This window comes from Pleurodeles waltl, chromosome 8 (genome assembly GCF_031143425.1).
Source record: "Pleurodeles waltl isolate 20211129_DDA chromosome 8, aPleWal1.hap1.20221129, whole genome shotgun sequence".
Taxonomy (NCBI): Eukaryota; Metazoa; Chordata; class Amphibia; order Caudata; family Salamandridae; genus Pleurodeles; species Pleurodeles waltl.
The window spans coordinates 391,367,079-391,439,167 of NC_090447.1; the positions used below are offsets into that span (position 1 = coordinate 391,367,079).

At 44.0% G+C, this 72,089-nt stretch overlaps 1 long non-coding RNA gene across 1 annotated transcript; it reads right to left on the reverse strand.

Moving 5' to 3' along the window:
- Nucleotides 1–25,726: 25,726 nt before the first annotated feature.
- Nucleotides 25,727–54,929, reverse strand: LOC138249104 (uncharacterized). Its single transcript, XR_011194718.1, has 3 exons — nucleotides 54,806–54,929; nucleotides 37,415–37,492; nucleotides 25,727–25,788 (listed from the first exon to the last, which is right to left on the reverse strand). It is a non-coding gene; the product is annotated as an uncharacterized lncRNA (long non-coding RNA).
- Between the last annotated feature and the right edge of the window lie 17,160 nt (nucleotides 54,930–72,089).

Here is a 72,089-nt window from a genome sequence, read left to right on the forward strand (position 1 = left end):
TGTTTTTTGTGGAATCCAGACTGGGAGACGTTGAGTAAGTTGTTGTCCTCCAGGAAGCAGGAAAGTTGGTTGTTGACTATCTTCTCTATGACTTTCGCTGGGAAGGGGAGTAGAGAGATAGGCAGGTAGTTTGTGAGGTCTTCGGGGTCGGCTTTGGGTTTTTTGAACAAGGCGTTGACTTTGGCGTGTTTCCAGATATCTGGAAAAGTGGCGGTCTTGAAGGAGCTGTTGATGAGGGACCAGAGCTGGGGAGCGATGATTTGGCTGGCCATGTTGAGGACATGGTGGGGGCAGGGGTCTCTTGGAGAGCCTGAGTGGATGGTGTTCATGGTTTTGGTGGTTTCTTCATCATTGGTGGGGGTCCAGGTGCTCAGTATGTTGGTGCAGCAGGGTGCGGTGGTGTTGACCGTGTTAGTGGTGGTGGTGGGGGACGGCGTAGCGAAGCTTTCATGTATGTCTGCAATCTTGCGGTGGAAGTAGCTGGAGAGGGTGTCGCAGGGGTCTTGCGAGTGGGGAGGGTCGATGGCGCAGGATTTAGGTTATGTGAGGTCCTTGATGATGTTGAATAGTTCCTTGCTGTTGTGTGCGTTGTTGGTTTTCCGCTCTTTGTAGAAGGATCTTTCGGTGGTCCGGATGAGCTGGTGGTGTTTGCGCATGGCTGATTTGAGGGCAGTGAAGTTTCTCATTGATTGTTCTTGGTGCCAGGCTTTCTCAGCTTTCCAGCACTCTCGTTTGGAAGCCTGGAGTTCTGCAGTGTTGATGCGGGTGTTGTTGTTTTTTTTGAGTGGAGCAAGGGTGTTTGCGCAGTTGTCGAGCTATCGTTTGAGGTTGAGGGCGGGGATGTTGGGGTCATTGGTTTTGGGTGGTGTAGATTCGGCTAGGTTGGAGATCAGCTGTTCCTTGGAGACCTCATTCCACTTTCGGTGAGGGATCTGATGTTGTTGGTGGTGGGCTTCAGGAAGGTGGTCAGTCCAATGGAGTTCGTTGCTGTGAGTGAAGGTGATGTAGCTGCTGGAGGAGAATATGGCATCAAGCGTGTGACCAGCTGAGTGGGTGGGCGAGGTGACCAGTTGCTTGAGGCCGAGGTTTATGAGGTTGTCCAGCAAGGCAGAGGAGTTGCAGTCGCTGGCATTCTCCAGGTGGAAATTTAGGTCACCGAGGAGCAGGTAGTCCGGGGAGGTGAGGGCGTGGGAGCTGATAGTGTCAGCGATGGCGTCACAGAATAGGGGCGGGCCTGGTGGTCTGTAGACGAGGGTTCCTCTCAAGGTGGTGTTGGCTTTGATGTGTATCTGAAAGTGTAGGTGCTCTGCGGCATCCAGGGTGTCATTGGTGTTGATGGAGATCCTGATGGAACTTCTGTGTACTATGGCGATTCCTCATCCAGGTTTGTTGATACGGTCTCTTCGGGTGAATTTGTATCCCTTCAGGATGGCAATGGCGATGTTGGGTTCAGATGAGGGGTTCATCCATGTTTGTATCATTTAAGTTGCTGCAAAATGAATAGGGGGCATGAAGAACATTTTTTATGCCTTTCTACACTCAGAGGCATGAATGGTAACCTTTTAATAAGAGTTGATCCAAGTGTCTTTAAACTTCAGGAAGTAAAGCGTTACAGAGACAGATGGTTTTGTAAACAGAAAGGCTTGCTGTATCTTAACAGTGTTATTTGCCGAAGAAGAAAATGGTTTTATTTAAGAGACGGTTCATGCCTTTAATTCAATTGGAGTCATTTAACTTTGTGGGCTTGAAGCGAAAGCCTGTCTTGGGGAAACAGATCACAGTAATTGATAACGCACTCAAAAATCAAAAATATTGACGCTATAAGTAAAAAAGAACTGAATGTTTAAGCAGCTACAAGCATGTATTAAGAATCTGATTTCAATGGGAGTAATTCAAGTATGAAAAAAGCAACTGGAGGAAAACTGTTTGTTTTTGGACAACAATGGTAAAGTTACAGCTTAGTCTCACAATAACATACAAACAATCCTCTTTGCAGAATGTGATCTCAAAAGGAGGTCCGAAGGAAGGCGCTTTTGAAAGAGAGAAAAAATCATGCAAAAACAAGTCACATGTGCTCGATCTCAAAAACTTTGAGGTAATTCACAAAATCAAAGTGGGGAAGAAGTATTGAATTTATTGATAAATAGAAGGAAGGTTATTACATTTCACTTATTTTTTGTTTCACAGGCCTTGAACCAGTCAGGCTCCTGATGAGAACCCAAAAGTAATAAGAGGTTTGAAAACTCATGGAGGGATGCACTTGGGGAGTTCCTTTATTGGATTCAGGTTGCACAGTAGACAACAAAAATGACACATGAACTGTAAAAGTCTACTATAGCAGTACTGGCTCAGAACCCCCAAGGGACACTATGTGCAAGAGGGAATGCCTTAACACATGTAGTAATTATAAGCTCTGCATTTCGTTTAGTTTTTGACTGGTCACAGGAATACTTGTCATTTGTTTGATGTAATGTTTGGGTTTCATTTAAGGTCTTTTGAATTATTTTACTATGGTTCAACATATATGTTTAAGTGTATAAAATACTATAGAATATCATGAATAAGAAGTGAATAAATACTCAGGTAAATAAAACCAATTTACTTGTCTATTAATATCAAGTGGTTTGTCAAACGTTTCAGTCAGGGCAATTTGTGTTTTATGAGTTCCAAGGAGGTCTAACCCTGCTCAGTTATAAGGACCCAATCCTCAAATCCGTCACTTTTAGGAAGTTGGTATTTTCTTACTTTGACCGTTATGTGCCTCTACCTGCCTCTGACTACATGTCTAGGTTGGGTGACAGCTGGGCTCTGTGTGTTCACTCTAGACAGTCATATACAATGGGAAATTGGGCCTTAATGGGCCATCAGCTGGCTTGATGGGAGGTGGACCTTAGCACTGCCACACTTACACCTGAATGGACTTGTCCAGGCCACCCACAATAGAGCTTAATGACCCTGTATTGTCACTCCAGCCACCTTGGAGTCAGTGCATGGTAGGCAGGTCATCTGTACATTTCAAAGACCTGCCTCTGAAAACTTCTTCCACCTTCCGGAACCAGGGTACCACAGTGTAAATACTAGGCCCCCGCCCCACCAAATCAGAACTCTACTGGAACCAAGGGCACTCTGCCAGGAAGAAGGACTGCTCTGTTGCCAAGAGGAACTGCTACTCTGCAACTGCATTACTGCATTGGCCTACTGCTTGCCATGTGCTGTGCTGTAGGAGGGATTATCACTTTGCTACTTGCTTTGCTGTGGTGCCTTCTGCCTGCTGCTTTTTGCCTACAGAAAGAAGGACTGGACCTGTTCTCTACATCCTAGAACCCAAGATTCTCAAAGGGCTTGCTCTCTTGCCCCCTGTAAGTCTGCAGTCTCAAGGACATTGAAGACTGCTTCTAACTCACCTGCTACACTACCTGGACCCTGCCATCTGTGAGTCTACCCTGCCAAGTGGTGCTACCCCTGTCCTGGACCTTTGCAAGTGGGCATAAGGTGCTCTGCCTTCTGTGGTTTTCATCAGAACTGTCACAAAGCAACACAAAGCCTTGCAAAGAAATACTGTGCAAATCATGCACCAGGATTTAAGAAAAATGTGTTCCTCTGGCCCAAGTGGGTCCCTGTAGCCAGCCCATGCTCCATCGCTGTTGGCCTGAACTTGTGACTTTGTTCTTGTCCAGAACCACCAGATTAGCCCAGTTGGCTTCTATGTGCTATTTTCACCTACATTTTTTTAAATTGCATATCTTAGGATCTACTTTTTGGAGTTTTGTCATTTTGGTCTTGTTTTACTCAGATAAATATTCTCTATTTCTTCTAACATGGTGTGGAATTTTTTTGAGATGCCTTTCACTGTGTTACTGTAATTAAGTGTTGTACAACTACTTTCCACATTGCCTCTTAAGTTAAGCCTAACTACTATGTGCCAAGCTACCAGGGGTAAGCACAGGTTAAATTAGGGTGTGCATCTGACATACCCTGAAGAGGAATGTGGTCCCTACTTGGACTGAATGCAAACTTCTGCAAACTAGCGACCCAATTTCTACCAGTCCTCATGAGCCCTAAAGGAAAAGAGCAAATTTGAATTTATTTTTTCAATATCTGCCTGCCCCCTGTCTCCCATATGGTCCCCATAGGACCTGGAGGGAATTCAGCAAATATTTAATTTATTTATTTAAATTTCCTGTCCCCTGCCTCCCATTCAATCCTCATGAGCCCTCCTAGGCTGAAGGGGCACCTGCAGATATTTAATAAATGTGTTTGATTTTTGTCTTCATCACCCCTTCCATATGGTGTCAAAGGGCCGTGGAGGACCACCAAGTTAACTTTTCCTGTACAATGTCTAGCAAAGACCAGTAATGCATAGGTACACTGCTTTTGTGGTGATGATGATTTGTATTACAATGACTAGATTGCCCAGGACTTCCTGCCTCATTTTTATTGCCTTCAGGTACACAAGACATTAGTTATGCACACTTCGATGGAGAGAGATCCATGAATTAGCCAACAGTGACAATACACTCCTCTGCTAGGTGCTTCTGCATGAGCTTAGTGATAATTAATATATAAAACAGTAACCAAAATGTCCCCAAAGACAAAGATGGAGGTTAATGCCAAGAAAGCCTGTTTGCAATGCAACCACTGATATCAAACCCTCCTCATTTGTCTGAAAGCACATCATACCTGCTGCACCCTCCCCTAGACAGGAGGAGGTTGGAAGGAGGATCACCCCTGGATCAATGGCACCTCAACCAAAACCACCACCCGTATCGCTCCACGCTGTAGTAGAGATGTACAGCAGAGCAATGGGTCTGAATTCAAATTGCCCCAGCATCAAACATAATCTTCACTGGAAAATTAACACCAGGGCCCACAGCCTGCAACATTTGATCTTCCAGAAATAGGAGCAGAGCAGGAAATTGAGCTTGCTGCATAGGAGTATTTTGCTGTGTCTGTTCTGCTACTAGAGACATAAGCTTCATGATCCCTTCCAAGGATAAGAAGAAGCACTACTACATCTTCACCATGCCCTCCTTATGAGGACCTGAATATTGCATGGAATGCAACAGAGAAATGCCATGGGAGGTTAGGGAAAAGGAAGGTTGTGGAACTGAGTAAGGGGATGATGAGTAAAGTGATTGTTAGTGAAAAGTGGCACAGAGAGAGAGTAAAGCTTAACTCTATTCAACCTGCTTTTAGCCATGCAAGTCCATTTGCTTACATCTTTCAAGGATTCACAAACCAGCACTAACCACCACATCTATCCCAGTCACAGCACACCCTAGAGAAAGGTCAACCCAACTGCCTAGCTCTACTTTAACACATTCTTCAGGCTTTGGCAACATAAAAAATACTATCCTTTGTAGTAGAGGAACTCTTTACAGGCATGAGGAGCACATCACTCAATTAGCAGAAAAAGGATTGTCATGGAAAGTATGATAAACCCAGTAGCACTGGAGGCCAAATGGCACATCTGAAAAATCAACATGTAATCATGTGAACAGAGCACCTCACACTAGAGCTGCTGGTGGTGAGTGAGAAGAAGGTCAACTGACAGAAAGAGGTGTTGATAAGAAAGAAGAAAAGGATGTCACCTTCATGAGGAGCAGACCAAGACTGTCGCTTATTGTGTGCTGTTATCACTCATCGCAACCTCAGAATGGCACAATGTACAGAGAGATACAGTTACCCAAAGTACCCAAGCAGACTATCTGCTCCCAGTAGCTCACTTGTGAAGGTCTCACAAAGAAAACAGTCCCAACAACCAACTATCGTGGATATGCTCAGCAAGGAGTTGCTATATCAGGAGATGTTTATCTTGAATTTTTGGAGACTCTATGCCAAAAATTTAAGGTTTCAAGTTGGACATATTTTTACTTTGCTGTGCCAGTGTTTTACCATCATGTTCTAAAGTTGACTGGCAAAACTAGGAAGGAGAGAGCTGTTGAGTTCATTCACCCCGTAACCAATATATGAACAAGTTGTCAAGCAACAATTTAGAGGTGCACTGGATCTCCTTCAAGAAAATGAAGCAACACCTAACTGCTGATTCTACCACTGATTATGGGGTATACAGCGGTATGTTACAATGTTTGCAGTGGAAATATGCATACAGCTGCCAATATATTGAACAAATTTATTTGCAAAATCTAAGAATTGCTTCAACCCAGAAGTCTCAGAACTAGATTAATTGCTACTGACAATGAGTTTCATATTGTGAAAGTCATGGCTGATAGAGGATACTTTAGAGTCTTGTGTTTACTGCTTTGAATAAACATAATTGTGCAGGACCTTCTGGAGAAGATACTGGACACCTGTTGAAGAATTTGCACTATTTTTTGTCATTTGTTCAAAGCCCTCATAGAAAAGGGACCAGCACATCGGTACTCAACCTACTGCATGCTGCAGCGGCTGTTTGAGCAGTAATGACGTATCCATGATTATGAAGAAGGAAAGAAATGAGAGAGTATGCAACTGCCTAAGCCATGATGGTGTTGTTGGACAAATGGGAGGTGGTAGAGTGCCCGATCCAAAAGCTGCTCTCTTTTTATAATGTGATACAGGAAGTCAGGAAGGATGGGTGTGCCATGAGCCAAGCAATTTCATTGTTGTACCTCCTGCTAAAACGTTCACGAATGGTCAAACAGACATTTAGCAGTTTCAATGAAAGAGTAGCTGCTGTGCTGAAACAGCCTAATCAATTACATGAACACTAATCAAAGGCTGCAAAAACAGATTACGTCCTCCCAAGAGTACATCTGTCCCATGATCCTGGATCCACTGTACAAAAAACTACTGACCACTTTCATTTCTTTTTTAAGAAATGGATGACTCAATGTAAAATTGGATCTTCAGGAAAGTGGGTGATCTACAAGAAATATGATGGCAAATTTGAGGCAAGGGCCGAACTGAAGTGCTCCAGAGAGGGCAGACATGTTGACTCTTAGGATGCAACAGTTTTCTTCTGTCACCCTGCGCCCCCCCAACAACACCATGGTTACACTGTATATATAATACAACACACCATGGCACTCGTTTGCACAACTGCATCAACGTTTTTCTCGTAGTTGTGGTGCTGTGATGGAATAGCATAGAAACTGTTGATACTAGTCCAGCAAAGCTTGAGGAGGCTCATTGAAAAGAGCATAGTGTTACTGTAACAACTGTCATGGGTAGGCATTAAAAAATGATACTAGAATGGTGCAGTGAAATCTTGTAGATTTCAGTTTGGCTTTTTGTTGGGCCTCCCTGAAGGGCAACGTCTCCTTTTCATACATTAAACCTGGAGCAGGTATAATGTAGCAAAAGGGTTTACAAACTGGCACAATTGTGACATTGCACCAGTTTGTAAATACGGCGTGGATGGGGGACTGGTTTACACTGCCGTAGTGTAAAAGGTAGCAGCAGCCAACACTGTCACCTAACTTAATACCAGCATCAAGATCACGGGCAACCTCTGCAATAGGCTGATATCATATGTCAGTACTGAAGTCAACTCCACATGCACATGTAATATAGGTACAGCAAGTGGTGACAGCAATGACAATTGAGAAGATGGTCCAAGGATATTTGAATGACACAACATGGAACTAGTCTCTTTTCTCAAAACGTGGAGACATTGACAATAATTAAACTGAACAATATTTCTTACCAAAACATTATAATGCTTCTGAAGTCTGTACTGCATTGTGTATCACTTCCACTGGAAAGACAGACACAGAGATAAATGGACACCACACTTGGAACAGGTTACTTGTACCAATGCAAATCAAATGATGATGAATCATGTAATGGTTGAAAGGCATACAAAGGTGAACTAAATTTGATATTTAATGTTTAATTGATCGTTCTGGATTAATGCTTGCCTTCCACGTGTCACTGGGATAGCTACTTCACTTGATTGTGCTTTCATTAATGTCCATCATTTGTAGGTTCTTCTGAAACCAGTTACTTTACCTAGAATAAACTAATACTCAGTTTCTTTTAATTTTCGTGTTCGAGAGGTTGATCTGTTTTTGGAGGAAATCTTAAAGTACTGTTGAAAACAGCTGGAAGAAGGACCAATGTCTATTTAATTCTATGGGAATCATGAGGACTCAATGAATCCTATCCCTGTGGAGGAAAGAGAGAAGTGAATGTCATCTAGACATGTCACACAATTGTTCCATTGTCTGGATAAAAACTAATCAGTTGGGTACATGCAGCTAGATTTTTGTCTGATTGTCTGGGTTCTTGGATTGATACGAAACTGGCTCTTAGGTAATGGTACTTAACTATACCAGCCTATGCAGTGACCCCTGACAGTGACTTCTCATGAACCATGCTCACATTGACTCTGTAATGTTGCTTTGTGGAAAGGGGGATCCTCTCTTTGAGCTGCCTTGAAGCTCCTATCATTTTCTCACAGTGTCTCATCTTTCCATGAAGAAAAACCTGGCATACCCCTTTTCTTCTCCTGCTGTTTTTGTTTCCTACTCTTCTTCTCTTTAGGAGGGGCCATTCACTATCGTTCAAGTTGAAAAAAGGGGCTTCCCCCTACTCTGATTCTGTATTTTTCCAGGTGTCCTGTTACAGGGAGTCCAAATGTGGATAGTCGGTGCCAATAATTAGAGGTTCATGCAATTTAGGAACCAAGCCTTCAGTAATGGAATAGGAGGTTCATTATTTCTTTCTACCTCCACCTGGATCATAGGATATACTGTCTGATCTTTGTGAATGCACTGCATAATCACGGAGCCTTGTAGATTTGTCCCCTTCCAAAATGCTTAGTCACTTAAGCATCTGGAAGCATCCTGTACATATATGGGCTCTTTCAGGGTTCAATTGATCTTCAGGGATCATTGATAGGGGTTGTTACACTCCCATGCAGGATTGGTTTAGACTTGACCTGGGTGGAGCTCACAGAGTTCTGCTACACGGAATTTTGTGGCATGCTCAAAAAACTCCATGAACTCTATCTAAATCTGCAAACGGGCAGAGTTGTGTTCGGCCACTCATTCATGATGACTGGTGCGAGTAGCTCTCTCCGTGTTGCAAAGTGAATGCGAACTGCAACACATGGTCACATGTGCACATGGCCATCTGGTTTTTCCTCTGTGCAGGGTGCTGAGCCCACCTTTTAATCCAATCTCATACTTATCCTCCCCTGTTTTAAATTTATTTAATTAAAATGTGTGTCTTTCTGTTTGTGTATTTTAGGTGTTTGTCTCTTTTTTTAAAATTTCTGTTACTTTTTGTTTTCATCTAACTTCCTTATTTCTTTCTCTCTATTCCTTCTCTTTCCTGTCTTTTTTTCCCACCCAGCTCCATGGCAGAGCATGGGAGAGGCGGTGCCAGTGCAGTGAGAGCAACTAACTACAAACCCTGCGGTTCCTAATGCTACCTGGGGGTGCAGCCCCTCACCATTTTCTGCAATAAGGAGGTAGCCACACTTTTTTTGTGCAGAGCCATCTCCCCTAAATGCTGGCTGCAGGCAGTAGGCCCAGGAGTGGGCACAGCCTGCAGGAGTGTCAGCTGCTGTGGAGGAAAGTGTGCAGTTGGGTGCCAAGCGTCCTGGGGTTTGGTGCACCGAGCAGGACCTGAGTCACCACTGGGCCAACGTCCTCAACTGGGAGCAGGACCTGCTTGACCTGCTGGGCATGAGGTTGCGGGGGTTGGTGAGTACTAGTAATTACTAATTTTGTTGTGTCTACAATGCTGTTTTTTTCAAATAGCATGCTGCTCACACTCAGAGGCAAGTTAAGTTAATCTAACATAACAAAGATTATGTGATCGGTTTAGAGTGAGCTAGGTGCTCAATGCTACCTGGTTCTGCTTATTGCTGTAGGCACTTGCTTGGGCTCATAATTTAAGAATTCATGCAGACTCCTCTGTCCTGTCACTAAGATAGAGGTACTGTGGTAGTAGTAGTAATATCAATGAGTTAGCATTCTCTGTGTCTTTCTACATAGCTTGTACAGTTCCAGGCAAACTCCCAATGATGTATGCAACTATGCATTGAAAAGGGAGTCTGACTGAGTTGGCCCATCAAAGGGCATGGTAAAGCAAAGATCATTTGTTGCAATGCATTAGTATTTGCAAATGTAGTTTAGAAAATTTGAAGTAGGGCTTAGGTAAGGTTTCGGAAATTAGGAATCGACTCGATAAAATAAGCAATCTGATTTAAAAACGTACAATATCAATATTTGCTCGTCAAAATAATTTCTAGGAGATTAACTGTACCACTAATCTATTTTTGTTATCTTCTTTATTTCTCACATCAACAACCAGTGCTGTGTCGGGTGAAAGTACCACCACCAACACCTCTTTATGTACATCATCAGGCAGCACCACTCTAAAGGACCACAGTGAGTGGGACCATGCTCATGCTTACTAAACTTTTCTCTTTCTTTTTGTTGTGGCAACACAACCCCACCATGTTTTTGTCATCATGCGATGGACATCACACGCAGGCCGCAGCCCCACATAGGCTCTGGTGAAAACACATTTAATGCACCTGCTCTCCATGACCAATAGCACAAGCCAGGTACGAGCGGGTCTAAGTAGGTGCGAAATGCAGTGTGTTCCCTTGATGACATGAGTAAATTTAATCTTTTCTTTGTGCCCACTCTGACATGGCCGATTTTGGACCATTCTTCCTCGTAGCTGACAATGTGGAGAGGTCTCTCCACTTAAGGTGACATATGTTTTGTGTGTGACTACAGGGGCACGCCTCCCACCTTCCCCTGAGAAGCTTAGTGGTTACCCGAAACAGGTAAGTGTGATGGTCATTGTCTTACATGAGCCTCCATTTTTATCAATACATGTGCATCTTTTGTCTCACTTGTTTGCAGTGACAATATGTTTTATTCACCATATTTATCTGTGTTGGTGAAATGAATGTTCACACTGTGCGACCAAAGTTGGATCTTGCGTATCCACATACTTGTGCATGTAAACATTTGATTGTGTGATTGGTGCATGTTACATTGAGCACAGGAGAACTTTAATTCCACTGCCCCTATCTCAGACCCATATCCTCAATTTTTGGATTCTATCAAGAACTACCAGATGATGTAACAGTTTGCAAGATATAGTACACAGTGGGTCTGCTGTATTTGGTTTTTCTCTTCTTTTACAGATGCCACAATCTGCTCCATACTACATTAAGGTGAGTTATTATACTGTCTGCATGCATTTAATTAGCATCCCATTTTAATATTGCTCACTGAAATCCACATTGACACTGGGGCCACTACATCATTTTCTTCCTGATGAAAGCCCAGGTCCTTGCAGGCCAGTTGTAGGGACTGAAACAAGTCAACAGCTTACATGAGGATCTTAGGACCCCAATATCCCTGAAACCCCCAAATTTTTCATTAAATCCATACCCACTTCTACTAGTAATAAAGGCATACCTTAGTAAAAGTGAGGAATTTTTCATTTTTAGACCCCCGGTAGGATATATTCAGTGCTCCCAGTAGAGTCCATCCTGGCTTTTAGGGGCGGGGTGGGCTCGATGATTAAGCATAGAGTGGGTGATGGTCACATTAAAAGAAAATAAATCTTTTTCTTATTGATGCATCTCTGATCTGACTCCTGAGAGAAGGAGCAGAAGCATTTTTTGTGGCAAAGGAATATTTAGATTTTGAGGGTTATTTTTCCTAGGCAGAGGGGGTTATTCTAACTTTGGAGGAGTGTTAATCCGTCCCAAAAGTGACGGTAAAGTGACGGATATACCACCAGCCGTATTACGAGTTCCATAGGATATAATGGACTCGTAATACGGCTGGTGGTAAATCCGTCACTTTTCCATCACTTTTGGGACGGATTAACACCTCCTCCAAAGTTAGAATAACCCCCAGAGTGTTTTATTTTGATCCGCCCGTGCCTGTGTTTATACGGGTAAATTCTTCCTTTCATTCTGGATGATGGGTCCAGATTCTTAGCCTCAGTTGCTCTCTTTTTGATACAGTAAGCCTAAGCTTAGCCACATCATTAGTGACACTCCACTATGTAGCAAAACCTCTACCATACAGATCCGGCCTTTTCCCAGTTCCTTACCATGCTGCAGCAGACTAAGGGACAGATTCAAGAAAGGTGGCCACTTTCCTTGCACCCCTTAGCACCCCCTAACGCCACCATGTGTGTGCTGTATTTAAAATACGGCGAACCATGGCGCAGGGTAAGGGGCAATAGCGTTAGAATTTTGGACGCTATTGATTTACTGCTCAGGGTTAGTGCCAAAATTCTTTGCACCATTTTTTTGCCGGCCTAACAGGGGAACACCCCCTTTGCATGCATTATGCCTGGAGCAGGTTTAATTTGGCGCAAGGGGTTACAAAATGGCGCAATGCATACATTGTGCCACTTTGTTAATCTGGCGCTGCTAGTTTGGCCTCGTTGGGCCACATTAGCGTAAAAAAAATGGAGCTAATGCGAAGCAAGGAGGAGCTAGGCCCTCTTAAATCTGGGCCGACGTGCCTGATGTAGAGTTTGATGAATGAGTTTCTCAATCACAAATGTAACAGATATCCCATCCGTCCTATTACGATTTCTATAGGATATAATGGATTCGTGATACAGTGGACAGGATAAGCTTCATGTGGAGTAACCTAGTCTGATGAACTCTAAATCAGGCCCAAAGTCAAGTTTCTTTCCCTTATTGCCAAGCAAATGTGTTTGATTGAAATAATTTGTGTTTTGTGTCACATTTAACTACATCCATACCACCAAGTGTGTAATCTATTTGGTGCAAATTAGGTCATACCTCAATAAATTGCACAGCCGGGGGAAGAGGATTAGGGGTTTGAATGGATGGGAAATGGGATTTGGGGAAGGGTGTGACAAAGACAAGCACAGCACAAGACCAATATTTATCAGGGTGATGAGCAGCACATCATCATCAATCTGTTGTGGAAGGAAACAAAGTAATATGTATGAGTCAGTTGAGTTAAATGCTTTTCACACAGATCTTCTACCCCAGAGACTCAATTTATTAGATATCTAAATGTTCTGCCATCAAGGTTTGAAAAAAATCAAATTTTGGAGGAATTAATTAAACCCACCCAGTTCTATACAATTTGATTGTTAAAAGAAAATTATACTGTATGGCCAAATTTGGTGGTGCATCTGCATTTTCCTATGGAATGTCTGTTACTCTTGGATGCTTGTCTGACCTGATCCGGGAGGTATGCTGGGCTGTTGAACTCAGCTTTCCCCTTTGGTTCGTGCAGAAGAAGAGAAGGCCTCTGGATTGTAAAACAGAAACTGTATTCTGGAGGCAAGAAGAAGGACCGAAGGAAGATAATCTTCATGAGGAGGTTACCAAGAAGACTTAGAGGCAGAGCCACATCAAAAGGAGTTTCACGTATGCCAGCAGTGCAGCACACACACCCAGCAGCATTTCCCAGATCAACACACCTCTCTCCATTCCAAATAGGTGAGTTATATGCCTCAGAGTCCTCATCATCATAGTTTCCCTTTGAAGTCAATGACTTTTTTCTTCTCCCTATTGAGGTAGTCCTGCACTGAGTCCTTCCTTCCTCCTCCCGACTTCAAGTAACTCTGTCCCAGTCCCAACCCCAGCAAGATACACCTGCAGTGCACTGCTGTTGAAGAACAGGTGAACAAATAGAATTGCAGTATTTTGTACAGATTTGTGTTTGTTGACTAAAGTGACTCATCTAGTCTCTGAAAAAGAACTAGAAAAAAGGAGTGGAACCTGCAGGTAAATTTTCACTACGTTTGAAAGGGTCATCCACTCTCAGGAAGAATGATTACCCATCAGGCACCAAACATTGCAGTTCATTGAAATCAAGTTTTTCATATTAGTTGAACACCCTCCCTCACTATCTGCTTCCACATAATTCATCAATCATCACTTACAGTCTCTCAATAATATATCATCACTCATTGGTGCAATACTTTTAGTTACCTCTTCAAATTCAAGCAGGTGGTAAGTACACAATGGTATCTATGATTCAAGCAACACATTGGAATTTGGTATTGCTAATCTTGTAAATAAGTGATCTTCTGGGGAAGCCTTGCTAAGTGATGCAAAAAAGGATAGGCATGCGAGGGAGGGAGACATTATCTCCAATGTCCCGATTAAATTGTGGAAGCTTCTTCACTGCACATTGGTCCAACTCCAATCCGGCCATACATGTGACAAAAGAAATGGTAGGGCAGCGTAAAGCAGACTCAAAAACTTTTTCATAAGCTACTTTTTTGTTGTGTAAAGAAAGAAGTTCAAGGACAAATAATTAAAAAGATCTGTGGTGGCACTGGCATATTCAGCCAGGGAAGTAGGGTTTGTCTCAAACTCAGGATGGTTCACCCAGAAGTTGGTCAGATATCACACTTGATTCCAGGCAATCATCCTCCTCTTCCTCCTGTGCTGTGTCAGGAACTGTGTAATCGTGTGGTATGAAATGTTGGTTCATTTTCATCATGGTCAATATGTCCACATTTTGAGGCGAGAGTCTGATCCTTAATACTGTGACAACTGCACCAGCTGCACTGAGCACATCTTACCATACAATACACCAATGATTTTTTATCAGCAAACACCTCCTTTGGGTCATCCAGATACTCCTGGAACATCCTCTGAATGATCATTGGTGCTGCTACTTGCTCGACCTATTTATTTTTTGCTTCTGTATTGGACGTAAGACCTGCCACTTGAAATGAAACCAGTGCAGATGTTGGGGCAATTCTTTTGTACCAATTGGTGCCATTTTTCTTTTTGCTGCTGTTGGCACCCCATAACTGCAGAGTGGGACTTACAGTCATTCTTCTTCAAGGTTTCTGGTTTATTCAACAAACCACCTCTTGTATTTTGAAACATCCCCTTTAGAAAACGTAATTAAAGTGGGCAGAATAGTTCTGCACTGTGGATCAAGTAGTGTGGCACAGATATATGCTCTTTGGACAACATGATGTAATTTTGCAAATTGTGTTACAAGCCAAGTGAAGGATTGAGCTCTCAACCAAGCATGCGCTTCTGAGTTCTTATTCACACCTGCAAGGGAGAACTTTTCAGACATGTTCTCTAGCTGGTCCTGTAGCAGATGCAACAACAGGCTGGGTTGGCCCATAGTACTGTCCTCCTTGCTAAATTCCTGTGTCAAAAACTCAAAAGGAAGTAGCATCTGTGTCAGACATTTGACTATCCTCCATTTGTCCGAATCCATGGTCAGAGCTTTCCCAATTGCATCCCCTCCTTTTAGAATGACCTAGTCATTGATCTGTCTGTACTGCTCACACAGATGTTATAACATGTAATAGGTCAAGTTCCAATGAGTGGACACCTCCTGTATCAAGGCTTTAACTGGTACTATATTATCATGCTGAATAATCCACAACTGCTTCCCAGCTTTAAAAAAAAAATGGTTGGTATGAGTGCAGATTCTTCTGCAGGTGGCAAGTAAGCTGCTGACTATGGTGGTCATTCTGACCCTGGCGGTCTTTGACCGCCAGGGCGGAGGACCGCGGGAGCACCGCCGACAGGCCGGCGGTGCTCCAATGGGGATTCCGACCGCGGCGGTAAAGCCGCGGTCGGACCGGCACCACTGGCGGGGTCCCGCCAGTGTACCGCCGCCCCATTGAATCCTCTGCGGCGGCGCAGCTTGCTGCACCGCCGCGGGGATTCCGACCCCCCCTACCGCCATCCAGATCCCGGCGGTCGGACCGCCGGGATCCGGATGGCGGTAGGGGGGGTCGCGGGGCCCCTGGGGGCCCCTGCAGTGCCCATGCCACTGGCATGGGCATTGCAGGGGCCCCCGTAAGAGGGCCCCTACATGTATTTCACTGTCTGCTGCGCAGACAGTGAAATACGCGACGGGTACAACTGCACCCGTCGCACAGCTTCCACTCCGCCGGCTCGATTCCGAGCCGGCTTCATCGTGGAAGCCTCTTTCCCGCTGGGCTGGCGGGCGGTCTGAAGGCGACCGCCCGCCAGCCCAGCGGGAAAGTCAGAATTACCGCCGCGGTCTTTCGACCGCGGAACGGTAATCTGACGGCGGGACTTTGGCGGGCGGCCTCCGCCGCCCGCCAAGGTCAGAATGAGGGCCTATGTCTTCTGTTTGAAAAAAAAATCCTGCACAACCAGGTTGATGCAATGCACCAAACATAGGACCCTGAAATATATCCACCATCTGCCATGACTTTGACTATAATACTGCCATTATCCTTGGCAACAAATCCAGTTCAGAGACCTCTGAGTCACAGCCATTCAGACACCTTGCTGTTAACTTCGTCCAAGATAGTTGCAGCTGTATGTGATTTCTCAATGGAAAAAAAGGCTACTGTTGTATGTCACTGAATGCTCTCAAAACATTCTTCAGGTTTAAGAGATGTATGTAGCTGTTGCCTTACTCCCACCATTGAGATCCAATGTGCAGTGATGCATACGTACTCAGTCACCTGACAACTGGTCTACATGTCTGTCGTCATGTGGATAGTGTGAGCAGCACTTTTCTGTAAAGTTTATCCAACCAATTGCAACACATTGTGATGAAGTGCTGGAAGAGCAACTCTGGCAAAATCGGTCTGATTTTGAATCTTCGATTTTGGGAAGATGGATGCAACAAATTCTAAAAATCCCACTCCTCACACAAAATAAAAAGGAAGGAGGTCCAGCTCTAACATTTTTGTCAGCTTCCATAGTACACATGTGCAGTTGAGTGATTGGGGTCATGGAGCCCCTCCTCCCTAAACATCACCATAATAGTAGCCTGCACTTTTTTCTTTTTTCAGGCCACTAACATAGGTGACTTTCAAGAAGTAGCTGATGGTATATTCAATGTGCATCTTGGGCCAATCACTGTATGCCATGGTTTCTCCATCTGACTCTGAGTCTTGGGCTATTTTGAGATTGCTTCGGTGGGTGATTCTAGCACACTGCTGGGGACAGAACTGCTTTATGTGAAGATGCCACCCTCTTTTTCCTTATGACCTCCTTCGGTGATTGGAAGTGTAGTCGATGTTTCCCGACTCCGCTACCTTTACCATGTTCAGCGATTTTTGAGGTACTCCTCCCACTAGATTGCACAATATTTTTTCATATGGGTCATCTGGCCTCCTGTACCATAATGTGAGCAAGGCTGACCTTGATAAACATTTTCTTGGCTAATTGGAACTTAATGGAATGTTCTCCTCCTGTTTGCTAAGCATAAAAAATTCCCAAACTGGGGAGGAATACTTTCTTAGTGTACCAGTGCAAATGCCTGAGGACAAATACAATTCAATGTCACTGCTTGTCAACATCACCATGATTGTAGTGGCTGCCTCACTAACACACATAGGCGTGGCTGCTGCTGTTGGTGCAGGACTGATGCTCCCAGGTATCCCTGGAGCCCAGTGCAGCAAGCACAGGTGTCCTGAAAAAAAGTTGTGGTCGGCACACCAGTTCTGGAAAGTTGCTGCTTCTAACTTGCCACCTTTCTTTGGGGCCATCTTAAAGCTCTCATTTGGTAGTGGCACTGGCAGTAAGCTTCACAAGCGGAAGACTTTGGAGGACCGATGTCACATGTTTTTGTAAAGGCTTTCTCTTTGGCAATACTGTGATGATGCCTCTTGTTCTCTTGTGCACCTAAAAGTAAACTAGTAAGAAAAACATTTAGTGAAATGTGGCACTGTTGCAGAGTGAATTAGTGCAGACATAGGCAGTATATTTTAGTGTGGTTGGTTGCTTAATAATTAACAACAATTTATCCAACTATTTTAAATTCAAACCACACCACCATACCATACAATTTGATGTCCACCCAGGATAACAGTAACACAACATACAGATATAGCTCTTTGCTTTATGTGTCTCTATTCTAAGGGTGACATTTGTGGCATTCAGGAAGGGGCATGGGTAAGTAGAATAATCCTTAAAGAAATTAAGGGTATTGTGCCCCTATGGCAGGCAAGGTGGTCCAGGGGGAAATGTAACAATCATTAAAAAATTAATGATGCTGATTGCTGTCTGCAGTGAACCTACTCTATGGTAGGAAGAGTGTCCAGGAAGAAATGGAATTATACCTAAAAAAAGAATGCTGTTGTATGGCTTGGTACTTATCGTGGATGCTAAATGCAAAAAAAGATGAATTAAAAAAAAATATATATGAAACTAAATAAAAATATTAATTAGTAACATTAAAAAAAAAAACATTTAAATACAAATCTAAATACAAAGATTAAATACAAAAATTAAATTACAAATGGAAATAAAAAAAAAAAATAGCATAAGTATATTAGGATGAATTGCTGATGTTTGTATGGGAGTATGATAAACCTATTGTGAGGCAATGAGGTGAAGTTGAAAAATGCAAAAAAATTCATGTAATATAAAGCAATGTTCATTATAATCATATTTTGTATATGCATTTACTAAAACAATACTCCATCTTTATATTAAACTAATATCACATCCATTCAAGCCTATGGTAAAAGCACACTGGGTGGATGCACAAAATGGCCACCAGCCACATGGGCAAACAACAACAGCAAACAAGGAGGAATGGAGACCAAAGAACACATGCAAGCCTATAGCAAAAGCACACTGGCTGGATGTACAAAATTTACGCCAGCCACATGGTCAAAGAAAAACAGTGAGCAAGGAGGCATGGAACACAAAGAAAATTTGCAAACCTATGGCAAAACTACACTGACTGAATGAACAAAATGGCCACCAACCAAGGTCAAACAACAACTAGCAATAAAGCACGGAGAACAAAAAATACGTACAAGCCTTTAGCAAAAGCACACTGGCTGAACGCGCAAAATGGCAATCAGTCACCTGGAAAAACAACATTGGGCAAGGAGAAAAAAGAACACATGCCAGCCTGTGGTGAACACACCCTGACTGGGTACACAAAATGCCTACAAGCCACATGGGCAAACACCAACAATGAACAAGGAGGATTGGAGAACAAAGAACAAAGTCAGGCATATGGACACACAAAATTTCTCCTGGCAACATCGCATTGGAGAACAAAGACAAATGGTGGCCAACAGACAACACACACACTGGCCAGACAACGTAGGCATGATAGCACTAATGAAAACACTACCATTATTCAGACACAAAACTGAGCTATAAGAATTCTACAACAACACACATTCTCCCATGGCATCAACTATTACCCCACACATAAACTTTGTGAAGAAAAAAACATGAAATACAAACAATAACCAACATTGTTAATTTATTCTAATGCCACCCTGCCTTAATTGATGTTTTAGAAAACACATACCACCAAAACATTTCTTTCATGCACTGATGACTATTACTAGGACTACTGGCTGAATGGCCCTTTGGAAGACTATGGCCCTCATTCCGACCCTGGCGGTCCAAGACCACCAGGGCCGCAGGCAACGGAAGCACCGCCAACAGGCTGGCGGTGCTTCAGTGCCCATTCCGACTGCAGCTGTAAAGCCGCGGTCGGAAAACCGGGTCCGGCGGTTTCCCGCCGGATTAGCCCCGGCTGGGAGAATCCTCCATGGCGGCGCTGCAAGCAGCGCCGCCATGGGGATTCTGACCCCCTTCCCGCCAGCCTGTTTCTGGCGGTTTTCACCACCAGAAACAGGATGGCGGGAACGGGTGTCCCGGGGCCCCCCTAACAGGGCCCCAGTATGCTTTTCACTGTCTGCTTAGCAGACAGTGAAAAGCGCGACGGATGCAACTGCACCCGTCCCACACGTGCAACACCGCCGGCTCCATTCGGAGCCGGCTTCTGTGTTGCAGGCCCTTTCCCGCTGGGCCGGCGGGTGCTCCCTTGGCGGGCGCCCGCCGGCCCAGCGGGAAAGTCAGAATGGCCTCCGCGGTCTTTTGACCCCTATGTCACATAGCAAAATAAATGGATATTGCAAATGTAACAAACATAGAGAAAAGGTACTGAACTGTGCAACATTTTCCTTTACAAAAGGTGACAATTAAATGCAAAAAAATAACTTGACCCCTACTTAAACTCCAGTCCACCCCACACAATTAAATTTAACATTCAAATAAAAGGTCAAAGAAATGCTGGTGCATGCCCTAGCAAACAAACAACACCCTTAATTGTTTTTGAGCATACTTATGTGAAGATATCACAAAAACAAAGACTTTAAATCCAAAGGTTTGCATACAGCAGACAAAGAGAGTGATCCTTCTACCTCAAAATCTAAATGAAAAGTGACCAGGAGATGGATAAATCACTGGGAGGAGCCTACCAGAAAGGAACAGGGAGTTGAAGTCTCTGTGGCAATTCCTTCCTGTAGAAAGAAAAGTTAAAAAAGGCTTCTGGCACTAAAAAAACAACTTGAATGGTCCGTTTGAAAACAAAATCCACTTGAAAATCTCTTTTTAGAGTTGATTAAGTTGCTTCTCGAGTAGAGAATATACACAGGTGCCATTAGCAAGCAGCATTATAATGGCCTCGTTACAGCTGGAAGTCGCAGAATTAGATGCAAAATCTCATGAGCATGCACTATCAGCCTGAGAATTTTGGGGGTGCTCATAAGTGAGCAGCAAAAACATATCTTGTGTGGGCAAACAGAAAGAAAGTATTTCACTTTGTGCAGGATGGTGGAATTTGGAAATCAGCACCACTCTGGGTAGCACAGATTAACTAGTGCAGATTGTCGGAATTCTGAAAACTTCACAAGCGGAATGAAGTTTACCACTCAGGCCTAGTTTAGACACCCCGACCTCCATAGGTTTGAGTTTCTGTGGGCAAACCCGGGCCGTACAGCCTTTTCTAATACCTATATGTTTTTCCCCCTTTCTGTCGATGGCCCTCGGGCCTTGGGGTTGCAGTCCTCTCATATACTCCCAGACTCTTAGGCTGCACAATATGCTCTGACTGTATCCACAGCAGTTTTTAGGGTAAGATTGTTGTGTTGCTTCATCAAATGCTATACAGGTGGATGGAGGGAATTCACCATAATTTCAAGTCACAACTCTACTTCAGGAATCTCTCTCCATGCTCTGCGGTAATTGCAAAGGTTGTGTTCCTCTCTGAAATGTTGGTGTCACCTCCTCACTTGTTCTCCGGCCTCCTCTGTAGTTTCATCCTTCCAGCACCAGCCATATTCCTGTGTAACATAGGCTCATACATATAATTTATGACACAAAACTGCACAAACGCAGTTTTGCGTCAAAAAGTTTAGCGCTGGCTTGCACCAATTTTTAGCACCATCTGGGTGTCATATTTATACTATGAGCATGATGGTGCTAACAATTGTTAGAGTCAAAATGTTTAACTTGAAGCTTTGCGCCTTTTTATAAGACAAATCGACGTTAATGCTGCAAAACTGACTAATATGTTTTACGGCATTTGAACATGTCACAAGCAGATGTGCACCATTTTAACCCCACATTTGCATCAACTTTAGACGCTAAAGCAGGAAAGGTGGCAAAGCAGGGGGAAGATGGAAGCAGCAGGCCAGGAGAGACCCTAGGGTGACCCCATATGCCCATGAACCAGCCAGGAGGAGACACAAAAGTCCCAGGAGAAGGAAAAGAAAAAGCACAAGTGTTGGTTTAATGAGGAGGAGCATGAGATCCTTGTGAGAGAGGTGACCTAGCACCAACACCAGCTATTCGTCAGCTCCCAATTGCCAGCTGGCAAGAGAGAGGCAATATGGCAGCAAATATTGGATACAATCAACAGTGTGTCAGAGGTAAAGAGAACTGTCACAGAGTGCAAGAAACTCTGGCATGATTGTAAATGAAGAACTAAGGAGAAAATGGGCAGGAACAGAAAGGCAGCACTGCAAACTGGAGGTGTAGGTCCTGTATCACAGGAGGACCTGGATGAGATGGGGGGGGGATGGTTGCAGCAGTCATCTCAGAAGAGCTTGTCAGAGGAATACAAGGACAGCACAGACTTCCAACAACCAATACAAATGCAGGGTAAGTTGCATGGGGGAAATAAGTGGGAATTGTAAAAATGCTAGAAGGGGGAGGCACATAGGACACACTCAATGCATGTGAAAGGAGTGCAGCAGGACACATTGCCCATCAATCATGTTGTACCATTCAAACAAGCAACACATGTACACATGTCTTGGTCGTGCCATCCACCACAACACATGCACAACCTAGACATACGTCAATCACCATGACTATACCAATATATATATATATATATATATATATATATATATATATATATATATATATATATATATATATGCATCCATAGGATGGAAGGCATGTCTAATTACTCTGCCTGTGGCTTTGTCATCACAATACCTCTTGCAAACAGTCAAACCTACCCTTCCCACCCAACTGAGACATCAGTGACTAGGAAGTCAGACACTACCATTCCTGGGGTAACATCATGGTAGTGTCTCTTGCAGAAACACTTCGCAACTGCCATGTCCCATTGTCAAAACATGTGTGCTGCATCTTATAGCACACATTAAAATGGCACGTTGGGTCAACCCTGGACTTGTATTGTGTCGCATATTTCTGGATTTCACAAATGGATACCGTAAATATCTCATTGCAACACTTCCACTTGTAAATAAACACCTTGTAAACAATTAGCATGTCTCATCTATTGTGATCCATCAACTTAGCTAAGTGATTGTAATGTGTGAATCCATGTCATTGATCACAGAATATAAGTAAATGAGTGCAGGACTGTGGGGGCACAAAGCTACACACAAGGATCCTAACATGACAAATGTGTATGCTGGTCTCATCACCTACAAGCAATTCACTGAGTGTGTCACAAATGAAGGACACATATATGGTTCCCCCACCATATATATGGCACGTATGGCTGAAAAGCAAGTATAGGGCCGTATCGTCAGCTGGGAGTACCAGAAGAACTCTTTGGTGTGGTTCAGAGGTAGCTAACCTCATTAGTGATGGCCACCGGTAAGTCTTGCAGGATAGAGTTCCAATTGTGGCTGTTGTCAGATGTGTCACAGTTCCCAACATTCCTACTACAGGACCCCAACACTAAAACTGAAGTACCAGACCTAATTGTCCAATACAAAGTATACATAGTCATCATGAGTGGTGGGTTCACTAGATGGCAGATGCATGGACTAGTAGATGTGATGTTGCAGTCAATTTGACAGCTCCATTATCAATAGTGATAACACATGGTAAATGAAGCTTTTGTAGGCAGGATGAATTCCCTAGCCCATTTCCCCATTTTGGCCAGTACACTCATGGAGAGAATCCTGGGACTCACACTAATTACATAAACTGTTTGCAATGATAACAAGATATTTATTATAAAAATTATCTACTTAAAAGCAACTAAAACCTAACCTAGCCTAAACTAACGTACACTAACTATACTTATCATACAATTAAATGTAGCTCACCTGTGCTAAACTTAACTTACACATAAAACACCACACTCTAAACATTGCCCCCCAACCCCCTTAAAAAAAAGAAACAAGTAGGACAACAATTACTATAACTACACATGTACTAACTAAACCTATGGCCTAAATAAATATATATTTTTGTTGTAATAAAAAAACAAATTGTATATATGTATTTTGTTTTCTTCATAAAAACATGTATAAACCCCTACAGAACCCCCCACCCAACAACCCACCAATAAAAACCTAAGAATAGAAACTTACCCCCCAACTACACTTATCCTAACTACTGGCTATACTACACTAACCTACCACTAACTACATAAACCCCAAATTAAAATATGGCACAACTTTAAAAGGGAGGGGAAGGAACTGGGAGGTAGTCCATCACAGTTCAAGTTCATTTCTGTGACTTCTTAACTTTCTTTTTAATATACTTGAGGAGTTTGCGGTCCTCTGCCAGAGCCTCCTCCAACTTGTCCAAACGCTGAGTATCAGGTTGATGCTCTGACATAAGTCCTGTTCCACCAGCGGCTGGTGGTGGTAAAAACTGGTGCAGGGGTGGCGACTGGTGCTGCAGATGTGGATTGGGTGGGTGCAGCTGGGAGCGTCTGTATCGTTGATGTTCCTGCTCCATCCTTTGTCTTCAGTGGGTCCCCCATGTGGGAATGCACGCCAAGGCCTGAACACTGTAGGAGTGGGTCAATTGTTCGGGGGGGGCTGCCAACTACAAAGCTGGTATTGTATGTTGTAGTGCATCTACATTCATGTGTCCAGGTATAAAACCTGGCCAGAGCCTACATAACTGGAGTCCAGCTGCAGTTCCCATGCTGTGGCCACATGTACAACTGATGCTACCTTGACATGAGAAAGGTTGGGCTAACACTGACCTGTACAATCACTGTTGTCAAGACATTACAGCAGTGGAACACCCTACCCAGTGCTATGAAGTCCTACATGCATTCAATAGCACACACATGGTGGCTATATGGATACCTTGAAGGCCACAGCAATTGTGTCACAGCTTTGTGCGCTGCAACTGTATCCTTCAGAGTCTCACATCATCAGCAGATGCATGTCAGATATCCTCACAGCACCAGCTACACACACAGCATTGCCTTGATATGCATCTGCGATGTGACCTACATTAGTCACAATTTACATGGTGGCTGCACTGTATTGGTTATACTGCTGACATCTGCTGTTAGGAGATTAATAGACTTTGACCTGAAACATCTTGAATGGATTTGTACACACATTGTGTACACTGATTACTGCAGTCCTGGACATTATGGCTTCTTGTTGTACAACCACCTCACCATCTCTGGATGGTACTGTGGCACCTGTGGTGTGTGTATGTCTCCTACAGAATCCCCCTAGAGAGTAATGCAGTTGGAACCCAAGATCTGTGCCATCTTGTCATCAAGTATGAGCTATGTGTGGCACACATTGCATATTATGGTGCTGTGACAAGGTTGTTTACAACAGGCATGCTATGTACATATGCAGCTGGCCTGTGATCTATGATGGCAGAGATCAATAAATATGTGGTTAGCCATTACTAATCCTTTTACACACAATTCCATGCCAGCACACGTTGCCCTTAGAACTACATGCAAGCCAATCTCATTGCACAACACCACAACATACATGATTGGAATGTGACGGAGCACCATGCTGACGGACAATTGGCAGTGCAGCACTCCGCCAAATTCACAATGCAGGGAGGCGTTGTATTGAATAAGAGAGAGCACATCACTGTGTGTCACCTACGCCAGCAATAATGTTGCTTCCAGTACTTGTCCCAGCCACCCTTACCCTATGGTGCTTAGCTGGCTGCGTTGAGGGGGAGACAGTCATTGTGCATGGAGGGGCACCTCCCTACACAAGCAAAATCTTCAAAGGGACTTTGCACTTTCAATGTGGGCTGCCAAACGCAGCACCAATTGAAAGAGCAAAGTATTGCAGGCACAACAACATATATGTTAGCTCGTTGTGACCTGCTAAAGACACACCTTGGTGTATTTTCAGGATTTGCTTACAGTGTAAGAAAATTTGTAGATCTGGGACACCGTCTAATTATTATGGGTGTTGCTATGGCACAGCCAAGACAGCACCCATTGCACGCTCCTTTCCTGCAAAGAACTGCATGTGAAGGGGCAGTATTAACAAGTTAATGTGAAGCCACAAAATGTGTCCTATGCCCACCATGTATACATGGTGCAGGGCATAGCGTCCCCAGAGCCTCTCAAATACAGAAGCTCCGGTGGTGTTTTTGCCTCTTACACATGCCCCATGATATCACCGTCCATCCTCGTGTGATTTCTGATCATTGGTCCAGAAAACTACATCACTCATTGCATTCCACTCTTCTAGCTGACTCACACCAAACCCTGGAGTAGCTAACAAGAGCCACAATATATCACTTACTGGATGTATCGGGGTCTTCAAATCTCACCACCTCTCCGATGGTATAAGGGGCAGGTCCACCTGTAAGACATGAATGTAGAACATTGCTTATTGTAAATCCTAGTTAATGCAAATAGACAACATAGTTCAGTGTATTAGGCTGACTCTGATACACAATGCACAGGTCAAATGGAGCTGCCAGTAGTCTGGACGCCGTGCATAGTCAGGCTCCCTAACATGGCCTTGCAAAATGACACCAAGAGGTCGATAGGACTACAGTATTGCAGCACCCATTGCATCTACACTGTCCCTGTGGGCCTTAGTGCACCCCTTAATCCCATCCATGTGTGTGTGTAGTCAGTATTAAGTCACAGCATGATGGCAGTGTGGGCCAACATCATGTATACATGTGAAGGCCAGTGATGCTACAGATCATGGAAACTTCTGCTGAGTACATATGTGCCCTTCTCAAATATTTCTATGCACAAATTTCACACCTTCACTCAGCAGCCCTATAGACTGTTTGGAACTCATAATTTGGAACATTTGTTGTAACTTAGAGGTCTGTCTTTTGCCCTCCCTAACTAATTTTTACACACCTTTTCATGCCTGTTTCATGGCACAGGCGTCATTCCTAGGTGTACAATTAGAAATTTAAACTGTGCATGCATCACTACACTTGGGGCCATATATATGGAAGTGGCGCACCACCTAGTGCTGGTCCTGTTGAAGTGCAGGGCCTAGCGCATGCCTGATACCACCGTGTGTGCGCCGTCTCCTATAGCCTGCGCGCCATGGTAGTAGTTTTAGGGAGTATGGCCATATTTGTTTGGCAGAAGACTGGCGCTTTGCAGGATTAGCATCATAATTTTTTCCCGAGTCCTGCTAAGCACCCAGGAGCCCATTGATCATGACTGGAGCTTATTTTTAACACCTGCAAGGAGCAGGCATTAGGAAATCTGCCACAAATGGGGTGCAGCAGTCTCATTGACTTCTTTTTGCTAATATGGAGGACCCCTTTGCACCAGAACCGCCCCCTTGCATACCTTGTGGTTGGCACAGCCATGATGTGTGTCAAGCCTTGCCAAAGTGCTGCAATGTGATGCATTGCTCTACTTTGTAATGATCAAGCACTGTAAATGGCACGTTAGCGCCGCCTTACCCTCAATCATATGACACTATGGCAGTGCCATGGTTGCACTAAGGGCACTTACATATGCCCCTTCACACGATGGTTATGCAGGGTTCCTCATACATGTGTCCTGCATTGGCTAAATTGTACGACATTTGATCTGCAGGCCTCAAGTTGGGCAGAGACTCCTCATACAGGTTGCATATAACATGTTCACAACCATTACAAGCAGCACTCAGACTTTTCAGCAACTATCAGTCAAATGCAAAATGCAGCTGATTGTATGGCAATGGGAGATTTACCAACAGTTACGCCAATTTCTATTCCCAAATGATCCAGCAGATCCTACTCCGCTGCCCACCAATGCTTGAGCTCATACTCATTGGGTCCAGTCTTGAATATCCTTGTGAGATGGCAAACAAACTTGCCCCAATGCAGCCGCCTTGCCTCGGTGGGCTAGCCCAGGATCACCCGGCCACCCAGTTGCAGCATGAGGGGCAGTAATGGGCCACCAACCATGTGAACCCCCCTAGTTCATCAGGTGACATTCTCCCCATCCTACCCTTCCCAGACATTACAAAATAGTAGAGGACATCAACCAAAATAAATAATAAAGGAAACTTAAATCTACCAAACTCCGCAAACTACCCCAACAACTAAGCTACCCCAGACAGACACCCCACAATAAAATGATAAAACAGTACACTGTCAATACAAATAACAAGTACATAGACAATTTATACACCAAAAACACAGGACACAGCACAAGGGACACAACAAGACCTCCAAACACACCACAGATCTACCAGCACCTTCAAAACACAACCACACACAGTCACAGGGGAACAGACTGTGAAGTGAAAGTGAAACTACACTACTGTACAATGGTCGAAGGCAGGATATCCTTGTACATCACTTCCTGGGCGTGTGCGTCACGTTTTTTGCTTTATGCATGTTTTTTTTTTGACGCATGAGAGTCATGCGTTGATTTTTCTTCATGATGTACGGAGAGTAATGGTAACATTGAATTGTGGCTCAGGGCCCAGCTTTATTTTTGCAACGTTGAAGTGAGGTGTTGATGCATTGGCATCATTTTCTTTTACGCATATTGGAATAGCGTCATTTTTTCCATTGTAGTCCTTGAATGCACCCTGATTCATTGCACATGTTACATGGTCTGTTCTACTATGTTGTATATGTTTTTTGGCTATATGTGCAAGTCTATGCATGAATCATTGTGCTGTTATTGGTATGTGCAACCAATACATGTATTCATGACTCAGCTGTAGGCACTCACTCACACTTTGTGCATGTGTCCTACACTGTGTCCACATGTATGTTGGCACATGTGTGCTGTGTGTTAACATATGTGTATGACTAGTGAGTAGCAGGTAGTGTACATATATAGTTATGTCTGTGGGCAACACATGTCTATATACCTAGAAACATATTTTTATTTAGGCCCTGTGTCAAACACATGCTAAGGCATGTGTCAACCATTACATTTTGTACTCAGAATATGGAGTGGACTGGGACTGCACTGACATCACATATCCCCTGTCAAGTTGAGTGTGCATGTGTCAGATTTTGGCGTAATCATATTTCCTAACATAGTATTGACTTGGCCTCTTCTACCAAACATCCACATTTATTATGTCCCTGCCACGCACTTTGTTCTATTAAATCACACTCTTCTCTTTACTCATGTGGAAAAATGCATCTGTTTAACAAAAGTACTCGTTGGTGGCCAAATTGTTCAAACCCACAATGTTTTTTATTGATGGGACTACAATTCCCAGCATCCTTCTGGAGTATTCATGATGAGGGTGTTGTTCCTCTATAAAAACCGACCACACCGAGGTTCCAGTGCTTACTATTCTAGACCTTGCCTGGGTTGGATCTTGCATTGCAGTTCCCGTCTGGATTTTGCCCTTTTGATCTGCTGTCGTGTGACAGAGGGCCTCTGGAATTCCTAGAAGCGAGTGGATGGACTCGCTGTGGTGAGAGTTTTTAATCTTCAGCAACATTGTTTATTTAGAACAGAACCGAAGCCTTGCGTTATTTTGTTTCGCTCCGGTGTTCTCTGGAGATTAGTAATAATTGCACGTTCGTCTAGCCCTTCCTATGTGGGTAGGCTGTATAAAAATATAAATACTACAATAAAGCATTAGTGATTTTGAGTAAGAAAAGGTCAGTGATCTAATATATTTTTGTTGTCATTTTGTTTTATATTTGTGTTAGATTGTGATTTGTGGAGTATGGTGTTTCAAATCACTAATTGGTGTAATACTTAGCAATGATAGAACGACATATCCCAGAAGGCCCTATTAAGGTATGAGATGGGAGAGAGTATATATTGTGTGCAAATGGGTCACTCATTTACCGTGATCAAGACCTTGTTGGTTAAAACGTGTTGGTGTTGGGTAAATCGATCATCAAATAAATAAGCAACCCAAAGATTCCTGTGAGTGCTGTGTATGACAGGTTAATCTTAGGGGAATATGTAACCTGAGTCGTCTTAGTTCAAACAAATATATTTTAAGAGAAGTGGTTCAAAGTTAATTTTAATCAACAACACAACTTTCCGGATATTTCTCTGAATTCCGAGGGCCATCAAACATTTTGTTAGGAAGCAACAGGTTTTGGCATGGAATGTCAAAGATCCAAGTAGCTAGGTCCAGGCTGCAGCAATAATGTAACATGATTGCCTGGCAAAGGACAGTGAGAACCATGAGGAAGTTGCACTAGATATCCAAAGTTGGCTGTGTTCTCTCAGGTACATGCAAGAGTTTGTGGCCATTGGGAATCATAGTTCATTGTCAGCATGCTGCACAGCAGTGCTTCCTTTACACGTGGCTTCACACCAGACAGTGTTGCCACTCTAAATTCAATAATAGCCTTTCCTTTGCTAAAAGGAGCACAGCACAAGAAGACTTGGAGTAGGACTTCCTTGCACTCAAGCCACATTAACCAGGAACTAGCACCTCCAGCCTCACCTCCTGACAAACATGTAAAGGATGAACTTACAAAACTGAGATGCTTATAAAGGTATTTAAGACACCAGAAGTAAATGAAAATAGTGTCAGTGCTTCAGGTGGGTACATATTTTAAAACAATGTGATCAAATGTTCTATCTGCCATTGTTTAAAGTGATTTTAATTTCATGGTTGACAAAATGGGTGTTAAGGTTCTTCTTTTATGATTTCCAGAAGGAAATGGTTCTGACCCCCAGTTGGAGGATGTTCCATTCCCAAGGCAAAGCTGGCAGAGATAACAGAAGAGTGAAGGTGTGCAAAGAGATTTAGGTACAGATAAAATTTGGAAAGAGTGAAAGGCAAAATAATTAGAATCAAGGAATAAACAGATATTCAAAACAAACGGCCTGATTTAGAGTTCAGCGGACGTGTTATTCTGTCATAAACATAACAGCTGTCCCGTCCGCCATATTATAAGTGCATTATACCGACTGCACTTGTGATAAAGCAGGCCGGATATCTGTCACCTTTGTGACTGAGTAAATCGTCCGCCTAATTCTAATTCAGGCCCTATGTATGATCATAATCAAGCCATAAGTAACTGTTTTAATGTTTGTAGTTTGCAAATGAGCATATGTTGATTTGATATTTTACAGTATTTGCTCAAGCCATGTTTCATAACTCTTTTTGTAACTATTTAAAATCTCCTGGGAGGAGTTAATTGGATGTCTGTTTTGCCACCTGACAATGAGTAGTTAAAGGTTAATATATCTCAATAGCGCTGCTACATTTGTTTCACAAATGTGTTGTTTTTCTATAATGTACTGCAGTTCATTCTACCACTCAAAGCCAGCATCACTTGATGCGAAAAAAACAAGAAAAGCAGTTCTACTTTTAAAAGAGATTTCTTGTAAACATTATGACAACCTTTACATTTTAACGCTGTAGTAGTAAAATATAATTTTGTGATGTTGAGATTTAATCCAACGAGCATGAGCATTTGAGTAAAGTTACCAATAGCTTATTTTTTAAAAAAACATCCGTCCAGTCCACATCCTTAATGCTTTGAAACCCACTTAGATCTCTCAGGTACATTAACAATTCAAAAGCCCTGCAGATAGTATGAAAGTTGCATTATGTACAGCCATAAAATTGATGGACTTGGATCCTCTTTCCTTTTAATATCGTTTTTGGATGATTTTAAAAAGTACTAAAGAGTAAAAAGTTTGAAGAAATGTATTATTCATGTACGTAAAGTAGAGGTCATGCAGCCACGTTGATCATCTCCTTAAATCCATTTCCCCCTCAACTAATTTATTGTGACGTTATCCAAGGACAATAAATAATGCAAATTGTATTACCTTTAGGGATTTCAAAGTATAAACACGTCTTTTATACGATAAACCAAATGCAATCAAATGTTGAGTGGAAATATTTATCCTACATTCCACACAAAAACCGTCTGATCATTCTGCTTCTTGTATGCTTTTGGCACTTATGGACCACACTATTGCTTTGTACAGGATAGTGCTTTTCTGGCTTTCAGCTAATGACTGCTCTTTACCATTAATAGGGATTTATATATTGATTCTGTGTTTTCTAACAATGAGTTGTTGCCCACAAAAGGTAGCCACTTAAAAAAAATAGTAATTTGGCACGTGTTTCAACTAACAAAACTGAATCTGATCCTCAGTGCATGTGTGTACCTAAAAGCATTTACCTTAGCTTCATTTGTCAACATTCCATTTAGTTAACAGAAAAGAAGACTTACACCCCTATTTAAGGAACTCTCATAGGCCTGTCTGAGAATTTGTTTTACTTTTTTATTTTACTTTAGAGTTTAGAGGCTATACTAGATCCCAAAGAGTGTAGAGTGATAGCATGCTTTACAACAAAGGGTTATAGAGTAAAAACCTGCGCCTATAAGTGAAAGAGAAGTGACAAAATTATTACATTAATGAGGACAATAAGAGCTATATACATATTTGGTTGACACGAGCATCCCTCTAGAGCATTTATCCTATAAATATATGTATATATATATATATACACACACATATACACACACACACACACACACATATATATATATATATATATATATATATATATATATATATATATATATATATATATATAAATATACATGAAGATTTGTCAAACAGTGCCAAAGTTATTAGCAAAAACAAATATGCTTCGACTATGGAAAGTAGGTCCTAACTATAATTATCTCCTAAACCTACATATTTTGAAGTTTACTCTGCATTCCTCACAGTACAGTACTTACAACGTGGCTAATGCATTGATACTGATATTTATGTGCCTGCTCCTGTTTTTTCTAACTCAGTTACCAAGTATGCCCTAATACGGTGACTGAGAAACATATTCATGCACTTTTAATTCTCTGAGCATGTAAATACTTGATTGTAACTCATGAGTCTGCACACCACCCAGTGCAGTAATCATAATGTGACCTGCAGGGCAGTCCAAAGCTACCAGCATTCTGAAAACCATAACAATACATCTCTCTTACACCTCAACATCCAACACACTGCTATGTGCTGTGTCCCATAACACAATAACCGCATCTCAGTGGTCATCATGCATGCACGATATGGAAACACATCTCAGAAAGGATCAAAACAAAAACAACATTGCTCCAACTGCACACCCTACATCATCTACCATTCTACTCATGTAGGCAAGTACATAAGCACACCACATAGGGGTAAGTGCTATATAAATGCTGCAATACAATACAACATAGAGAACAACAGCCAATAGTAAGATAAGCAAGATAAATAGATTTGTTAGAAGCAGCAGCTGTGGGAAAGAGGGCAGGGTGATGGTGTGATATGTTCATGGAGACATGAAGCTCAATAAACCTCTGCGTGGTGATAACAATATGACGTGTCTAGTAGTTGTGAAACTACCATGTTACATACATTTGAGGCAAGCAGCCTTTGATATGTATCTAGTAGTGGCACAGCTGGCAGGTTGTATATATTTGAGGTTAGAAGCACTACAAAGGTAGTGATCAGCGGCAGTTCTATATGATCAGCACGTATGAACAAAGTGAACAACATTAAATAGTTTGGCTATAGAGATTTCAAGTGAGGAAGTAAACCTTTCATGGTTCGCAAAGGCCTGGCTGAAAAATAGAGTGTGGCTTTAAAGAAATGGGATGTATCGCGGGAGTCTGGACAGTATCTTTAAAGTCAAATATTGGGATTAAGGGTCTAAAGTTAATTAGCTGATTCATATGAAATCTATGACATTTAGGGGCATATTTAGGAGTCCTTAGCACCATTTGAACACCACATTAGCATAATTTCTTTACACTAATGTTGCATTTGACAGCCAAAAAAGCTGTGCCATATTTACAAATTGGCGCAATGCGTGCATTGCACCAATTTGTAACCCTTTGCCCTACATTATGCCTGCACCAGGAATAATGTATGTAAAGGGGCGTTCCCTTGTTAGGAGGGCCAAAAAAATGGTGCGAGGACATCTAAAAGATGTCATTGCATCATTCTTTTCGCCACATTTAAACCCTGTTCGGAGCAGGTGCTAAAAGGGGTCATGCCATTGAATAGAATGGGCCACTATGTACTCTGCAGGTGTAGCACCAAAGTTTTAGCGCTACTCCTGCAGAATACATCAATAGCGTAAAAATAAATCACACTTTTGCCGCCTCCTACCCTGTGCCATGGTGCACCATATTTTAAATAAGGTGCATACATGGTGGAGGTAGGGGGGCGCTAAAGGGTGCAAGAAAAGTGGCGCTGCACTGTGTGCAGCTCCACCTTTCTTAAATATGTCCCTTGGTAATTTCTTTGAGATCGAGATCAAGCTTGACTCCAAAGGAATTGGCTGATTTCCCAATCATGGCAAACATATTTAGGGTTTGTAGCTTAGCAATCCATTCAGAAGGGAGGACCGTAATGGTGATAGCAGAAGGTATTTGTTAGACCTGACAGCGTTAGGGTGGTCTTCCCCCAAACCTTTTGCCTGCCTTGCCTCATTTTTGCTGATCTGTTTTTGTTAGCCATAGGGCTCTGGGCACTTTACCACTGCTAACAAGTGTTAAAGTGCATGTGTTTACTCACCTAAAATGTGGTAATTTTGGGTTTCTCACAATTGGCATTTTTACTTGCAAGTCCCTAGTAAAGTGCACTATGTGTGCCCACGACCTGTAAATTATATGCTACTAGTGGGCCTGCAGCACCTATTGTGCTACCCACTTAAGCAGTCCTTTAAGCATGTCTTAGGCCTGCCACTGCAGAGCCTGTGTGTGCAGTTCCCATGTTGACTTGGCATTTAAAATCCCTTGCCAAGCCAAATACTGGACCTGCATCTCTTCAATCCCAGGGCCATCAAAGACTTCCAACATCTCTACTTCAGCTGCTGGACTCTGAACACCATAAGTCCTGCCCTGCCAAGAGGTGCCAATCCAGTCCTGGGTCTTGAGAGTGGACTCTGCATTAGGGGCCGATGGAACTCGCAGAGTTTATCTCCGCAGACATCTGCGGAGTTACATAAAAACCTCTGCAGAGTTCCGCCCACCCTTAAAAATCACATAATTTCTGTGGCCTAGGTTGAATTTGTGTACTCTTCTGGCTACCGTAATATAGCACTGAGTGAAACAACAGTACAGTATGACTTCATCCTAACAAATCCCCCGTATTCTGTTTCCTTCTTAATTGAAGGTGCAAAGCAGAACTAAGAGAATCAGTGAGTTAATTAACTGATATCTGACAATCGAATTTTGTGGTTCTACAGCAGTTTCACAGGTCCCAGAGGTTATCTGTCCCACAGAGCGGTTCTCTGTCTGCCACCAGAAGCCAAGCTTCATTGTTGTAGCTGCCTTTTTTCTGATCACAAACAGGTCCCTTTGCTTTGATTGTGTTGTGCGAGGTGAAGCAGCAGCTTCTGCTTCCCTTAATCTTCATCCAGGGGCAGCAACAGATTTTCATAGGATTTCGTGCCATTAATAATCAATCATCTCGGCACTGGAGATCCAGCGCCACCCCTACACAGACAGAATGGATGACTGCCATGATACAAACCGCCACCTATGAGCGGGTAATTTACAACCTACAAGATCAGGCGGCCCTGTTTACAGAAGTTTGGAGCCCCTTCCTGCCGGGAACATAACTGATAAGACCTCTCTCCCTTCCCTGTGCTCAGCACCTCTCTCACTTATACCACCCTTCCCCGTCCCATAACAGCTGGTGGACAGTCGAAAGCAGTCAAAAGAAGTCGAAAGATGCCGACCAGGTTCTTCCTCCCCTCTCTCCTTCTCCCTCCCTCCCCCTTCTCTTTATATCTTCCAGCGCATGCCACGCCTTTGCACACCCTTATTCCTATTTCCACTCCTCATATCAACCCCTTTCCTTTTCTTCCCTCCCCCCCTGATCCCTGACCCCTGACCCCTGGATCACCCATCTCAGATGGAACTCCCCAACCCCATAATGTTCAAAAATGTGACCAACAATTCCACCTTTCCCATGTCACTTTCCCAGAAAGCATAGTCCTCCCCCAACCCTCCTCTCTGTCCATATCTAATTTACATTAATCAAACCAGTGCATAACTATCAGACCTGTTCCCCAAGAACTCCAAACGGCCAAGGATATCTATATGGATATTTCTCGAACCCCCCACGACTCCACCCTCGATACCCTGGATCTTGTACATTACTTCATAAGCAAATACATGTATATTCATGCCCAGCTCCACTTGATAGCACATACTTTCCCCCCCCTCTCCTTCCCCCCATACACCATCCCACCACCCCCCTCCCTCCCAATGCCCCTTTCCTCCTCTTCTCTTTTATCTACCTTTTATCTACCCTTTCTCCACCCCTGACTTCAAATCCTATCCTATTACTTACATTATCTTTCAGTTAAGCCCACCCATATGACAATTGTGAAATTAACCTTTGTCAAAATAAGGGCGAGGACCTATAATGTATTTTGTACTCTGTATTACCCCTCAATCTTCAATAAAAAGATTTACAAAAAAAAAAAAAAAAAAATATCAATCATCTGTTATGTCAGGGGCATCACATGCAACTTACAAGGCTCTGGCTTGTGATTTCCCCGGTGCGGTTATTGCCCCATGTCGGAGGAACAAGGCTACGACTCTGCTCAAGTCACCAGGCAGCTTGGCTAAATAGATGACGGGGCAGGTCGACAGACTTTTGGTGTCGTATTATTAAACCACAGATGTGCGCTGTTGTTTTTATTGCTGAACCTGTTTCCTCTCCTTGTGAATTTTCCAACCATGGGTTTCTCATACAAGGCCCCTTTACACAGCTAGTCAGTGAATGTATTTTATATATGGTGTTTAACATGACACAAGCCTGGTCAGAAAATGCACACGAAAAGCTCAGGATTCAAAATGCAAAAGAAGTTTAAAAATATAGTATACCGTTAAATCAAACAATAAATCCTTATATACAGAGGGTATTTGAAAGATTCACTATTGCAGTTACAGTGATCGAGTGTATGGACCGACTCACTTACACAAAAGAGCTATTACTTAGTTATATGCAAAATTTAAGACGCAGCTTTTGTTGTTTTAACAGCGACATGTCTTTAATAATGATTTTTATTTGTTATGGTCTGTACGCATGCAGTTTAGAGCTGTATGCGCCAATGATTTTTTAAAACACTTTTCTCATCCATGCAAACAACACTCACATCAGGCCAATGAATATCACTCCTGCATTTATGATGGGCCTTCGCTATGTCGATAAAATGCATTTGCTACTTACACATTTTTGCCAGGCCCATGTTCCTCAAGATGCACAGCAGGGCTGTTGCCTACATAGCATCCAGGTGCCAATCCTTGGCTGGCCAATAGCTACGTTCCTCCAGCAGTCCCCAGGGAAGACATGGCGACTACTACTTGGATGCTGTTGCCACACATGATTCTACACCAAAACTGCATGTCCTCTTAACCGCATTTGTGGGAACACTGCTGTTTCCCCCAAACTAACTATCATGGGAGGTTCTTCGAGAGCACAGCTCTATTGCTTCACCACTGCTCCCACCCTCCTGTGGCCCGGTCATGATCTGATGCGGCATGGTTAGCACAAGCACCCTCCCAAACACAGTGGGCTAAGCATGGAGCAGGATGCTCTATCAGATCAAATGGCAGGAAGTAGGAACAAGGTGTGCGGTAAATTCCAAAACACAGCAGTTAGCAAAGGACAAAAGAAACACGGAGCCAGGACATGCATCCCAGCCATGGCCCAGGAGGATTATGCTAGACAAGGCACAGGCCCATATACAGGGGTACTGAGGAAGTAGGGGTCTAGCGAACTAACAAAGGGATGGGAACGGAATATGGCAAACAGCAGACAGGCAGAAGGGTAGTATCAACAACCACCCACTCTGCCTCCTGATCTGCATGCTGTGACACAAGTTATGAGAACCACCAAAAAGAACAATTAACCTCACAGCTTACTCTTGACTAAGAGGAAGGAGCTAAACTGTTCTCACCTGTGTGTTGCATTTGTTGATAGTAAGGTCCCTGCTCCCCCCACTGTCACTTCCCCTCCCTTACCCTGGTTCCCTGCCAATAAGCACTTACCTGACATCTGTATTATGTCTGTTTCTTGAGGTCTGTTGACACATGGAACAGTGCAAGACACATGCCACCAAAGGATCCCTGTGAAGTAAAGAAAGAAAGAAAAGAAGGAGAGAATAAAACAGACTATAGGGCAGGGTGTGCGATAATATCCTGGAAAAGACATTATTATGAAAGAAACTGTTTCCATAAGACTATAACATAAGAATAAATGCATCTATAAAAGCAATATGTCTCAACTGCATTATTTCACCAGCGTATCAGTGTCTGTCATTGCCACACCTGTGTGTCACTGTGTGGTTCTCCACCCATAAAACACCAGCCAAGTAACCTCCAGAATGCTCACAGAAATGGGGCCACCGTAAAGCAGCTCCATTATACAAGAGAATCCCAACAAAGCGAGCTCTTCTCGGTAAGCTGGGTCGGACCTGCTCCCTGTGAGCCAGTCATTAACAACCAGGGTTTGGGATGTTATTAGTAAAGGTATAGGTTTGAAATGCCCATGGTAAAGATTGCCACCTTTTAAGGTCTGTTTTAACCTTGCAAACTATCTGTGTAATGTTGAGGGAGCAGGTAATGAACTTGTCAAGAGCTATGTACATACATAGATATCAGAAGCTGAGTCATTGGATTTGTTTGTATATTTGCCAGTCCTCATTGTCTCAGTCACCAGTCAAGGGGACCAGAAGTGACTTATCCAGGTTGACGGTCAGGACCAAGGCCTCTGCAAATAGTTGTGAGAGGTAAAGACAACAAGGGCCACTGTCTGCTGGGTTTGAGAGGTATAATAATACGTCATAAGCATTCAGTGCAATGCTGGCTAGCCTATGTCCCATTGCCATTCTCTGACCTGTGCCTCACAGAGGATGAGCTGTGTGTGGGCCCCATGGCCAGCACAAACAGGAGGGGGGTCAGGAGGCAGCCCTGGTGGGTATCATGGCAGATGGTAAGGGTCTTGGAAACCACCCGATTAAGCTGTACTCGGACCATCTGGTTTATACAGTATAGAGCAGTTGTATCAGGCGACAAAAGCGAGGTCCAAAGCCGGTCCTCTACAGAACTCGGAACAGATATTCCCAGTCAACTGTATCAAACACCTTCTTAAAATCTACAAGAAGTAAGGCTAGTCGAGTTGGGAGAGTGTGTTGTTAGGTGAGTGCAACGTACAGATGACGTGTGCTATTGATTTTTAAGCACGACATTGCAGTTTAGTCTTTAAAAATGTGTATATTGAGTTCTAAGTAATGGATTTGTTTTTTTGGTCTTCTTTTAGGCAGATAAATAGTCTCAATTTTTCTAAATTGGTGTGGAGTCTTTTTGTGGTGTCTTAGGCTGTGTTACTGGAATGTAAGTGCTGCACAAATACTTTACACGTTGCCTCTTAAGTTAAGTTTGATTCCTGTGTGTCGAGCTACCGGAGGGTGAGCACAGATTAATTTAGGGAGTATATCTGACTTACCCTGACTAGGATTGTGGTCGTTACCTAAACAGGGGGCATACATATGCCAACTAGAGACACATTTCTTGGAGGTGGAGGAGACTTCAAAGAGTAGTTTTGAAGTGCACCAGTTCTTCTTTCAACCCAGTCCTGTCTGCCAGGAGATCCATGGAGGCCTATCAGTCCTTTGTGTGAGGTCAGGCTACAAGCTTTTGAAGTGTAAGTGAGAGCCCCTCCATCCTTCCTGCCCAGGAGGACCCATCAGTATGCAGATGAATGCCTAAGCAGCTGAGAGTTCTGTGTTTATGTCTGTCTGGGTGGAATGCACAAGGGGAGCTGTCAACCAGCACAAACCAGACGTGGATTGGAGACAGATTGTAAGGCATAAAGAAGCAGTAAGTGTAGGGAATTGCCTTCTTTCTAAAAATGGCCTTTCTAAAATAGTAATGGTGAATCTAACTTCACCAGTAAGCAGGATTTCTCATTACCATTCCAACCATACCAAACATGACAATGCCAGCCACTCCTTCCGGATCAGAAATTACCATTTAAAAGTATATAAGGGAATTTCCAGTGCTGGCCTAGGAGAGGAGCAGTCTTCACAGTAGTGAAAGATGACTTTGGGAGTTTTTCACTACTAGGACATGTAAAACTTACAAGTACATGTTCTGCCCTTTACTTATATAGCACCCTGCCTTATGGGCTACCTACGACCTACCTTGGGGGTGACTTATATGAAGTAAAAGGGGATTTTGAGGCCTGGCAAGTAGTTTTAAATGCTTGAGACATGGTTAAGGGACTACTTATGTGGCTGGCACAATCAGTGCTGCAGGCCCACTAGTAGCATTTAATTTACAGGCTGTGGGCACATACAGTGCACTTTGGTAGGGACATATAAGTAAATTAAATATGCCAAATGGGTATGAGCCAATGTTACCATGTTTTAGAGAGAGCGCACATGCACTTTAGCATTGGTAAGCAGTGGTAAATTGCCCAGACTCCAAAAGCCAACAAAAACAAGGTCAGAAAAAGAGGAGGAGGAAGGCAAACTGTTTAGGGTGACCCTTCAGAGGGGGCTATTTCTCAATAGCTATTCTCCAAAGATTTTGAATCTTCGTTAATTCGCTAGTCATTACCATTTAAGTTTGTAAAGGCATCAATATTTTAAAACACAGGGTGACATAACATTAATGTTTGTGCTAATGATATCTCTTTTTCTTAAAATCACCATATTTGCACAAATTTCATTTTTGGACCCCAGGGGGCATGCAGCTTGGCTGGCTCCATTTGTTTCCCTGATTAACCACTTAGGCAAGGTGTGCCACAGGGCTTGAACCATTTGGATTTAAAATCATCTCCACTGTCAATGATACCAAACTGTTTCTGTCTTTTGGGAGTAGTCCAACAACTCCAGGGGTGGTTTTTAAAGCATTTATTCATGCATGTTTCAATGGGATGTGCATAGTCAGGGGAAGTGCAACTCTGATGAGAACAAATTTCTTCTCTGTGTTGGTAACATGACACTAATACCTGCGAGTTGGGCTGGCCAGTGCATCTACAACCCCCGTCCCCATTATAGTCGCTAAAAATCTTGGCCCCGTATTTAAACTTCTTGACGCAAAACTGTGTTTGTGCAGTTTTGCATCAAAAGTATAGCACCAGCGTGCGCCATTCCAGGATGCCACTGGTGTGCCGAATTTATGGAATGGCGCAAATTGGCGCGAAGGGTGGGCTAGTATTTGAAAAAATGACGTTAGCAGGGTGGGGGTGGCGGTATGGGAGAAGGGGGTTTTGCACAAAAAAATTACATTAGGCGGGTTAAAGGCAAAAAAAAATGCCTCTAACCAGCCTAGCATCATTTTATGATGCAATCCCATTCATACCATATGACTCCTGTCTTAGAAAATACAGGTGTCATGCCCACCACCCCAATGGCCAGCACAGGGGACCAATGTCCCCTGGGCATGGCCATTGCACCCAGTGCATTTCAGGGGGCTCCAAGTGGGGCCCGATGGCACTTCAATAAAAAAAAAAATACTTACCTATACTTACCTCTGGTGTCCAATTGGTGTGGGTGGGCGTGTGCCTGGGGCTTGAGAAGAGCACCAGTGGACCCATTCCATGGTGTTCAACCATGGAAATGGGTCCACAGTTCCCCTAATGCCTGGTCTGACCCAGGCATTAAATAATGGTGCAAAGCAAGCTTTGCGCCGGGTTTTTAGCCCCTCCTCCCACCTGAGCGTCATTTTAGCACAGGGGCATAGATATGGGGCTATGTGGTTAGCATCATTTTTTAGATGGGAACGCCTAGCTTGCATCTCATTGACGCAAGTTAGGTTCACGCATCTAAAAAATGGTGCTAACCCCAATATTTTGACGTTAGACGTGTCTAGCATCAAAATACAAATATGGAGTTAGTTTTGAGCCAAATTTGCATAAAACAATTTATGCGAATTTGGTGCAAATGGAGTATAAATATGCCCTGTGGAGTTAAATTTAACAATCAACTTTCTTCCCATTCTCAGATGTCTGCAGTAGTAGGTTCATGTACTTTTTCCACACCTTCAAGACTTTTCTTTTTCTACTTCCACCACGCTCCAGGAAGGTGTGGTTTATGCATTGCTAGTCTAATGATTGAATTACACCACTGTTCTTTATCTTGGCCCCCCTGGAAGGCCTTTCCAGATGGCTGCAAATGTTACAAAATGCTGCAGTTCATCTACCTTGAAACTACCTTGGCGTACTTTGGTCTCTAGTTATCTTGGATCTCTTTGTTGGCTGACAATTGGGAGTCTTCTTCAAGCCTTCGTCCTGGTTCATCAGCCCCCTTTCTCCTCAGATCCACAGTATCTTCATGAAAGTTTTAAATTTTATTGCCCGTCAAGAATACTTTGGCCAGCTACAGCTGCCTGGGGGTACTGCCAAGGGTGAGATAGATGAGAAAGGCGTATCATCCTTTTTCTTTCCTGGCAGCAGAGGCTTGGAATCAGATACCTGTTGAATGGCAGACCTAGGGTACAAACCGCCAGTCTGAAAGAATTTTAAGACATGGTGGTTTTCTTCTTGCTAATTATGTCGCAATCTCTAGCTGTGCACTCTACACAACACCTCCATTAATTAATTCAACTGTTGTGCCTGAGATGCAAAGACATAGAGAGTGAGATCAAATGCAATGAAATGCCTTTCCAAAAGCATGAGTAGTGAATGTAATCCGTATTCCATCTTCATCTGCTGCAGCACATTTGGCTTTCTCTGTGAGTTCCGTGCTGCTCAGTGAGAGGGATATTTATCTATCTATGGAATAGCCTTTACCTCACCTGCAATCTCCAACTGGGTATACACTCATGCTATGTAGGGCCATACATTAAAAAGAAAGTAGGAAGGAAACAGAAGGAGCAGGGAGACCTCTTGGTAAGACAAAATAATGAATATATCTTAGATGGAAGGTGTACAATTGTTAATGAACAGGATGACTCATGGCTTTGAAGACAAACTAAAATAGCATGAGGTGACTGGAAACAAACATTGTGGGACCAGTTCCTGGGTATCATGCCTCATCAGCCAGGCTAGCTTGAATCCAGTGGCTCAATGAGCACGGGACCCACGTGTAGTCATACCCTTTCCACTTAGGGCAAGAAAAGCAAAAAGAACAAGTGATAGTTGGAATGCTGAACAATGTAAACATTGAGGGGCATATTTATACTCTGTTTGTGCCGAAATTGCGTCGTTTTTTTTTTACGCAATTCCGACGCAAAACTAACTCCATATTTATACTTTGGCGTTAGACGCGTCTAGCGCCAAAGTCCATGGAGTTTGCGTCATTTTTTAGCGTGGACACCTACTTTGCGTTAATGATATGCAAGGTAGGCGTTCACGTCTAAAAAATTGACTCCGAGGCATGTGCCTCGTATTTACACTCCCGGGCAAAATTCATGCCCGGGAGTGGGCGGGTCAAAAAAAATGACGTACGGCTGCTTTTGCGCCGTTTTTTAGCGCCTGGAAAAGGCAGGCGTTAAGGGACCTGTGAGCTCTGAAGGAGCCCAGAGGTGCCCTCCCATGCCCCCAGGGACACCCCCTGTCACCCTTGCCCACCCCAGGAGGACACCCAAGGCTGGAGGGACCCATCCCAGGGACATTAAGGTAAGTTCAGGTAATTCATTTTTTTATTTATATTTTTGTGGCATAGGGGGGCCTGATTTGTGCCCCCCTACATGCCACTATGCCCAATGACCATGCCCAGGGGACAGAAGTCCCCTGGGCATGGCCATTGGGCAAGGGGGCATGACTCCTGTCTTTGCTAAGACAGGAGTCATTTCTATGGGGGTTGGGAGTGAAAAAAAATGACGCAAATCGGGTTGAGGCGAAAAATTTGCCTCAACCTGACTTGCCCCATTTCTTGACACCCAAGCCCCATATCCCCCTACGCCGGCGCTGCCTGGTGTACGTCGTTTTTTTCCATGCACACCAGGCAGCGCCGGCGGCTAACGCCAGCTAACGTCATTGATTAAATACGGCGCCCGCATGGTGCTTCAGAATGGCGTTAGCCGGCGCTAATTTTTTTTACGCAAAACTGCGTTAGCGCAGTTTTGCGTCAAAAAGTATAAATATGGCCCTCATTCCCAGACACAAAGATCTAGATTCAATCATTAATTTTTTTGCCCACCACACCACAATAGTTTGGACTCAGCTATATGCAAACCAGTCTTTACCCTGCTCCCCATTGGAACAATTGATCCTCAACTGCCAGAGCAGGTTCTCACTGGACTAGAAACAAGCATCCTGGGAACTGTTTTCAGGGTATCAGACCTCATTAACCAGACTAGCTTGAATCCAGTGGTGCAGTGAGAACTGCACCCATTTCTCAGCATACCCTTCCCACCTAGGGTGACAGAAGCAAAAGAATAGATGATGGACGGAATGCCGAACAATGCAAACATTCACCCCCAGTCACAAAGATCTGGGTTTAATACACTGTTTTTTTGCCCACCACATCACCCCAATTTTGACCCAGCCATATGCAAATCAGTCTTGACCGTACCCCACATGGGAACAGTCCAGCTTGAACTGCCAAGCCAGTTCCTCCCTGGACCGGAAACAAGCATCCTAGGACCGGTTTTGGGTATCACCTCTCATCAGCCAGGCTATCTTAAATCCCGTGACACAGTGAGCAGAAGACCCACGCCTGGGAATACCCTTCCCACTTATGGCAACAAAAGCAAAAAGAACATATGATGGACAGAAGGCTGAACAATGTAAACATTCACCCCCAGTCACAGAGATCTGGGTTTAATCCATTGTTTTTTAGCCCGACATACCAATTCAGACACAGCCATATGCAAATCAGTTTTGACCCTGCTTACCATGGGTGAAGTCCAGCCCAAACTTCTAGGTCAGGTCGTCCTTGGATTGGAAACAAGCAACCTGGGACCGGTTTTGGGTATCACCCCTGATCAACCAGGCCAGCTTGAATCCAGTGGTGCAGTGAGCACATGACCCACATCTTGGCACACTCTTCCCACTTAATGTGACAAAATTGAAAAGAATAGATGATGGACGGAATGCTGAATAATGCAAACATTCACCCCCTGTCACAAAGATCTGGGTTTAATCCATTATATTTTTGCCCACACGCCACTCCAGTTTGGACCCACCCATATGTAAATGAGTCTTGAGCCTCCTCCCCAAGGGAACAGTGCAGCCCGAACTGCCAGGCCAGGTCCTCTCCGAACCGGAAACAAGTATCCTGGGACCAGTTTTGGGGTATCAACCCTCATCAGTCTGACTAGCTTGAATCCAGTTAGTAACGATTGGGAACAACTTGAGCTAGCTGCAACTGGTGAATGTAGCAAAGTATTCTTGGGCACAGTTAACAACATCAGACTGAGAGATTTACCGGCCAACCCATTACTGTCCTGTTGTACAGTTGGCGGGACAAGGGTCATTTATTTTAGCATGATGTATCAAGTTGGGTAGGATACAACATTAATCGACTCATTAAGCTCCAGACTCTATACTTCTATGCTATCAGTAAGTGATGTAGTAGAAGCAATAAACCAAAGATCAGGTAGGAAGGTCCCAGACCCTGAGGGGATACCATTGGATTAAATAAAAAGCAAACGTGAACTCTGGGCCACCTTGCTTACAAATGTATTTAACATTTCATTTAGTTCCAAAATTACAGAGTCCTGGGCACTGTCGATCATTGTCTCTATCTTTAAGAAAGGGGATGAGAAACTTCTGAATTGTTACCATCCCATATCTCTTATAAACAGCACAGTGAAACGTTTTGGTAGAGTGCTTTTTAAACGTTTAAGGAACTGGGCCAGCCAGAATAATATCTTATCTCCATTTCAATGGGGCTTTTGCCCCAGACTGGGTATGGTGGAGCAATGCCTAAATTTGCAACTAATCCTGGGCAAACACAAGATAACTAACCAAAGCCCACTGTACCTACCTTTCATGGATCTGTCCACAGCTTCCTATTCAGTTAACAGGACTAATCTGTGGTTATTGTTGTTAGATATGGGTGTAGAGGTTACTATTGTATATTTTCTTAATATTGTGGATGAAAATCTAGCAGCTAAGTTGAGATATGGCCCTGCTGGGAAAACCACAGACACCTTTCATTTAGCACCGGGGGGTTTAGCAGGGGTCCATCTTCTTTTCATCCTATATGTTAACAAATTATGTCCCCAGCTGGGAGCCGTCAACACTGATGTGCCATAGATTGCAGGCAGATTAGTCCCAGTATTACTGTACACTGACGATGCTGCTTTGGTGGTGAGAAGCCCTTCAAAGTCTAGTGGAAGCCTTCATCCCATTCATGGGCAGTTTAGATATATTGATCAACTTTGGGAAATCCAGCATGATGGTGGGTGGGCCAGGGAAGAAAATAATTGGCCTCCTTATCAGTTAAAAAATAGGTCTATGAGTAGGGTGAACAATTTCAATTACTTCAGGGTTACTTTTAATTCAGGTGGCTCCTGGCACCCACAGGTTGTCATCTCGTTCATGCAATTGAGTATGGCAGCTGGAACCATTTTACACATAATTCGTTTAAGGGCTCCACCATAGCCTTCGTAAAAGTAGCTAACCATCAGTATAATACTGCCGCCGTCTAGGGAACCAGGATCTGGGGATGCCAAAATCCTGCAGCTCTACAGGTGGAAGAAAACCGCATCTGTAGGCATCTTCACATTTTATCTTGTACTCTGAGTTAAATTTTCCATATATCTCTAACATTGTCAAGCTGGCCCGAAGCTTTTGTGGGTTAACACATGGACCAACGCTACGGTCAGTTTCAATAGGGAAGTAGATTGTCCTCAATTTGGCATGTTTTTCTGTCCCTTGGCTGAATAACGTACCCATGTCTTTTATAGATTTGTTTTTATCCAACTTTATTTTAAGCACTACTCACTTTAACTAAATCTGACAAATTGCTAGTGAAAAACAGCTTAAGGGTGTTTAGTTTTAATCAGTGCCCGGATCAGGAGTATACCAAAGAAGAAGAAGAATTATTTTATTACTTTGCCATCTCCTGGCCCAGTCCTTTATCTCACCTTGGCACTAAAAAAATGTGAAAAATCGCTCTTTTTTCATTTCGGAGAATGTACAGTGTGGAGATTGTTATGTTTCCATGAGGGGATTTCCAGCCTGCCAGTCTGCTCTTGAGATGGGACTTTTCAGTTTATCCAGCATTTCATATTGGGGGAAATATTATAAAATATTTGTTATCCAATTTTAAAGTCACTTTTAAAGGATTCTGGTATCATGAGATGTAAAGAAGCCTTATTGTTTTTGCAGCTCTTAGGGAGCTGTGATTGTGTTCCTAGGGTATGTTCCTTCCTCTAATCTGCAGTAAGCAATACTAAATCAATAGAGGGTTGAGTATCGCAGAAGACAGGCACGATCAATGCAGGGTTGAATTCCATGCTAATTTAAGCTCAGCAATATCTGGCTCTCTATAAAAATGTATTACCTTTGCAGATGATTTGATTTATAGCAAGACGTACATTTTAACATGTATAGTTGAGCCTTGTTTGTAGGAATTTCAATGTATTTTCTTTATGTTTTCTTGAAAACCTAATAAAAATGTCTTTATTGATTGATTGATCCCTTCGTTATGCCCTTGTAAGAGGCACCCTAGGGGTAGATACTATCATGCAAGGTTGGCCACTACAAGAATTACTACAATTATACCAATGCAAGGATGACAACTGGAGTAGACTTGCACATGCCAAACAAGAAACCAATACATTAATATGTACCACCTTTATGAAAATGCAAGCATTACACCAATCATTGTTTTAATGTTTAGCATTCCCACAATGCATCACAACTTTGTCTAGGAGCAAGAATTCTACCAGAGTTGGATGTAATCCTGACAAATATGCATATGATATATCAATAATTACCAGCATTACATCGGACCAAGCAATAGGTAAGAATGGACTCCACCATGCAATTAATGACTGTAATAGTCAAAGATTTTCAAGTCTTTATCAAGGTCCTTTATGATGGCAGGGCTGGCAGAGATAATTCTGATACCCCACAAATACAAAGTGTCAAATATATAGCCACTAGGTATGCACATCATTACTCATTCACTAACTGTTGGACCTAGCCCTTGTGGCAGGTTCATCCCCTGACTTTTTGCCTCCTTCCTCCTATTTTTCTGACCTCTCGTTGTTGGCTGTAGAATTCTGAGCACTTTATCACTGTGGATCAGTGCTAAAGTGCAGGTGATCTCCCTTCTAAAGGTGGTATGATTGGCTTATACCTATTTGGTATATTTAATTTACCTGTAAGTCCCTTGTACAGTGGTATCTCTATACCCAGGGCCTGTAAATTAAATGCTATTAGTGGGCCTGCAGCGTTGCTTGCGCCACCCACTGAAGTAGAATTTCAAACCTGTCTCAGGCCTGCTATTGCAGGGCCTGTGTGCGCAGGTTTCTGCCACAGGGGCCTGGCATCTAAAGTTAATTGCCATGCCCAGAACTCCCATTTTACTACATGTAAGTCACCTCTGAGGAAGGCCCTAGCTAGCCCTATGGGCAGGGTGCTTTCTATGTAGAAGACAGGACATGTGCCTTTTTGTGTGGCCTGTCCTTGTAGTGACAAACAGCCTATTTGGTTTCTCACTGTTGTGAGTGCTGCCTTCTCATAGGATTGCATTGGAAATGCCCTTCCTTATGTCTATGGGCTATTGCCTGATTTATGAGGGGTAGTGTAGGCATGTTTGGTATGGTTGTAGTGGTGATGAGAAATGCTGCTTACTGGTGTAAGTGGATTTTTTATTACTATTACAGAAATGCCACTTCTGGAAAATGAGCATTTCTCTGTGCTTATGACTCTGGTGTTTTGCAGCTTGACTCCAGTCCACGTCTGGACAGAGTGACAGTTGGGGTGTGTGCATACTTTTCAGGGTGGAGGTGTCACAGAGGTGCATCTGCATACTGAGTAGTCTTCCTGGGCTTAGAGAAGGCAGAGGCGTGGCACACCTGCATTTGTAAAGGCTGTGCCCTGGCCTCATACAATAGGGTTGTTTACCCCCAACTGGTGTTTGGAGCCTGTGCTGGAGAACAGAGGGGGCACTCTGAGAACCAGTTGTAACTGGTTGGAACCTCCTCTCCCCTTCTTTGTACACACACTGTAAAACTGAGTATAAGTACAGGGGAGTTTTCCCCACAATTTGGAGACACTGGAACTTTCTTGGAACTGGACACAGACTGCTGGAGGGACTCCCCTGGAACCGCCATGGACTGCTGCTGCTGTGATGACCTGTGACCTGCTGGGTCACTAGGAGAGACTGCCATCTGCCTGCACCCCCCCCCTTGCGCTGGCCTGCTGCTGGGCCTTACCACCTGTGCTCCTTTTTTTCTCTGACTGTTGTCCCCCAGGGGCAGGGTGCCATGGCCCATGACCTCTGCAACTGCCGAAGCACATGAGGAGCGCTTCTCCTCCATCACATAGCGCCTGGAGAGGTCTTGATTTGCGGATCACAAGGTACCCTGAGAGGACCTTGTGTGGTAGAGCAATAGTGCCTCGAGGAGTGCTGTCTAATAAGATTGTTGGTGTTTGAAAGCGCATTGCCGCCATGGGAGAATCACCGCCACGACCCGGGCGCTGTAAAGTTAAAAAGCACGAGGGCCATGCTGCTTCTGGGACCCCTGGGGCACCTGTGATTGGAAAGAAGGAGCGAGCGCGCTCTTACTGTGCCCCCGGGGAAAGTGCGCTCTGAGGAGCGCCCTCGGGGAACAAGTAGGCACCTACGTTGGTGCCTGCATAACACTGTGGCCCGGGATTCAAAAGAAGATGTCGGGCGGGTAAGGAAGCCTCATCCAATGCTTCCCACCCCACTGGAGACCCTCTTGGGTTGTGGATGGGCAGGGGGAAAGGAAACCTCATCGGAGGATACCCCTGCCCCAACAAAGCCCTGATCTTATTCGTGGAGAACGCTCGTGGGGCGGAAGCCTCCACGGAGGCCCCCCGCTCCACTGGTCTCCCTTTTGGGTCCCTCACTGTGGCCCTTGTTTGTTGACATTTGACCCCTCCCCTCGCTGGAGGGCCAGTTAAGGCACATGGGGGCCCCCCGAGATCGTGGGCCCCAGGAGGGAACGGTTATATAACTGAAGGGGGTGCTTGTCACCCTCCCCTCCTACCCCAATCTTCAGAGTGGCCCCCTGAATGAGCGCACGGAGCACCAGGGGCCCCATTTTGTTACTCGTGGCACCAGGAGTGCCTTTTCATCAGAACAACCAAGAACCTTTAAAAGGCATTGCTATTTCTTATGTTCCTAATATGGACTTTATGGATTTATATGCTAGCCTACTTGTTTTATGATGTGCTACAGATATATTTTGCTGATTTTCCTTTTATGGACATGCTCTGCTGATATGTTTGTGTGACTTTAAATATGTTTTATAATGTTCCTGATATGGGTGTTTATGATATTTCTATGACAAGTGCATTGATTCCTGACTTCTGCTTATGTTGCAGAATAATAAGTAACCTGTGTGGTATATGTGACTACTGCTGGCTCTGCAGAGTAACTAATGTGTAACATTCTGACAACTGCTAAGGAAGCAGGATATTATTGACATGTGGTGTTTGGCATTGTGTACAATACAGTATATTTTCATATAACTTGGTGTTGTGTTTCCTTTGTGGTGTGGATAGTGCATCACATGTGTTGTGTGTGTTGTGCAAATGCTTTACACATTGCCTCTAGAATAGGCCTCTCTGCTCGTGCTAAGCTACCAAGCAGGTGACCAGGGTTTATCTTGGATGTGTAACTCCCTTGCCCTGAATAGAGTGGGTGGGTTCTGCCTGGCTTAGGTGTATATCCTAGCCAACTAAAAACCCAATTTCTAACACTAACCTACACAATTACAGAAACACATGAGCATGGATAAGTAGACACACAAACATACACACTGTAAGCCCCCGTATTTCTCACTTAACATGCTCGCTTATTCTGCTGCTCTCCTACAATGGCCTTGACCCTGAGCCTAGCACAAGCACAGCAGTGCAGGGATGTTGTTAGGCTGTTCACAGCAGATGTCAGGCTCCTGTTCTTCTTCATGCAGTTACCTTTTATGTTTGTCAGTTAGCCACATGGAGGAAAGCAGTGGATAAGACCAGAAACATGGACTCTGTGTCATGTCAGTGGTATGACGACAGCTGCATGAAGTTTGAATAGTGTAAAAGAGGGCAGAGCTCAAATGCAATACACAAAAGATGATGGGCTGAATGCTTGCAATTTGTCTAACCACTGGAAATCACTTGTGATACTATTCCAACCCATCATTCTTTTGCTCACCATGCCATTTCAGTTTCAACCCAGCTATGTGCAAATCAATCTTGACCCTACTCTCATAGGCACAGCCCAGCGTGAACTGCCAGGCTAGGTCCTCCCTGAACCAGAGTACCGGTAAGACCAAGAATGGTTTTGCCCTGGTTAGGGCTCATCAGTCAGGTATAGTTTGGTTCAGTTGCCACACTGATCACAGGACCCATGCATGCCCTTGTCACTTAGGACGTACATCAAATGCACAGAAAGTGATGGTAAGAATGTCTGCAATTTGTCTAACCACTGGCAATAGCTCATGGTAGGATCCCAAACCATTGCTCTTTTGCTCACAATGCCATTTCATTTTTGGACTCAGCCATACGCAAATCAATCTTGACTCTTCTCCAATAAGAACAGTCTAGCCCAAGCATACAGTCTAGGTCCTCCCTGAACTGAAACACAAGCAACCCAAGACCAATTTGGCCCTGATTAGGGCTCATAGGTCAGGTATATTTTGGTACCACTTGCACACTGTCCCATCAGCTTTTGTGCGTTTGACAGAGCTCAAATATATTTGAAGGTCAGACAAATACTTCTTGGAGCAATGCTCATTCATCTTCTAGTAGTTAGAACCTCAGAAAAAACTCTAGAATTGCAGGCCATAGAAACGTAGAGAAGAGTCAACTTAACAACACAGATTATTGTCTCTATGTTAGACCAAGCTGATAGTACACTGAGAAGAACTTGCAAAGTCACTATGTAGTGCCAAGTTATTTGGGACATAGAGCAGCTAAATTCCATGTTGCATGGGTACCTAGCCACCACAGCCAATAAAAAACTACCATACGTTTCTCCACTCCTAGAATACGTTTAGGACTATGGGACTGATTGTGAACATCTGACTGCCCAAGCACTGATCATGGCAACTTAGTTATGGGATATAAGATGGAAGTTTAGGAAAGTATGGCTTCCTTGTGCACAACATAAAGGACAAAAGAAAGAGCATTCCTAACTGGTACATCATATGTACAATGTAGTAGTTGTAGTCCATGAAGAGTCATGATCAACATGTGAATGGAAAGCAGTCATTTACTGAAGGTGGTGACCTATTGACATTAGTTTTTGTATTGAGGGTATAACCTCTGCTTGATATCTAAAGCTGCTTTGGCTTGACATAAAATGGAAATAAAGTGGTCGTAAAATTGGTGTACATTAATGCCCGAGACTGTGACACAACAGTGGTAAACAGAAATACGAACCAAGGATACCGACCTCTAATCACAGATACACCGTGACCTATACTATGTTGTTTTGAGAATCTGTGGTCATGGACACATATTGGTGGAATATGTTTCAAACATACAGTATAATAAATAAATAGGTCTCAGCTATTTAGTTGCCCTGCAACCATTGATAGACCATGACCCAACATGCAGTATAATAAAAAAAAGGTGGCTACTGTTTAGATGACAACTCAGTAAATAATGAATGTTCTCTGCAATTCATCTCATCGCCCGCTAAATAGCAGAGATTACTTGATTTATGGCCAGGTGCTACGCAAATAGCAAGAACACTTCACTGTTTAGTCAGCTGCTGTCTAACTACTAGAAATGATTTACTATTTGGCTCAAAGCCTTCCAAATAGCAGAGAAATATCACTATCAACCTGGCAGCTGAGCTAAATAGTGGGGATAATGCAATGTTTGACCGGCAACCGGGCAAATGGCAAGGAAGCCTTATAATTTATCCGGCTTCTGGACACTGCTAAAATGATGTATTATCCTGCTTAGCACACATGCCAACAGTCGTTTACCACTGAATAGAACTGAAAACAAGGAGTTCACACAATTGGCACCAACCTCCCTATGCAAGACAGTGCTAAAACTGGCTTGAATGCTATTTACACCTAAAAAGTTCTAATTCATAGGTCTAAAGGTCATACTAGCCATCAAAGAGAAAGATTGAAAGTTTCCAACCTAATTTGAGAGACGTGGTCCATAATGCCACTCCATTATACCAAGTGCCAAGACACAGTGACTGGCTCTGCTCATTATGGAGCTGTCACTTACTCCACAATGTTCCTCCTGCTTTATGTTTGGCTGTAAAGGTGGCTAATGATAACAAGCATTTGCAATGCAATAGGTCTCGCATTTGCTTGAGTTAGAGCTATTGGCACTGTAAATGCATAACTGAACTTTTCTTGCCACATAAATTGGTCAACCCTGCAGCATAATTTGGTTCTCTCTGTCACATGATTCCAGTGGCTCTGCATATAACCACAGCACTTCCATTGCCTTCTTCCTCTACCTGCAGCAAAAAATGAAAATATTGCCATTATTTATATTATTATTTTGGGGTCCCCTCATCCTAGCGTAGGGGACCCAGAGATGAGATAGACAGAAAGAGCGGGTCATGCTGAACAGCACCTGCCCACAAACGCAGCATATCCAGGTTGCACGAGCTGCCCTGGAGGCATGCTTTTATAGCGCTACTTTAGTGGGTAGAACAAGTAGTGCAGCAGCCCACTAGTAGCATTTGATTTCCAACACTAAACACTTAATAAATAAATTAAAAAATGCCCTTCCCTCCCCCACCCAGTACCCACAAAGGCAGTGCTTAATTTGTGCTTGTTGTTTCCGGTGCCGGGCACTGGCACTTATTTTTGACGGACGGTGCTTATTTTTCTGCCTCAAGCATTTACTGCGAGCAAAACAAACATGGGTAAGACGGAGGAAGAGAAAAACGAAAAAGCGTCACAAAGCTGCAAGAGCGAGATGAAGGGGCAGGGCGTGACTGTAAATGAATTAAAGAGGCCCGAGATGGCTTCAGGATTACGCGGCCTCAGGGTTCCATGCACACATTTAATTAGAAGAGGGCTTTGGGCACCGGCACGTTTTTATTTGTAAATTAAGCACTGCACAAAGGTGAGCTTGCCCATCGTGTGATGCGCATGCCCACACAATACAAGTAGCAGAAAGGATGAAATTCTTGGTGGGTACCGGTGCCCTGATGGTTCCTTTTATCTTGTATCATATCGGCGTTCATAATGGCGGTGCAATATTGTGGTCCACCGTGTCACTGGTTTGTAAAAAAGGAGCACAGAAGCAGAATCTATCCTTGGCTGGCAAAATGATGTTTGAACCCTAAACTTGTACTTACAAAAAAATGAGAATCTCGTACATCAGAATAAACAGTGTTTTTTTAATGGATGCCACACGTTTTTATTTGAGAAATTTAGTTCATGTTTTCAAATTAAAAAGCTTGTTTTTGATAACTGTTTTTTTCCAAGAGCTGAGAAGCTGATGTTCGGAGACAACATCACTGTATTTCGAAGTGTATGTTTAAAGTGGATTCTTGACTTACCACTAGGGCGGTTCGATGCTTTAGCCAATAGCTCGTCTGCTTCCTGAACTTGTAATATCGAAGTCACTTTTACAAGAGTTCTATGACAGCACCAGTAAAACCTATCTAAGTGTGGCCGGCTGAGGGCAGATTGTGAGATTTTCTTGGAATCGGCAGCAGATAAATGTAAAGATGTGCAATATAAAAGAATGGCAAGTGTATGAAAATACATTGTCTGAGCTCTCTGCACCAGGTACTTACTTTAGACGTTTTGGGGGCAGCTGTTCGGAAAGTGCATAATTTCTATAATTCTTTTTTTTTTTAGGGTAGCGAAAACATAATGAGAAGATCAGATTTTCTTCGTACGCCATACAAACTGTGGAATATTTTATAAATATTACATTTCCCACCCTGTACCTATGGTGTTTCAGTAAATGTATGTGAAGATTGTGATGTCAAATGGACTATTTGCTTTTTTAGAAACACAAAAACGCAGACTGAGACATATGACTCGACATGCTTGGAACATTCTTAAAATCCCTTTATATGAAGGGTACAGTTTCTAAAATATTCAAATTAAGGGATACTTTAAAAACAGCAGAACGTCGAAATTTCTAATAGAGATTTTTTCGGACGTTTGTGTTCCCGGCCATCGTTTTGCTCCTGAATGCTATTGATTATTTTATTTTATTTACGGGTATCCCTGTGACTTAAAGGGAAAGCAATGATTTAACAAATAAATGAATACAACTCTTTAATCAAATTGACGACCTACTCTTCATCATTTCCATAGCAGGCTGGACAGAGCAGAGGGCGTACTTACAGCAAGCTTTTATAGGGAAGCGACCAGCCCGGCTCTTCATCCTTCCAGAGTCTGCCATCCTCTAAGGGGCGAACCCTGCAAGCACTTGTTCGGGGCAAGTATACACCAAGTGGCCTAAGAAACATTGGGGTGCGGTGGGGGAGCCGACGTGGGAGAAAGACAGTGACGTCAGGATTTTCTCGTTTTTTTTATCAGTGGTCTATGAAGCGTCATTGTTTTTTCAGCATCTTTTCTGCCTATTTATCATACTTTGGCAGAAAAAAAAAAAATTAAATGCTCCTGCACTCATGTCACATATTTTCACCCTACTTTGCATTGATGGTCAGATTGAAATTAATTAAAATTCGCACAGGGGAAAATGCAACTCTGCAGTGCCCCGTGGCGAAATAAAACCAGCTTGGCATCGCGGCTGTCGCGGAGCTCCTCCTTGGGAAAGAGCTGCTTTGCGACAGCTGGGTCATGTGACGTCCGGCTGCAGCGGCTGTGCGCAGGAGGCGGCACTGCTGCCGGCCGGGGACTACAGGGAGACCCCGAAACTTAGGGAAGGGAAGTGGACTCCCCCAGGGCTCTGATAACTCATAGTCCGTGGCACCGGGCTCAGGGGCATAGAGTTGTTTTGTAAAATGTTCGGTTGACGAGTTAGGCATGGTAATTAAACTATAACAAACATTTGGAATGCAGTAGTCTCGTGTTTGCTCGAGTTACAGCTCAGAGCATTGTAAATTACTGACTGGACTTTTATTGCCACACAGACTGAAAATAACAAGAGGAAGAGAGCGAGAGCGAGCTGGCCCTGGAAAAGCCCTCCTCTGCTGTTGGTTTATGTTTGCAGAGGGAGCTGGTGGGTAGGAGGGACTGAACAAGCACCTCACACTGTTGAGGTGAAACAGGCAAATGCCAAAAAAAAATCCCTTACAGAAGAGATGAACAGGACATAGCGCAATTACATAGTACTTTGTGCTGCTCCCAAAGTGAAAAAAGGCAGGACAAAGAGTCATACTGACCACTAGCAAGCAAGGATTTTTGAAGGACACTGCAACTAACAAATCAGAATGCTGGAACTCACTCTATTGTATACTTTAGTATACAGCAGGCCGAACGCTGACTTTCGACCTAAAAATGGTTAAGTCCATTACAAGACTAGGTAAAGCGGTTTACTCTTCTAGTGCTATGCACTTCCTCTGACTAGGTTATGAGAATGCATCATAACCAGATAGAGGCTTTTTATTACGAGAACATCAATTTGTCTACCCTGAGTTTTTATGTAACAAATTACAGTAGTGCATTCTGAATCAGTTCAAATAAACAAATCAGACTAAAACACCTGAAAACAAAGATACAATGATTTGTAAAAGCAAAGGTCTGACATGGGGCCATCTGATCTAGCCTACTGGGATCCAGGAAGATTTAAAAAAAAATAGAAACAGATGCCTAGGGTCCTCAATGCAAACCATCAGTTCAGTATCATTATGAGTGTACATTGCAATCTCATGAGAAAAGGAAAAAAGGTATGCATCTTAAAACAAAATAGAATCTACGCACTTAGCTAAATGCTGGTCATTTTTGTCACATCTTTGTAGCAATGTTTCACAATTCAATATTGTCTGAACTAGACTACTGTGTGGTTGGTAATTACATTTTCCTTCAAGTCTAATTACTTCAAAAAGCCTCAGGGGGAGTGGATCAAGGATCTATCTGCATAATCTGATTTCCAAATATGTGATTCTTAAAAGGGAGCCTATATACATTGCTTTTATAAACTTATTGAAGCAGATGATTTTCCAAATTTGTGTGTATTGGTTAGCCCCATTAAACACTTTATAGTTTTTCATACAGCCAGTACTAAGACAACAGAGTCAAAAAGTATAGGCACCTACATGTGCTCTGTTTGAGTCCCAGCCCCTTTTATATTTTCTGAAAGTAAATAAGGTGCTTGCAGTCATACAGCCAACCGCTTTCTATGACCCTTAGACCAACAATGAAAGGAATCTTCCAACTCTACAGTGGTGTTGTGATACTTCTAGTATTACCGAATAGACACATTTAAATGTTGTCAAACGTTCCATCAAGAGAGGTTGTGGGGATAAAAAGGTGTGATTATTTAATTGATTATGTCTTTGGACCTCCAAGATCAGAAAAAAAATCACTAAATGGCATGAAAGTCCACTGCCTGTCTTGAGGACGTTATACCATACAACCCTCTTGCTTATTCTTTCTATTCATGTTTTATTAAGTGAAGTGAACATTCATGTCCATCTTCTGAAAGTACTCCATGCTTTTACTTTTCTGTTTGGCAGGGATTTGGTGAACTAAGGACACCCAAATTGAACCTATTGTGAGTGACGTTGACTACTGGCACATCAACCCAGGATATAAAGCCACAGAGCATAGTAGCAGTAGATTAATATTGCATTGCCACAAAACGTTGAACCTGTCACTGTGAAGAGATTGGCTATTTACTGTACTGATTCCCAAACTCTGGCCTCTTGCTTTTTGTCAGTTATGGAAGCTAACGTTGTGTTGTTTACTGATAAAGAGGGAATGGTAGGCTACGTTTGAGCCAGGGTGCATATTGCACAGGTTGTGTCCATCCTTCAGCAGACTGTCTTAGTTTCTACTGGACATACTAGCCTGTAAATACTGCTTCTTAAGCCCACTTATAGTTTCTGGATAGGGAAAAAATGACAATGCAGTCTTTCTGTCAAATAAAGTTTCTTCCTGCTCTAATGAAACCCACTTATACCCTTCTTCCTATTTTTCAATTGCTCTCTGAGGCAATGTGAATAGATTGAGACTGCATTCTGTCTTGGATTCAACAAAATAACTTTGACTATCCCATATTGGTCTGACCAGTGGTTCTTGGTGTCAGAATCCATGAAGAGTTGGTCTAAAAAATGTTGAAGCACGTCCCCACTATTTTGTATTGCAGGATTTGTGTATTACTTTATACCTCAACACACTTCTCAGTCATCAGCTACTAAGAAACCATGTTTGCTCTTCATGTTTGATATGGTGTGGTCTACATGGGAAATCCTGGGTGTTGAACACAATGGTCAGAAATGTGTTTCAGTCATTTCACAGCAGGCTTGTGGTTTTGTTTAAGCATAGAGTGAACCAGAAAGCTTGAAGAGAGATAGGGTTACATTTTAAGACATGTAACACCCTCTTGATGGCTGTGCTTGATTGATAGGTTGTGAGTTTGTAGTGTCGCCTATTTGAAAAGTATTAAGATTCATGTGGGAGATTCAGAGGAATGCTCTGGTTGTATGACATATCTTAAAGGTGCACTTCTGAATGGAGTGTGGCAGAAAAGTGTAAGCTTGATGGAATTTACCATATGGATATGTACCTAATCTGACCTAAGTATGATCATCTTTGTGGAAACAGAAAGGGCAATGACTTCCATAAGAACAGAGACTACACCACTCCACGGGTCAGATTCCTTTAATGCAGCCAACAGAGAGACTTCTCCAGCAAAAAGTGGTGTTATCTCACCAAGAAAACCCTCCTCATGACTTCGGCATAATAAAGACATATAAAGAATGTGAAAACGAGCCCAGTTCCCAGTTAGTATTCGCATATCATGGCAGTCAATATTAGGCATAAAACACTGAAAATACTTACTACAAATAACAGGGTGATGCTATAATGAGTGTCCCTGAGTATTAGTCTGCCTGTGCAGTATATTCAACATGATTTGCTTTTAATATCATGTTTATTGGCTTTTTCAAACGTAAAAACATAATGCTAACATTGGCACCACTCTGTGCAGCCACACTTCAGGCCACAAGCAATTCCTCAGGAAAAAAGACTTCATCTGTGCAGTGTGGTACACCCAAGACCTGCATTGCAAACCCCTTTTAACCATAAAACTACTCACCTCGCCTCTCATTCTCCTGTGGGACATTCTGGCTACCCACAAGAGGGCCAGCAGGCCTTTCAACTATCCTGCATGATATGGTACTCCACATCAATAATGAATCTACTGCCTTCTCATCACACCTTGTACAGCTTATATGCTGCTCATCCCCAGCAGCCCACTCTAAAACATTCTGGCCCCATTGCTGCATTTCAGGGTTCCTTGCTGACAACTAATGGATCTCAATTTGCTGTCACTCCAACACCAGACTCAGCACCAACATTCTGGCTTGCATCATAGCTCACCCAAAGCATTGCAGCTCCCCAAGAAGGCAGGACTTGTCAGAACCTTAGACCTCCTAGTCAGTGAAGTGATGCAGCCACAGCAGCACGTCACTCCAGAAGACCATGAGTTGGGGGGAAGTCCACATCATATGTAAGAAGGTGGCCATGGGCGGCATATCATGCACAAGCCACACATCTAATGGGAGAAATCCTGGACAGCTTGAAAAGCATCATGTACGTTCTATTCAATGAAGGAAATTGAATAAGCTTGAACCTCGCATGGGGAGAAAAGAATTTCACCTGTTCGCAAGACCTCTTCTAGTCAGAGTCCGTCAGTTCCCCCCCCACAGACTGATCAATACCTATCTCTAGCTTGGTCTGTAGCTCCCCCTTTATCCATCACCAGAGCTACATGTAGGTGAGTAATGAAGTGCCAACAACCAACCAGATCCACTATTTGATGCATAGTGGCTTTTTCCTCTGGCTCAGTCAGGGAATGTGGGCTATATCCCACATGCCATGTGCATAAGTTGGGTATAGTGCAAGAACTGCACTGTACCCAGGCCAGACTGCTATTGCACCTAATATAAATAAATTAATCTTTTATTCAAGTACAGGGCACCCTCCGTCAGGCAATGGCCAGTCAGCCACACCTCTTCAACATGAATTCCTGGAAGAGAATTTTGGAAACATCAAAATAGTTGATGAGACATTTATATATCCACCTATAGCTTGACCAGTTTTCAAGTAGATACTTTACAAAGTAGAAACTAACACTTTAACAAATATTAATCTTTTATTGCTACTATTAATAATGTGATTGTAAACACATTGGGCATGCAGAGTTTGCCAGTATCAACATCAATCTGAATAGGATTATTAAGAAAACATATTACTATGTAAATACTTCATTTTGATTAAGACATCCTACATATACCCTATTTCTGAGAGAAAACACTTCAAGGGTACGTGATCATTGCTTAACAGTCAACCAACAGACACAGTAATGTATTGTCGAGTCTTCTGCTTATATTAGTAATAACAAAGCACTTTCATCTCAGAGCAAACCGAAACACTGCACAGTCCAAATAGGAATATAGTTACAGGGTTGTAATATCATCTACAAATATCAGTGGAGCGCTTTACCCAATATGATGCACTCTCTCCCAGCTCTAGGAGTTCTCTTCATGTCTACAGTCCCTCTTATGAAGTGTGATCATAGGCATTGTGTAGGTAAAGGTTCAGTGCACTCTGAGTAGCTGCACAGGCTAATACGCAGATCAGTTCAACAGTTCATTCTGCACTAGTTGACACAGACGGCTTGTAGTTCTCAGCCTCAGATTTACCTCTGCATGGTCAGTCTCTTAGACCTTTCATGGCTGGGCCCCATTTTACCAGCTTCCTGAAGATGTTTAGCTTGTGCAGTTGGTGGGTGCTTTCTATGAACTCACTCTCACAATAGCAGCTTTGATGATGCTTTGAACATGGCCTCAACTTAACTCAGTGCACAGGTTGCTTGACAGTGGTCAGCACAGCAGACATGCACCCTACTACTTCTTTTCCACAGCCGTTGCCACCCAGACCGGACTCAGATGGGTGGTCCGTCATGGCCACTGTATATCGGCAAAAAGAACAGATGGTGGATGGAATGCAGGCCAATGTCAAACATTCATCGCCAGCCTAAGTTCATAGTTTCTTTTTGCTAGCCATACCAGTCCGGTTTGAACCCAGCCAAATGTAAATCTGTCTTGGCACTGCTCTCTGCCCGAACTGCCAGACGAGGTCCTCCCTGGCCCAGAAAAAAGCATCCAAGGACTGGTTTCAGGGTATCACCCCTCATCAACCAGGCAAGCTTGAATCCAGTGGCATAGCAAGCATAGGGCCCATTTCTGGGCATACCCTTCCCACTTAGGGCTCCAAATGTAACTAATGCTGAACTATGTCAAACATTCAGCCCCAGTCACAGATGTGGGACTAAATCCATCGTTTTATTGTTTGCTATGCCTTTCCAGTTTGGACCCAGCCATGTGCAAATCTGTCTTGGCCCTGCTCCCCATGGGAACAGTCCAGCCCGAACAGTCAGACCAGGTCCTCCCTAAACCAGAAACAAGCTTTCGCACTCTTGAGTCCATGTGTAAAGGCTGCCACAAATCACCTTTAACATTTGGGTTTTGGTGAGGTACTGCTTGTGAGCTGTGAGGCTTGGGCCAACAGTTCTGACTTGTTGTAGGATTGGTCTAGTCGCCTACACACAAAAGTACTGTCATCCCAAAACCAGTAGTCTTGCCTAGAGCAAGAGTCCAACTACGACATGGCGCCACCAACTATGGTGTTTTTTGGCACTAATATACAGATGCCCTGAGTATCTCTGTCTCACACAAAACGGGTACTCTAAGTACCATTATACAGAGACGTCCGTGGTCGTGGAGGAGATCCTCCTCAGCTGAACAGGAAGCACCTAATTAGGCCGTAGGTTGTTCGAGCTCAAACTCTTAAAAGGACGTTCTCCTCACTTGGTGTTCCACCTCTTTACGCATTTCACAATATGGCTAACGCCATAGACATTCCTGAGCATGCCAAACAAGCATTAGCACTACACCTAGTAGCGCATGGCTTAACAGAAGAGGGCAGGGATGTCACATTCATCTTAGAAGCTAGTGAAGCTTACCAAACAGAAACATTCTACTCTTGGGGTCACCTTTCCTGAGGAGGACCCTAGATCATTCACATTCCACAAATATAGAATTGCAAACATCCCACAAAGGTACCACTCATACCAGTATCTTGAAATTCCAATCACTTATCAAAAACACCTCAACTGGTTTAATGGCGCCCTATCACACGTAATACAACCTGTGAGATAATTCCCTTAGTTAATGAAGGACCAACGTGGCCTACGTTTGCCACATAAACACCTCACTCCGGTGTACAAAATATGCAGGCAGCTGATCTGCGCAATCCATACATTGAGTTAGTAACACTATATAGACGACTTGTTCTGTTTATAATGTGAACTTTTAGCTCAACACCAGCACGTCCAGCTCCGCCAACACGTGCTGGATGCCAATTGTCTACTACTGGGATTAATCCACAGACAGTACATTCTATCTTGGGCAAAGTGCCCACAGAACAAGAGAAAATCTTGTTCTGTATAGCCCAGAAAACTAATCAGCTAGAAGCTGTGTTTCCCCATATGGGTCCACAGGAAATTCACATAATTCTCACAATGTGCTTGTCTTTCGGGATGGTTCCCTCAGTGGATGACTGTGCCACATGGGGTACGGTCTTCGATGCGATTTATGCTACCACACTTGGCACCCCAACACATGCCAATTTACCGAAAGTGTTAAAACTAATTTAGAATGAACACAGGGCTGCACCTGCCATGGGGATGATATTGTTGCGTAATTTCAACGCAGTGTCCTCAATTATACTCAGTAACATTAAAGGGGAGGTTGTAGCGTTGGCTATACACCAGTGGCTCTGAGAGTTTCCACATTTGAAACAGGAGAAACAGCTACCAAAAATAAGGAAGGCACCAAACAAACACAGGAGGGTTCTTAAAAGTGCTGGAATAAACAAAAGCACATAAAAGACACGCTAAGTCAGGGAGCAGACTCTCCACACCTGGAGAACTCCAAAAGGAGATGTAATCTCCGAAATAGAGAAAATATAAAAGCTCCTTACAGCTATATTGATTCACGTCGCTCTCGTTTCTTTCAGGTTGCACCGGACAGACGTAGTGAGGTAGTGGGCTGGTCAAAGCAACATCCTGACTACGTGCAACAGAAGATAGACTCACCACGGTCAGACAAAAAAGAAGACAAGTCCCCACAACAAACGCCACAGTTTAAAAAGAAAAAGGTGTCAGCACTGTCAATTAAAAATGTCAGTAAACTTGAGAACATTGCTGAACAACAAGACGTGGGCGGTGGCACTGCTAGATAGCGCAGAAGAAGTCACGATATGTCACCAGAGTCTGAAAAATCATTTGGATGCAACGAGCAACTTTATTGCAGTTGAGACTGCGGACAGGCACGTTCTCCCACAAGACGGGGTTTATTATTTAAATATCTGTAGGAAAGTACCATCTTGCCTGACACGTTACCCCCATTTTTACTAATATGTATGTTTGTTTTTGCCTGTGTCACTGGGATCCTGCTAGCCAGGACCCCAGTGCTCATAAAGTGTGCCCTGTACGTGTTCCCTGTGTGGTGCCTAACTGTATCACTGAGACTCTGCTAACCAGAACCTCAGTGTTTATGCTCTCTTTGCTTTTAAAATTGTCACTGCAGGCTAGTGACTAACTTTACCAATTCTGATTGGCACACTGGAACACCCTTATAATTCCCTAGTATATGGTACCTAGGTACCCAGGGTATTGGGGTTCCAGGAGATCCCTATGGGCTGCAGCATTTCTTTTGCCACCCTTAGGGAGCTCAGACAATTCTTACAAAGGACTGCCACTGCAGCCTGAGTGAAATAACGTCCATGTTATTTCACAGCCATTTTACACTGCACTTAAGTAACTTATAAGTCATCTATATGGCAAACCCTCACTTAGTGAAGGTTAGGTGCAACGTTACTAAGTGTGAGGGCACCCTGGCACTAGCCAAGGTGCCCCCACATTGTTCAGGGAAATTTCCCCAGACTTTGTGAGTGCGGGGACACCATTACAAGCGTGAACTACATATAGGTCAATACCTATGTGTAGCTTCACAATGGTAACTCCGAACATCGCCATGTAACATGTCTAAGATCATGGAATTGTCCCTCCAATACCATTCTGGTATTGGGGTGACAATCCCATGCATCCCCGGGGCTCCAGCATGGACCCTGGGTACTGCCAAAGTAAATCTCTGGGGTTTTCTCTGCAGCTACCACTGCTGCCAACCTGCAGACAGGTTTCTGCCCCCCTGGGGCCTGGGCAGCCAGTCCCAGGAAGGCAGAACAAAGGATTTCCTCTGAGAGAGAGTGTTACACCCTCTCCCTTTGGAAATAGGTGTTAAGGGCCTCAGAGGAGCAGCCTCTCCTGGCCTCTGGAAATGCTTAGAAGGGCACAGATGGTGCCATCCTCGCATAAACCAGTCTACACTAGTTCAGGGAGCCCCCAGCCCCTGCTCTGGCGTGAAACTGGACAAAGGAAAGGGGAGTGACCACTCCCCTGTCCATCACCACCCCAGGGGTGGTGCCCAGAGCTCCTCCAGTGTGTCACAGACCTCTGCCATCTTGAATGCAGAGGTGTGAGGGCACAATGGAGACCTCTGAGTGGCCAGTACCAGCAGGTGACGTCAGATACCCCTCCTGATAGGTAGCCAATCCTCCTCTGAGGGCTATTTAGGGTCTCTCCTGTAGGTTCCTCTGCAGATAACAAATGCAAGAGCTCACCAGAGTTCCTCTGCACTTCTCTCTTCGACTTCTGCCAAGGATCATCCGCTGACTGCTCCAGGACGCCTGCAAAACTGCCACAGCCTCTCGTGGCCTCTGGAAATGCTTTGAAGGGCACAGATGGTGCCATCCTTGCATAAACCAGTCTACACTGGTTCAGGGAGCCCCCAGCCCCTGCTCTGGCGTGAAACTGGACAAAGGAAAGGGGAGTGACCACTCCCCTGTCCATCACCACCCCAGGGGTGGTGCCCAGAGCTCCTCCAGTGTGTCACAGACCTCTGCCATCTTGAATGCAGAGGTGTGAGGGCACAATGGAGACCTCTGAGTGGCCAGTGCCAGCAGGTGACGTCAGATACCCCTCCTGATAGGTAGCCAATCCTTCTCTGAGGGTTATTCAGGGTCTCTCCTGTAGGTTCCTCTGCAGATAACGAATGCAAGTGCTCACCAGAGTTCCTCTGCACTTCTCTCTTCGACTTCTGCCAAGGATCAACCGCTGACTGCTCCAGGACGCCTGCAAAACCGCCACAAAATAGCAAGAAGACTACCAGCAACATTGTAGCGCCTAATCCTACTGGCTTTCTTGACTGTTTCCTGGTGGTGCATGCTCTGAGGGCTGTCTGCCTTCACCCTGCACTGGAAGCCAAGAAGAAATCTCACGTGGGTCGATGGAATCTTCCCCCTGCTACCGCAGGCACCAAACTTCAGTATCACCGGTCCTCTGGGTCCCCTCTCATCTTGATGAGCGTGGTCCCTGGAACACAGGAGCTGGATCCAAGTGACCCCGATAGTCCAGTGGTCCTTCTGTCCAAATTTGGTGAAAGTAAGTCCTTGCCTCCCCACGCCAGACAGTAATCCTGTGTACTGCGTGAACTGCAGCTGCTAAGGCTTCCGTGCACTTTTGCAAGGATTCCTTCGTGCACATCCTAGCCCAGGTCTCCAGCACTCCGTCCTGCATTGAGTTGACCTCCGACTTCGTGGGACCCTCTTTTGTTGCGCTGAGACGACTGCCGTGCTGAGATTTCTTGAACGCCTGTTCAGGTACTTCTGCGGGTGTTGCCTGCTTCTGTGTGGGTTCTCTCTATTGCTGAGCAGCCCCTCTGTCTCCTCCTCCAAGAGGCAACCTCCTGGTCCTTCCTGGGCCCTGGCAGCACCCAAAATCTTCAACCGCAACTCTTGCAGCTAGCAAGGCTTGTTTGCAGTCTTTCTGCGTGGAAACAACTCTGCATCCTCCAGCACACCATGCAACATCTTCTGACCAAAGGAGAAGTTCCTGGCACCTTCCGTTGTTGCAGAATCTTTGGCTTCTTCCACCTAGAGGCAGCCCTTTTGCACCTTCATCCAGGGTTCAGTGGGCTCCTGCCCCCCCTGGACACTTGCGTGACACTTGGACATGGTCCCCTTCCTTTGCAGGTCCACAGGTCCAGGAATCTTCAGTGCTTTGCAGTCAGTTGTCGTCTGCAGAATCCCCTATCTCGACTTTACTGTCTTTCTGGGGTAGTAGGGTAACTTTACTCCTACTTTTCAGGGTCTTGGGATGGGGTATCTTGGACACCCTTAGTGTTTTCTTACACTCCCAGTGACCCTCTACACACTAAACTAGGCCTGGGGTCCATTCGTGGTTCGCATTCCACTTTTGGAGTGTATGGTTTGTGTTACCCCCTATGCCTATTTTCTCCTACTGCATTCTATTGTGTTCTACAGTGTTTGCACTACTTCTCTAAGTGTTTTACTTACCTGATTTTGGCCTGTGTGTATATTACTTACCCCCTAAGGGAGTATATCCTCTGAGATACTTTTGGCATATTGTCACTAAAATAAAGTACCTTTATTTTTAGTAACTCTGAGTATTGTGTTTTCTTGTGATATAGTGCTATATGATATAAGTGGTATAGTAGGAGCTTTGCATGTCTCCGAGTTCAGTCTAAGCTGCTCTGCTATAGCTACCTCTATCAGCCTAAGCTGCTAGAACACTACTAATCTACTAATAAGGGATAACTGGATCTGGCACAAGGTGTAACTACCATCAGGTACCCACTATAAGCCAGGCCAGCCTCCTACAATATCCAAATTGAGGGAGTGATAGAGCGCACCATTAGTGTGATATTCTGGGATTAACTTAGTTGTGATATCCTACAGGCCGAAAGGGAATAGCCTCCTGAGCACGTCTGTAAGCTCCCACATGGGAAGATGTCATTTTGCCTTCTTTCCCTGATCTTGTTCAAGAGGTGGTAAAACAAGCCTACGCTGTCAACTGGGCTCAGGCACCTACACTATACTACAGCCATGTAGGTTGGGATAAGGATTGTCCTTACCATGTCATACCAATTAGGTCTACACCCCAGCCTCCGCCCCAAATTCCTGTTAAACACGAAAAATAAAGCTCCAGGGAGGGAGATGTTCATTCAGCTTGTGTACCAGGGAGTAATTGAGCCCTGTGTCTCTGCAATTAATAACCTGTTATTCCCCGTTGCAAAACCTGTCCATTCGAACATAATAGTTTTAGATTACAGACTCTTAAACATTCATACTCGCACATCTGCAATACAAAATTCACACAACACAGCACCAATTAACAACATAGGCCCTCATTATGACTTCGGCGGTCTATTTCTTAGACTGCTGAAGTCACGCCCGCCACATGACTGCCATATTATGGCTGCTGGCTGCTCTCTGCCACTATTTGGCAGTTGGCAGTCTAGTGGAGCTTGCGCCGTCGCCACTGCCACATCACCACAACACCACCTGCTGTATTACTACATTGTAGACAGTATGGCTGTGCTGTGTTGGCGGGGCGCTGGTGGCGGAGCAAGCGCAATGGACCCCGTTCCCTCCTGGACTACCACCGCAACCACCAGGTAAGTTGATCGACGGACAGGGGAAGGGGGTATTGAGTACTGAGTGCTGTGTGCATGAATGGAGGAGTGTGTGTGTGAATGGAGGGGGTGGGGGGTTTTGTGTGTGTTTGTGTGCATGTGTACAAGTGTCTGTGTGCTTGTGTGAATGTGTGTATGCGGGGGGAGTATGTGTGCGTGTAAGTGGGGGTGGGGGGTGTTGTGGCTGTGTGTTCATGTGTGTGTGAATGAGTGAGTGTGAATGTATTTGTGCATGTATGCAAGTGTGGTGTGTGCAAGCGTGGATGGGGGTACAGAACGAGGATAGGGTGGTGGGTACAGAATGGGGATCATAGGGGTCATCGCTGCTTGGGGGGTGGGGGCTTCCAATGGGGTCAGGGTGGGGGGCTCCTAGATGGAGGGGGGGCTGGAAAGTCCTATAGTGGTGACAGGAATGAGTATTCCTCTCGCCAGTATCCTTACCTCCAGGGATTTTCGTGGCGGGGCTGCTGCCACAGAATCCCTGGCGGTAAGGATATTCAAAATACCGCGGGTGGTGTTAAGTGGACTGCCGGGTAGAAGGTGGTCAACCTTCGGCCAGGCAGTCCCAATCTCCTGGCGGTACAGGTGGTGAACTGGCTGCAATGCAGCAAGTTCACTTGCAATGTCATAATTTGGCGGTCTGGCTGCCACTGCCGGGGTGCTGGGGCAGGACCGCTAGGGTCATAATCACACATATAATGCGTAAAAATTAAAAAACAACTTTAGATAACTCCAATGGTTATTTCTGCCAAACCTTAGCACATGAAAGTGGGGACCTGAGTGCATTCTCATTTGGTTCACAAAAACTCTTCTGTCATTTGCCCCAAGGCTAAAGGAACAGCCCAGAACAGTTTTCAGCCCGTGTAACATCAATATTGCATAACATTGATTCTGAGGCATTGTCCTTTGTGAATGACATCCATCACACAGATGACAACCTCAACATTCATCTTCCCAGGGTCGATCGGATCTTTCTAACATTCACAGCCCTTGGTTACAAATTTAATTTTAGGAAAACTAATATAGCCTTTCTCAACGTACTGTTCCTGGATATAAGTTATCAAACGAGGGCAAGAGCCTGGCCCGCACTTTTTAGAAACATGTGCTCAACTTCAGCCACCAAATGCTATCAAGAAACTACAATCTTTACTTGGTTTCTCAACTTTGGCAGAACTTACATTCCTGATTATGCACAATGTATCAAGCCACTTTGACTTAATACGCTCAGATTTTTCTAGCAGGCACTGGATAGTTGAACACATACACATCCTTAGTGGATTGCAACAGGACATACTAGAAGTAAAACACTTACAAACCTGTGACAAAACAAATTTGGTCATCAGAATATTTGCTGCTGCCATTGGGGTCACTTATGTCACCTTTAATAAAGGTGGCACAGTGCCGATAGTATATAAATCCCATTTATATTCCAATGCAGAACAATGCTTTGACCTACAGAAAAGATTCTTAATGCAGTACAGATGGCTGTCATTAAGGAGAGACCAGTTGCCCAAGGGAAACGCATTATTGTCATTACCCCGGTGCCAGCCTTCAAGGCCGTCACCAAAGCAAGCGTTCTTAATGCTAAAGCATGACATCCACATTGGATTCAGTGGGCAACCTCCCTGACTGCAACAAAGGTTGGTTACATCTTTGATCCAAAACTTCAGACACAAGAATTCCTCCAATACGAACAGGAGTACCCCGCACCTCTAAATATCTTGCCGCTTGACAAATACCATACTGTCATTTATATTGATGGTTCAGCACAACCAGCTGTAGCTACTAAACATCAATACTCAGCCGCTTGCACAGCCTTGAGCGGAGTGATGAGGGATGGTATATTCCATCCTCACAATACCTACACGAAGACCCTGGGGGATAGCACAGCTCAGCTGGCTGAACTTAGAGCCCTTATTCTAGTGCTAGAACAGACGGATTGAGGACAGCCCACTCTGATTGTCTGTGATTAATACTACTGTGCCCAGTCCTACAATGATTATCTTAATCATTCGCGATTGAACAGGTTCAAAGACTAAAAATGGAACGCCATAAAACACAGAACTCTGTGGGGGAGGGTGGCGGATCTGAAGAATAAGCTACCAAGTACTCATGTACTCCATACATTGGGCCATCAACATGTAGGAGTACACGTTATTGGCAACACTTTGAATGATGAAGCAGCCAAATCAGTAGTAGCCAAGGGTTCTGTTGCAGGAGTGACTCTTTCCTAGACAAGACTGGATAGTAAAAATATGGCTGCCGTGCAAGCATCGGCTGAAGGCAAGCCTCTTCCGAAGCATACCCTACCAAATACTCATACCACATCAGCGCACAGAATGTTGCTTATGTAACACTTCCTAGGGTTGGAAATCGAGTGATCCCCAACCAAGACCAGAGAGTAGATCTAATCAAAGCAGTGCATGAGGATATCACCTATGCACATGATGATGTTGCAGCCACAATAATGCTCTTACAGAAACACTTCTGGGGCCAGGTGTATACAAACAGACCAGGCAATATGTTTTTTTGCAGTGACATTTGCCAGCAGATAAAGGGCTCGAACACCAAACGCCTCCCTCAGACATTCCTCTTAGTGTCCAATAGGCCACTACAATGTGTGTACCCAGACCATTGCGCTCCTCTCCAGCCTGATGGTGCACACAAATATATCTTAGTCGCTGTAGATTCTTGTTCTAGATTCAAGTGGGTATTGCCACAGCAGTCGGCTGACGCTTGAACTGTTATGAAAGACTTGCTGATCTTTATTTGTACATATACGGCTGCAGCATTCCATTTGGACCAGGGCCCTGCCTTTGCTTGTAAGGCATTGAGGGACACCATGAGGACAATTGGGTTTGAACTCCATCACGCCTCACCCTACCGTCCATAGGGAAATTTGGTTGTGAGAGGAGGAATCAAGATGTAAATCAGTCCTTCACAGCTAGAGTATTAGGCTCTGACCTCAGCTGGCTTCATCACCTATAAGGGGTCCAGAGAACACTGAATAATCTGCCAAGAAGGTCCTTGGGAGGACGCACTCCTTATGAAGTTCTTTCTGGGATACCTATGTATGTCCCTGATTTAGATGGCCCTGGTCTGGTGGCATCACATACAACTTTTGACATAAATGAACACCTCACTGTCTTACAGGAGCTTCTGCAATTTTGTGATGATAAATCATTTGCTAGTGCTACCACCTTAGGAATAAAGGATTTGCCAACAACTTCTAATGGCTGGATTCCTAAAGTCGGGGATCTGGTTTGTCAGAAGATCGCTGTGAAGAAGGAGTTTGGCCCATCATACAGAGCACTGGTCCAAGTCCTGGGAATACAAGGTACCACAATAGTCATCCTAACACCGCTGCCTGGTTCCAAAGCAAACAGATGTGTCTCTATTGACAACATCAAACTACACCATGTGGACAATCCTGCACAATAGACCCAGAGGTCTCTTGGGTAGTCCCGGTCCCATCTCATTACCCAACATGACAAACCTCTCAAAGAAGAAAAAACAGTACTTCTAACTAACACAGCATGTACAACGATGCTACAAATGACTCCTCAAGCATTGGGAGGGTGGAAAATGAGCTCTTGCTGATTCATGTTACCACTTCAAGGACAACATCAGTCCAAGATGTGGCTGTCTTCTATTTCAACACAAGCTGATGGGACTGTCTACTATGAACCTCCACACAAAGTGGATCAATCCACCAGTAATGCACCGGCTCTGGTTATTTCATCGACCTTGATGACTTTTCTTCATCTTCATCCACACCTGCACCTAAAACTGTTTCAAAGTCATGTAAGCTATACATATGGCTTAAAAATAACTACTTAATTTATCCACTGAACTATCTGTGGATATTTCTGACATGGCTTGCCTTTCTATTATGGATTGGTTTTGTGACTGTTTCCACCCTTCTCATTGTCTCATAATGCAACAGTTTGTTCGTTCAGGACCACTTAACTTCCATTCAAAAGTACATGAAATGCTGGATGAATCAAAGGGATGGGAGCACCCTTCAGAAAACAGGCCAAGTTTGCAACCCCCGCATTCCAAAGGCCATGAAGAGACACCTGTTTGCAAATCATTGAATGAGTAACAGTAGTCTCACATTTGCTTTGCTGGGAAAGACCTTTGTTTCGCCGTTCAAACATTTATATTCAAAGGGTAACTCCAAGTCTTCTTTAATATAGCCTTCGCCTAGCCGCTCATATCTGCCCATGGAAAGATGTTTTGAAAAATAAAAGTGTAAATGAGCAGATTTATAATGCCCTGTGTGAGCCATACTGTCTATGGACGTTCTGCAACCATGAAAGCAACTTTTCTAACTTCACTATTGTTCCCAGGATAAATTAAAGGCCGAGAATAGGTCACTACTGTTAATGTATTTCCATGGAACCTTGCCATTTTTCTAAATATGTAGGGGGTCGGAATTCCGACCCCGGCGGTCCGGCGGGAGCACCGCCAACAGGCTGGCGGTGCTCCGCAGGGCATTCTGACCGCGGCGGTATGGCCGTGGTCAGAACAGGAAAACCGTCGGTGTCCCGCCGGTTTTCTGCTGCCCTGAGGAATCCCCCATGGGGGATTCCGACCCCCTCACCGCCATCCTGTTCCTGGCGGTTCCGACCGCCAGGAACAGGATGGCGGTGAGGGGTGTCGTGGGGCCCCTACAGTGCCCATGCCAATGGCATGGGCACTGCAGGGGCCCCCGTAAGAGGGCCCCACTTTGAATTTCAGTGTCTGCTTAGCAGACACTGAAATTCGCGACGGGTGCTACTTCGGAGCCGGCTTCCTCGTGGGAAGGGGTTTCCCGCTGGGCTGGCGGGCGGCCTTCTGGCGGTCGCCCGCCAGCCCAGCGGGAAAGCCAGAATGGC